This window comes from Centroberyx gerrardi, chromosome 7 (assembly GCF_048128805.1).
Source record: "Centroberyx gerrardi isolate f3 chromosome 7, fCenGer3.hap1.cur.20231027, whole genome shotgun sequence".
NCBI lineage: Eukaryota > Metazoa > Chordata > Actinopteri > Beryciformes > Berycidae > Centroberyx > Centroberyx gerrardi.
In genome coordinates this window covers 21,161,841-21,221,751 of record NC_136003.1, presented here as the reverse complement: position 1 = coordinate 21,221,751, position 59,911 = coordinate 21,161,841, and the positions used below count along the sequence as shown (strand labels likewise).

General features: G+C 43.2%; 5 protein-coding genes across 10 annotated transcripts; 1 reads left to right on the top strand and 4 right to left on the bottom strand.

Annotated features, from left to right (window-relative positions):
• Positions 1-2,668: 2,668 nt before the first annotated feature.
• On the bottom strand, positions 2,669-6,079 carry dsn1 (DSN1 component of MIS12 kinetochore complex). 2 transcript variants are annotated; one of them, XM_071916899.2, is made up of 11 exons: positions 6,019-6,079; positions 5,667-5,700; positions 5,284-5,563; positions 5,104-5,177; positions 4,308-4,380; positions 4,075-4,162; positions 3,904-3,954; positions 3,648-3,719; positions 3,408-3,555; positions 3,081-3,168; positions 2,669-2,987 (listed from the first exon to the last, which is right to left on the bottom strand). In XM_071916899.2, the coding sequence occupies exons 1-11, from the start codon at positions 6,051-6,053 to the stop codon at positions 2,905-2,907; spliced, it is 1,026 nt and encodes a 341-aa protein (XP_071773000.2). In that variant the 5' UTR covers positions 6,054-6,079; the 3' UTR covers positions 2,669-2,904. The 2 variants fall into 2 exon arrangements, with proteins under 2 accessions (XP_071773000.2, XP_078140967.1); XM_078284841.1 differs by having other exon boundaries at positions 5,667-5,680; positions 6,019-6,049.
• A 2,203-nt stretch (positions 6,080-8,282) lies between these two features.
• Positions 8,283-18,506, bottom strand: atp13a1 (ATPase 13A1). Its single transcript, XM_071916870.2, has 25 exons — positions 18,015-18,506; positions 17,357-17,446; positions 16,696-16,959; positions 16,355-16,510; positions 16,143-16,212; positions 15,936-16,042; positions 15,664-15,793; positions 15,476-15,531; positions 15,205-15,331; positions 14,972-15,109; positions 14,696-14,816; positions 14,377-14,534; positions 13,425-13,600; positions 13,232-13,342; positions 12,987-13,112; positions 12,786-12,894; positions 12,394-12,587; positions 11,470-11,566; positions 11,172-11,359; positions 10,621-10,735; positions 10,310-10,506; positions 9,699-9,841; positions 9,473-9,584; positions 9,241-9,384; positions 8,283-9,143 (listed from the first exon to the last, which is right to left on the bottom strand). Exons 1-25 carry the CDS (start codon positions 18,366-18,368, stop codon positions 9,033-9,035), a joined length of 3,594 nt encoding a protein of 1,197 aa, XP_071772971.1. The 5' UTR covers positions 18,369-18,506; the 3' UTR covers positions 8,283-9,032.
• Positions 18,507-18,899: 393 nt separating this feature from the next.
• chchd5 (coiled-coil-helix-coiled-coil-helix domain containing 5) lies at positions 18,900-20,624 on the top strand. The gene is made up of 4 exons (XM_071916906.2): positions 18,900-18,980; positions 19,288-19,428; positions 19,538-19,689; positions 20,251-20,624. Coding segments are annotated over exons 1-4 (324 nt in total). The 5' UTR covers positions 18,900-18,978; the 3' UTR covers positions 20,280-20,624.
• Positions 20,625-22,706: 2,082 nt separating this feature from the next.
• Positions 22,707-39,771, bottom strand: lmx1al (LIM homeobox transcription factor 1, alpha-like). 3 transcript variants are annotated; one of them, XM_078284727.1, is made up of 9 exons: positions 39,728-39,771; positions 37,376-37,465; positions 36,247-36,450; positions 25,926-26,158; positions 24,809-24,972; positions 24,058-24,135; positions 23,830-23,950; positions 23,553-23,708; positions 22,707-22,864 (listed from the first exon to the last, which is right to left on the bottom strand). In XM_078284727.1, exons 1-9 carry the CDS (start codon positions 39,769-39,771, stop codon positions 22,707-22,709), a joined length of 1,248 nt encoding a protein of 415 aa, XP_078140853.1. The 3 variants fall into 3 exon arrangements, with proteins under 3 accessions (XP_078140853.1, XP_071772998.1, XP_071772999.1); XM_071916897.1 differs by having other exon boundaries at positions 36,247-36,436; positions 37,380-37,465; XM_071916898.1 differs by having other exon boundaries at positions 36,247-36,430; positions 37,380-37,465.
• Positions 39,772-40,416: 645 nt separating this feature from the next.
• gmip (GEM interacting protein) lies at positions 40,417-58,943 on the bottom strand. Of its 3 annotated transcripts, none has more exons than XM_078284818.1 (21): positions 58,661-58,943; positions 56,627-56,717; positions 55,804-55,891; positions 55,564-55,606; positions 52,887-53,012; positions 50,969-51,033; positions 50,260-50,367; positions 50,062-50,142; positions 49,610-49,771; positions 48,966-49,103; positions 46,849-47,039; positions 46,244-46,341; positions 46,067-46,129; positions 45,844-45,939; positions 45,500-45,660; positions 45,072-45,248; positions 44,789-44,926; positions 44,461-44,663; positions 43,852-44,179; positions 42,930-43,035; positions 40,417-41,908 (listed from the first exon to the last, which is right to left on the bottom strand). In XM_078284818.1, the coding sequence occupies exons 1-21, from the start codon at positions 58,704-58,706 to the stop codon at positions 41,271-41,273; spliced, it is 3,147 nt and encodes a 1,048-aa protein (XP_078140944.1). In that variant the 5' UTR covers positions 58,707-58,943; the 3' UTR covers positions 40,417-41,270. The 3 variants fall into 3 exon arrangements, with proteins under 3 accessions (XP_078140944.1, XP_078140945.1, XP_071772974.2); XM_078284819.1 differs by having other exon boundaries at positions 42,930-43,032; XM_071916873.2 differs by lacking the exons at positions 55,564-55,606; positions 55,804-55,891; positions 56,627-56,717; positions 58,661-58,943 and adding an exon at positions 53,265-53,531.
• Positions 58,944-59,911: the final 968 nt, after the last annotated feature.

The window sequence follows — 59,911 nt, the reverse complement described above, 5'->3', positions numbered from 1 at the left end:
ATATAAGTCCAAAAGTGTATTCACTGATATGCATATGTGTACACAGATCATGGCAATTTTAGGGGCAATATTAGAACTCAAAGCAAAACAGTCCAACCCAAGACCATCACTCTGTCCTAAACCCCCAATGAATGAAACATCCCATCAGTTTTCAGTATGAAAATGTTGACAGCACAGATTGAAAACAAGTGTCCTCGTTTTTTTGCAAACTGGGCAATTCTGCTGTAGTTTATCACTCAGATCAGAGAGACAGCTTTCCAAGACGAATGGCCAGCTGAATGGATGTGGAGGAGAGCCGCAGCCAGCGCTGCTGTACTGAGAAGAGATGATGGGTGTGCATGAGGGAGTGGGACCAAACTGGCAGTGGTTTATGCTGACTCTCCACACATCCATCTACTACAATCTGTGGCTAATCAATCTAAAGTTAGAGACAACAAGAATAGAGAATACAGTAAACCTAAACAGTAATTGCTCTTTGCATGTGCATATAGTACAACAATTTAGGCTGAAATAACCACAGTGCAGTGGAATTTAGCCCTATAAAAAAAAAGGTTAGTTCTACCACAACTAAATCTTCAATCTTGTAAAATCCACCGTTTGGCATGCAGGTTCCACAAAATAAAAAAAAAATCTATCTTCACTTCCTTTCTTTGTCAGTAGACTATAAACAGGAAGGAAGGCCTGGGACCCCCTGGTCACCTTCACCATAGCAGTCAAAAGTAACACAAATCAAAACCTTTCTCACCACACCTAAGGCACCTTAATCCAAATATGCATTACTTCCTAATCAAATAGTCTAAAAAATAACTTCTAACAAGGTGTTTCCTGGGGTCACCTAGATCAGTGGTTCTCAACGTGGGGTCCGGGGACCACCGGGGGTCCTTGAGCTGGTTCCAGGGGGTCCCCAGCAAATTGATGAATTGTTAAACTTCACCATTATTTCATTTCTAAGAAGTTAACACAATTAGAGAATGTAGAAGAGTGACTATTTTCATCATAGTTTCATTATTATCTCTCTACCTACAATACAGATAGTCATGGAATTCTGGGCAAAATCATATCTAACAATTAAAATATTCTCAGATTTAGGTCCAAGAGACAAAATCTCATCAAATGGGGGTCTGTGGTCCCAATGTGGACTAAATTAAGCGTCCTTGATATGAAAAAGGCTGAGAATCACTGACCTAGATGACAGGACACTTAAAACAGCAATTCAACAATTCAGCTTGGGGTTGAACAATTTTCCAGTGAGAAGGTGCTATAGTGTCAGCAACTGATCCCACTGTCATTGCCTATCATTGTCAACAGACCTTTTTTAAAAATGAGACAATTTCAGTTATTTCTTAAACTTCGTTGCGTGTTTCCGTTGCCGATTCATTTAAAGAGCATTCCTGTGTAACTTATTTTAGTTTGGATGCTAAAGACGCCCTCCTCTCACCCCACAAGCATCAAGCCTCATTTTCATCTAAATAAGAATCGATCTCTCCTGCTGCGCACCATCCTTCCTGACTCACAACTCTCACGGTCATAACCCCGCTTCCCTTCTCCTCGCTCGTCTCTTGAATACAATCAGGAGTAAATCTCACTACACACCATGTTGAGGATCATAACCGCAGAGCACAAAAAAGTCATTCACATATTTCATGTTTACAATAAGAAGGATTTCCCCCTGCTGCAATTATCAAAGGAACAGAATGAGTAGAAACATTAATAAGTGAATAGCTCCAAGAGAATTAAACTGATGGAGTGCGAGCGAACAAAGCTTTGACTGACTGGCACAATGTCAAAGCTTCGTTCTGCATCAGTGACCCAGCCAAATGCAAGAGATGGGAGTGAGTCACTGTGGGGGGAGGGGCCTCCTCCTGAATGGTCAGGGGACACTCAGGAGGTGGAATAGATGCAGCACCAGGAGAGTAAATCTGACAGGAAATGAGCGTTAAAAAGGACGGGACATACTGTGAAAATCATGGGCAAACTACAGAGCAAGTGTCATCTGTATTCAAACTGCTTCATGTTTTACCCACAGCAAAACGTTTTTCACAGTTAATGCTTTCCTGTTATGCATGTACAAGTCAGTTCCAAATGAAAAGGCAGGTAACCTCTGAGCAAGTTTCATGAGTAACCCTTCTGTTTTTGGAAAAGAGACCATGTATACAAACAGGGTTCCCTACTCCTTAGGGGATTCTTATCGAGGACATTTACAAAGCATTGATGAAACTGCACAAGCATATACAGGATTTCAAGTGTCCTCCATCACTGCAATTTGCATGCAGTGAAACCATTTCAGAAAGCATAAAAAAAGTGCTTTGGTAGTTCCTATTATATTCATATCTGGTTATTTTAGGACCACAGATCAGTTTGGTCCTAGCAGGTAGGGAATTGCTTCCACAATATTAATTAAATGTTAATGGGAACTTTTGAGAGGCAACAGCAACCTGGTTTTGTAGGACCAACATTTTCTGAGACATTTGTCAAATCCTTTATTTTCCATGACTGGAAATCTCATCTTAAATTGTCCAGGTTTTACAGGATGAATCTTTACTTAATTAAAGCAGAATTTAAAAATCAACTGAGCATGTCAGAGTTTTGGAAAAAGAGCTGCATTGCCACCTGCTGGTCAAAGACATGCATTACCTGGATCTCTACTAAACAATCCGGCTGCTCAAGCTGACTGAAAGGGGGATTTATTAAAAAGATTAAATTAGGGTTTACTATATACAGTGACACAAGACACCAAAGAGAACAGTCAAATCAAGAAATTATATGTACACATAGATCATAGAGCAGTAAAACAAACAGAAATACATGTATAATTCTGAACAGGACTACAAATGAGCTCCGTGTCATGAAGAGCCCGGTCCATTAAAAGAGTTGATGGGTCTTGCTCGCCTCCGGCCAGAGAGACTACGAAGTCGCAGAGGATGAAGAAAGCGCCACTAGATTCCCGATGATGTCAGGTGAAAGATCCTTGAATCCTTCCTCTGACGCTGGGGGAGGGGAATGATTGTGTATTAAACTTGCCAGATCATTGATGAAAAATCATGAAATAAATCCACAGCGAACATGAAATATTTCCATACCCAATCTGCCACTGGTCTCTTTCACCAATAACTCTGAATGCTTCTGGATGGTCAGAAGCTCTCCAACCATCTTGCACTGTGTGTCCATCTACAGAAAAAGAATTGGAGATTAAATACAATCATACAACAGATTGTGATTAGAAATAAAGTGCAGGAGATGTGGAATTTTCTTGCAGCCTGTCTTGAGATTTTCATATTTGAGTCATTGCATTTAACCAAAATATTCAAAACACCTCTAGCATTTCAATGGATCTCAATAAAAGCTACAATATTTCCACTGATTTCCCCCATGAAGATTATTAAAGTTTCATTTAATTTCCAACGTACCACCATCTCCATAGTGTGCAGTATGGGCTGCTGTTTACAGAGGAGACCGCGGTAGTCTGGTTTACTCTGTATGAGCTGGTGCTGTGAAGACCGGGCCAGAGAGGAGGGGTCTAACGTTACACCGCTCTCCTGACCCTGCTCCACTTTCCTGTGCAAGACAAACACAGAATACGTTATTGACACACACACACTGTAACAAGCAGCAGTATCGTATCCCTCGATGACAATGCACATGCTCACTTTGCCAGTTCCTTCGCTTTACTCCGGTGTTTGTTCAACAAATCCTCCCAAGAGTCACTCTCTGCCTGGAGCCTGAAACACAAAATGGTGAAGACTAAAAAGCACCGTACATGTGGTAGGTTACTCCAAGTTTGATTGAATCATTTCAAGTGTCTGGAGTCTGGTTTGTATAAAGACTATGTGCGCGGCAACTCACTTTAAACTAGAATAAAAACATGTACACCCAGTGAATAATGGTGAAAAAGAGGAAACATGCCTGTGGATGGCTTTCTGGGTCTGTTCCATGTATTTCTGCACTGCAGGGTCACTGGAACGAAAACCAAACAGAAGGACAAATGTAACAGAAAAGGGCAATTTGGAGGCAACAATAAAAAAATCAATCAAGACACCCATTGCAGTGTATAAAGAAAAACAGCAACTGCATTACCTAGCTGTAGCAGCGGGGAGTTGTTGACTCTGTGGTTCACTGCGTATGCTTTTGGCCAGACAGCACCATTCTTTCTGCATGTGCTCAACTAGGACAAGGAAAAGGACAGAAATCAATTAAGCCAAATATTTATCTTCCACATCTTCCGTCTTCCAGTTTTAGTCTGAAAGACAAGCTTTATGAACCATGTAATAGATGCAAGCCTATCAAATGTAGTTTGGACAAGCACTAACCTTGTTTTTGAAATGACTCCAGCGAGGCGTTCGGCGTTGACTGCAGCGAATTTTGAGTTCTCTCTATTGCCAACTAGAAACAAAGCAGGGGAGATTGGACAGATAAATCCATTAGAAATTTGACCTATGACCAATTTGAATGAACTATATTTCAGCCAAGAGCTACTTGAGATCTCTGGGCTGGGTCGGGCTCTTTAAGAACTTAAATCCTGCCAACACAGTTTCCAATACTGTTTATACAGTAAATTGATGTGGTGATTTTAAATTCTAATTATTGATTTGAAAGTAAGCAAAACTGTAGGCCTTTTTTTTTTTTCTTAAGACAGCCCAGTATTAGATATAATCATTTTAAAAAGGCATGATCTACTTGGAGGTGCTGAAGCGTACTCCCTCATTGGGACTCATTACTCATTATTCCTTAACAAAAACATCAACACTTATCTCTATAGTTTTGAGTTTAACATTACACTGAATCCTAGACTTTGATTTTATAACAATGCATTTATAATAATGCAAAAATCACTAGTTGTTTGAGTTGCCCGGATCCAAGAAGGAAGGCTATTTACAACAGTAAAGAGAGCTTGCCTGTTTACTGTTTAAGCAGTGAATGTTTTCCTGGACCTATTCCCTTTCCAAGTGTTTACTGCTGAGTGAAAAAGATGAATGAAAATAGGGCCTGTTTTTACTAAGAACAGCCAACACCAGTGAGGTGGTGAAAAGTGTAAAGTATTTATTTGTTCATATATCATCAGTTCTGTTGAAATGATTAAGATCTATGTGGCCCAGACAAACTCACCCTCATTGAAGCCTCCATTAGTTTCTCCAGCCTCTCTTGCTGTGACAAGGACGTGCTTATGCTCCTGCACAGAACTAAGAGAAACACAGAAACACTGTCATTCACACTACAGACAACATATAAATGCCCTCACTATTCTGTACTACTGACAAATAGGAGGCAGAAGGACAGGCGACTGACTCTGATAAGGGTTGGGGAGAGCAGGGAGAGAGCGCCGGCCTATGGTGGCTCTCCTCCAGGATTTCCTCCGTGTATTGCAGCTGACAGAGGGTCCTTCAGTGGGGACGAGTCCCTCCGAGGTTTCTGCCTGCATCTCTTCTCGGCCTGTCTCCATACGTCCCTCTCCAGCATCGGGCATCTGTGTGGTGGAGGGTGGGGAGCCGGTGCGAGGTGACTTGCTCGGGGTTGCTCGGCTGGGGCTTGTGGAGGCTCTTTTGTGGCTCCGTTTCAATGACTTGACCTTGATATACAGTGAGATTGAACAAAGAATAATAAAGTAACCAACTTGTGGCATGGTCATAAGTGTCAGATCAGCTGTTAAGTTGATGGTAAGTGTATTTTACCTCATCCTGGGTATCTGCAACGTCACACGCGCGACTGTTAACGACAGAGTAAATGGATCAGAAAACTTTGTAAACTTACTACACACAGACTGCTATAACACGTTGCTCTGCTTAACATTTGACTATATTATTAGTGTTGCTATATAATAACATTAACCGTACAACTAGTTAACATTCGCTAACAACACTAGTCTGCAGACCACAAACATGATTTGCTTTGAGAGCGAAGCTCAAACGGAGATACCAATCGATTTGAAACTATTTTATTCTATTTATCGAATACAACACAAGCATATAACTTTTCGACTGTTTATTCTGTTGTCGTACTTCCAAAAAACAAAAATATACAAACCTGCCTTGTCCTGTTTTCAATTGTGTATCCGCCATTTTTCTTTCAAAGTTTCCTTTGCAGAGCGCGCCCAACAAGCCTGAGCTATGCATGCTGGGAAATGCAGTGTGATATTAGGTGAGTTTAGTGACCTCATTGTACTTCAGCCTATATTTGTTTATCTGGTATTAGGCTACCATAGATTTTTTTGTGGCGTCATTTTGACTCGTAGTATGTGCATAATAATTTAGTCAGTTTTGCTGTGATATTTGTATTATCTTTCTACATTTTCTAAAAAGGGCTATAAACGTGCTGATATTCAGTCTCTCCCAAGCAGCCTGAAAGACGTGTGCGCATTTAGGGAATCAGATGCAGGCTGTAAATAACAGCGCATTTCTTCTTAACTGATGTGTGCCTAATACAGACTCTTACTCTTTGGCTTTGCTCTTCTTTATTTTGCTGGTTTGCTGTGGAAGCTTCTCAGGTTTTGCAGCTGCAGGTAGGCTACAGCATAGTGAAAGATTAAGTGATATTCCTTTCTACTGGATTTAATGATTTTAGTTTAACATAGTTGATTTGACCATGGAAAAAAAGCAGAGAGAAAAGTGTAACATTATGTAATTTCTTGTTTTTCCCTCATCTGAATATGCAAACGCACACATCGAACAGCCTAAATTCTTACTGTCTGTCTGTGCTTCTTAGAGAGGTGGCCTTTGGCGCTGATCCCCCTGGATCAAGTTAGAGGGAGTATTGACCTATAGGTTCAAACAGCACTGAGCCTGATCCTCTTTGTTCAGGCTGGTTGGATTTTTGATGTTTAGCAGAAGAGTGTTTGGTGCCCGGCTTCCTGAGGTCAGGACCTTGTGCTCAGCAGCTCTGACCTCCTGCCTGGCTGGAAGCAGGATCTTCTGGGCCGGATAGAGCCTGGCTCACCGGCTTCACTCACCAGACTGATAAGAGCCTTGATGTCAATATGATCTGTCACCTCATGAGTGTCCCTTGTCTGGCATTCTCCCTTTTTTTTCAGCAAAATAGTTTTAGACTAATTGATGAGAACATACTGCCTTACTGGGATGTAAATCATACTCCATATTGGCCTTAGTGAAAATCATGGTTTGCCAAACTACAACTACAAAATGCACAGCCTGGTAACCAAAGAATTTTGTTAGGCTACAAACTGTTGTATCCACATCCCAAGTAGCATTATTAAGGTTTGACTAATGGCTTCCTGGGCATGTTTTCATGATGAAATTATTAAAATGCACCTGAAAATGAAAAAGACGATTTTTTGTTTGTTTGTTTGATTTGTTCACTTTTTTTTTTTTTCGTAAAACAGCTTTTTGAAAGAATGGGATCATGAACTGACCCATGCAGATGTAACCAAGCCCAGGCGTCATCATCCCCACTACGCCTAGTCAATTTTTACCTACCAGGGAGGCATTGGACAGTGAATTACACATGGTTTAGGAAAATGGCCAAAATGCCCCTAATTCATGAGTAAATTCTTGTCCTAAAAGGAAAAATGCAGGACTTTTGGAAGCCTGTGCTATTGATCACCAACCAAAACCTCCTTTAAGGGAAATGAGGAAACTTCCATCCCTATATTTTATTTCTGAGAAATTGGCATCAATCTCTTTTTATGAATAAGCTCAAGCAAAAACTAGCAGTCCAAACAGTTGTTTAGAGGAGGCTGGAGACAATTACTCAGAAACAAATGATGTGAAAATTGAATTAATGGTTTAAGAGGAGGCTTGATAAATTATCCATAGGATAAATATAATGCTTCTAAACACCCTTTGCTTTGCCCTTCATAAACTTTGGATTGCGTTTAATAAATCATTAGGAGTCTAGTGATACAATTTGGGACAGTGGCATCTTAAAATCAGTGGAAAGGAAACTTGGCTCATTTGTCACTTTAGATTTCAAGGCCCTTTGATTGCTTGGTACTTGTATACTTGTTTTGAAATGGAAGGGATCTGGAAGTATCTAGTTGGATTTTTTTGTGTATGTATTCCTTTAAGTCATACTGACCCCAGAAAGAACATATGATTCAGATGGGAATGGGTGAGCCAACATGGAAAAAGCACATTTTTTTCCAAGCTGCTGTGACGTCTGTTCATCAAACATACAGTAGTTCATATGAAAAACAAAGAGCCACCAGTTGTCTACTGCTGATCTAGGCTTCCTGAGACCAGCGTGTTTGGCAGTTAACATCAGTTTTTAAGTAAACACACAGCTCAAAAGCTACCAAACTTGTCTTTATCACTTGTCTTCATCTCAAACTAATGCATAATGGAATGGCACATTTCATCTCGGCCAAGTATATTTGTGTATACTTGTGATCCACATGAGATGGATGCAGGAATTCGATTGCTTTTCTTTGTAGTGTCACAGCATGCTCTCATGACCTGATCATTTAACTATTTCCTTACTTACCTATTTCCTGGAGCATGGCTGTTCACAGCCAGCTGTTTGGGGTTTGCTGGACACGCTCATACTTTCCATGCGCATGACAAAACACTTGACAACCTCCATAACTTGTATCTGTAAGTCTTTTTATAAGTCTGTAAGAGATTTTTTTTTTGTACTTTTTACAAAATCAAGGAGAGAAATCAAAAAAATTCAAACACTTTGCAGTTCTCTTGGAGAATGCCCCTATTGTGTGCCTGTACGTTTCACATTGGCTGGCACACAGTCTCGCACTCCACACAATACTGCTGTCTTCTTGGCCTTCTGTAGGAGGGGGGAGGGAGAGATGAAGCAAGAGAGAGAAATACAGAACAAACAGGGGGTTATGAGGCATAAAGAAACAGAATGGAAACGCAGAGCTGATGAAGAACTGGTAACAGAGCTGGTGAGGGAGGGGCAGAGCAGGACGAAGGGAGGGATACGCATAGGAGTGTGCAGTACTGCGCGCCGTGGCCGCCTCAGCTGTCTTGTGCGTGTCCCAACAGCTTTAAATCTCCTCTTCCTCCTCCAAAGTTTTCTCTCCCTTTACAGTTTGGTTGCTAAGGGCAGCGGTTGCTGTTGGCATGAGTTCAAGAAGGCAGCCTGAGAGTTCCTTTGCCCAGCAGGAACTGCAGGATGCGGTCCACCAGTAAGGCGGCGACAAAGTCCACCACGAGAACCTGGGCAATGACTAGTTTGAACTGCAAGGAGGAAAACGGGCAGCGGGTTAACTCACAGCGTTAGTAGAACAATACAGTACAATTCATAGTAAAATAATGAGAAAACATGCCGGCTCACCTCAGTTGGAATATCTACAAGAGCAAACTGTTCGTTGAATTCTGGCGAGGAACCAGTAAGCAGTCCCACAATGGCTAAACCTGACAGGGCGATACTCCATAGTAGTGGTCGATTCTCACTGAGAGACTCCATGAATGGGTGACCCTATCAGATGAGACAGGGAATGTGATGAGTCTGTTACACTATAAAGAATAAAAATACGTCAAATATTTGTGGCAATGAGAATGAATACCTTGTAGTTAATGGCAAAGGTGGCCATCTGCATGGCCATGGACATTATGTACACGGTGCTGTTGATTAGACTGGGCTCAAACTCTTTGTATAGGTCCACAAATTTCTCCTCTCTGCAAGAGAAAAGACAAATGAATGTGATGTCTAACTTTGTAAAGCGGTATTATTGCTCTTTTTCTCTTTCTGCATGTACAGTATGTGTGTGTGTGTGTGTGTGTGTAATTCACCTGGGAGGACTTCTGCTCTGTGCCCCTCTGTAAAGGTACACCAGACTGCAGAAGTGCACAGCAAACTGCAGTAATACGGTCAACACCGTATAAAGATTGAAGATGTTTGGTAAGGGCCGCTCTCGAGACAAGGATTTTAGTGGCTGTGTAGACAGGAGAGGAAAAGATCATTAATTTGGTTGCTACCTTGGACAATGGCCAAGGATTTAGACTGCTGCTCTTAACAGGATCACAACTTCCAACTTCTGCCCTCGGCATCTTTATCCCCAGGATAAAGAAACACTCCTTAATTCCCTTTGCGATAGCCATGATGAACTCATATTAGGTGGCTCCTTTGGGAAGGAACTTGTGTTTTTTTTTTTATCTTCCTTGTTTGTTACTTCGATAATTTGATAATTTGGTTTAGGTCTCCTGCACTTAAACAAATATTTTAGGATGAACAGTGGAGACAGAATTTACTTTTTTGAACATGACTATGAGCATTCTTGATGTTATCTGCTGTTTGTATTTTTCCATTTCCTGGTAGAACATTACCTTGACCAGGAGGACAAATCAGACACAACATAAGCCTGACTCTGTGCACTCTCAGGTAGTGAGACTCATTTTCTCACCTTTGACCTAGAGATGAAGAGGAAGCAGCCGGCCAGCAGCAGGCCCTGCAGGGTGGCCTGGAAATCGCTGAACTTGACCCCCTCGAGGTAGAGCACGGACTGGCTGTAGGCCAGCACCAGGGCGTTCAGAGCGAGGATCTTAAACATCTGGAGTGTTGTCACTAGAGTGCAGCGGCCCTGCTTTATTACGTGGCAGACTAGGGAGGGAGAGGAAGGAACCGGCTTCAGAAGAGGGGAGGGTATGTTACGTTTGGGTATTTGCCAGCTGTGACTGTCATGCAACTGTGAAATTACGAATGCCTGTTACTCACTGCACTGTATGGAGGAGAGTTTGGAGGTGAAGGGCGCAGCGATGGAGGCATCTCCCAGTTTCACTACTTGTATCTGATCCTCTTCAAGCTCCCGTAAGACTTGGCTGATCCTCTCCTGCAACAGAACAAACCCTGAAGTTTAGATCAGCGCACAACAACTCTATACTCCACCCAAGGGTGCCAACACAAAAGGTAATCTATTATGCATGCTGCCCCCTTCATTTAAAGGAATAGTCCACTCCAAAAAAGAACACTGTAGGATACATGTACAAGCACAGCATGGTCAGTGAGGAAAATATCAGAGATAATGAGGTAAATGTTAGACTTTTTGACCAACAGTGCAATCGTTTGGCTATAAAACACTTGGATTATGAGCTGTTTGGAGAAATTTGATGGACATTTTGTGCTTTTTGGAGCTATAAAAAGATCAATAGAGAAGGCTGAGCGGATGATGACTGAATTTTCATTTGGGGTGAACCATTCCCTGCTCAACAGGGAAGCACCAACACTTTCAGTCACTGACAAAGTCACAAAGTCACAAAGACACTTACCTTTTGTGCTGCCAGCTGCTCTTCTCTCTGGGCCATCACCCTCTGCCTTGCTGCCCTGGAGCTCAGTTTGCCTCCTGAACTTGGGACAGGCGGTAAAGGTCTGGATTCCGCTGTGGATGTCTCCTTCTCTCTTCCCCTTCTCTTTTTCTCAGGCATGCGCTCAGGGGCGTTGGCTAACAGAGCGACACCTGAGGGGGAGGAAAAAGCAAAACTATCATCACTAAACACTGTTGGTACCAGGTATAGAGACACAGGCTTGTGGTATTGATGCTTTTGCACAGTGGTTGTTAAATCTCACCTATGTGGGCGTGCTTGAGAGCTCCGACATCATTTGTACCGTCACCACACATCAACGTCACATAACCCAGCCCCTTTAGGCTAGTGATCACAAACTCCTGAAACACAATAGACAACTGTCATTAATCATTATAGCTGAACATTTCCAAAAAACCTTAAAAAGGAAAATTCCACCCTCGGATCCTCCTACACTGTTATATATCGTATATCATCAATGTATGATGTTTGATGCGTTCCAGGAGTTATTTTTTGATGAAGTGTTTTTGGTGTACCCACTTTCCCTCAAGCTGCCTCGTCTACTTCTACTTCAGTTAGTGATTTCCTACATTTCCCAGAATGCCTTTCGACAACCTTCAGACAATGTGCCTGAGCTTGTTCCAATCAGCTGTGGGTTTTACATGTAGGTGGAGAGAGCAATACTGATAGCAGAGTTTTTCCAGTCGAGCAAAAGCAATGCATCAGGTCTTGGGGCAGCATTGCATTATGGACTATTGAGGCTACTGTCAGTCAAAAAAACAGGCATCTCTGCCTCTTCTACGATGGATTTCTCCCTGTATGATTACTGAACATCAGAACAAAATGGTGAGTCTGGAAAGAAGCCCTTGCTCTTTGATTCTGAGGGTCTGACACCAAAACCTGATGTTTACCGCTTATGTTTTAGATAGTTGAAAACTTTTCTGCTTTTGAACTCCATTGTAGCTGCGCTGGAAATATCTTGACATGTCACATCATCTATGTTTGGCCAGTTATCCACAGAAATAGGAAAAATAAAAATAACAAACAACAAAAAAGGCCAAGAAATGCAAGGTACATAGCCAATAGCTGTTTTTTAACAGCAGTGAAGTGTTTTAGGGTGAATATTTCCTTTAAGAGCATGAACTACAGATAACATTAACATGTAACAGGGTGACGACTGAGGACCCACCTTCTGTTTTGGGCTGACCCGGGCAAACACCTGTACGTGAGGCAGGAGGTTGTGGAGTAGTCGGGTGTCACAGCTCAGTCTGGTCAGCCCCTCCCCTGTTACACACAGGTCAAACTGACGGACGAATGAGGAAACTGAGGGTGGGGGCAGCGGTATGTGCACACTGCCATCTATGGACTCCCACTGCCACTCACCTGGAAAACATAACACACCAGATCAGTGACAGATAATTCTGCACTATGTCCTTCTTGGCCAAAACAGCTAAATGCATCACTACAGGAATCCTGGTGCCCTTTAGCTATGACTCTCAGTACGGACATTGTTCTCTACTGTCAGCTAATATATAACTGGCTTACTTGTGTAACACATGCAATTCTGAGAGCTTCTTTTACCCTGAATGGGACCCGGCTGCAATATAAGTGTGTGCTCCTTCTGGATGAAGTGCAGCTCTTTTGCTACATGGCACGCCGTTAGGGGGTTGTCGCCTGTGATCATCACCACCTGATAGCAGAGAGAGTGGGATTATACATCTAAAAAGTCAGATTGTGTGCGTTTGTGTGTGCGCGTGTGTCTGTACTAAACAGCTTATTTACGTGATGCGATGCTTCCTGGATCTCTTTGATGACGGCCTTGCTGTCGCTCTTGAGGGGGCAGGAAACAACCATGAACCCGGCAAAATGTAAGTCGCACTCCAGTGCGTCCCGACTCATCTCCCGGACCTGTGCAAGCCACAAAGATCCAGCTCAGCCTCTTATCAAATCTCTTCTCCTCAGACTAAACTACTCAGACAGATTGCGTATTTAATATTTCTCATAGGAGAGTAAAATAAAATATGAACCTGCTGATGGCTGAGGTGTCCTATCTCTTTGTATCCCAAGGCCAGCACTCTGGCCCCTTCGCGGGACATTTCCCTGTGGACCTCGTCATAGCTTGCCGGACACTCTGAAAACTACAAAACAGTCAGGTTAGAACAGCAGTATTTAGGTTAAAAGTATTGTTGGGTATGTATTAAGGATGGTGTGTATACCTACCATTCCCCTAAGTGTCTCCGGAGCTCCTTTGACAGTGGAGATGTAGCAGAGCTCAGTGGAGCCCAGTTTCTCGTAGGAGGCCAGGACCGACATCCGCTTCAGAGCGCTGGCGAAGTGGAAGCGCTGGTGGATCTTAAGCCCCTGGGTTTTGATGCCACGCGGAAATACCTTCTCATCTGGTCACAGAGACAACAGTCAGTGAGGCACACACACACACACACTTACACATTAAGGGGTACATGAACTAGCTGACTCATCAACCACTATTTGACTAGGAAACACTGTAGAGAGGTAGTGAAAAGGTACCCAAATGCATACAGATCTCTACTTGAAAAAGTGAGACGACTAAAGCCTCACTGACTGTGTTACATCTACATTCATATGTACACTGTTTGGAAATAAAATATTTTTCCCATACATGTGAACAACAGTATTATTTTAAGAGCAACTGCTTAAAGTAAGTTCAGTCAGGACAACTCATGTATTGATATTAATACATTTATTAATGGTTATGACAGCAATAAGTTTGATTTATTAATTATTCATTTGGCTTGCTGCTGCACATGCATAGACATAGACAAGGAGAACATAACCCCCAATATAGAACATAAAAGCAGATCTAAGCAGGTGGAGCTGGGGGGGGGGGGGGGGGGGGGGAGAGAGACTGAGTGAGCATGAGTCATTTAAAAGGCTTGACATTAGGGAATGCATATGATGATTGATGCACTTGTAAAGGCACTGAGTTCGACCAATTAGCTGAAGCCAGGTAGAGTTTCCTGACTGAACTTGCGTTGCTCATTAGTATGTAAAAGTATGCCAAGCCACATGCATATGAACAGGGACACGCAACTGTACTCAGACACACAAACATGAGCATATCCACTTTCTCTCACACACACTTGCCACTGCCCCGCACTGAACTGTATGTTCAGTGGAGGTAATTTCCCCGTACCTTTAGTGAGGGTCCAGTCCGCAGCAGTCAGCATGGCCTTCTCCAGCGGATCTCCGACCAGCTGTCCGTCATCCAGAGTGACCAGTGAGTGGCAGGTGGCCACCACCCGATGGGTCTCCACTGGGATCTCAGACACCGGCATCACCTCCTTCCCTTCTCTGTCACAAACGCAGACATCAGTCGACATGATCCACACAGTGCAAATGTATGCAAATGTTAGGTTGGCTTGCTATGTCGGCAGCACGGTGCGCTTTGTGTTTGCACTTCACAAATACGACGCATTCAGCATAAAACACAGAGAATGATAGGCAGAGTGTACCTGAGGCCTGCGACCCCTCGCACCACCAGACTGTCACTGGTCAGGGTTCCCGTTTTGTCAAAACAGCACACCTCCACTTTCCCTGCAAATGGTATCCTGAAAGGCTCTGTGCAGAATACATCTAGGGAGGAGGAGAAAAAAAAAGAAAAGGAGAGTTGAGTGTCATAAAAGCCAATGAAACATTGCTGTTATGAACCTATTATTACCAACGCTTAATACAAGTATTTAAACATATATACTGCATGTGTGCAAACACACAAGTACACGCAGACTTACAAAGTTTGGCCAGGGCGATAAGCGAGGTGTTGACTGCCAGAGAGAGCTCTATGGGGAGTTCTGGAGGAACCACCGAGGTGAGGATTAGGGTGCACTCCAGAAACAGCTTATAGCGGTTCCTACTCAAATCCTTGGTCCCTATAGGGGAGTAACGCAAAGAAAAAAAGATGTTTATCACTGTGATTTTGTTAAATAAGAATTACACCTTAGTGAGTCTATTCTGCGCCCCTCACCTTCTACCCACACATAGCCGGCTGCAGCGATGGCAAACACTAGGAGGAAGAGGATGAAGATGAAGGTCTCCAGATTGTTTGCCGTCACTCTCTTCACACCAAAGAGGATGGTCCGCAACAGTTTACCCTGCAGGAAAGCACAGTTTGCACACATACTAAGTACACATACAGTTTGCTCAACATGTCCTATACAGAAAAATGTCTATTTTTGGAAGACAGTAGGATCAGAGAGAGCGACAAGAAAACTCAAATCCACTCAGCATCTCCTCACCTGAGAGGTGTAGAATCCTGTTCTCAGTACGTACGCCACACAGCCGTTATCTACAGCTGCAGATAAAGGAGAAGACTAATGAGCCTGCATGTTCTTTTGAAGAGATGGAGATAGATGCCACTACTGACTTCACCAGTCAAATGATGTTAATTATTAATAGATAAATGAGAAGAGGGATTATCACTCACGTTTGAGTCCAGCACTGGCCTTCAGAGGAGGGCTATGCTGGACCACCTTGGTCCCACCAGAAATGACGTGAAGACGGGAGTCCGTCTGGAGGTCCAGGATTCGCTCTGGGTCCAGGTCCTCCACTGGCTCCTAGACACCCCATAGTGTCAAGAATTATTACAAAAACCTCACAATAACGCTGTGTCATTCAATACATATGAGACTCATACTCTGAAGTCTAAGCCCTCAGTTCTATATAATGTTATCATATATATATTAGTTTTCCTCTGACCTTCATCTGGGGCACAGACTCTCCAGTCAGCATGGCCTCATCCACAATGCAGCGCCCCCTGAGCAGCAGCACGTCGCACGGTACCAAGTTGTCCTGGGGCGAACGTCCTGAGGGGGAGGAAATACACATATGGAACACACATCCACACACACTCAATCTGATGTAAGTAATAAAGTGTTTTCCTAAACGACGTGACAGGAACCTTACCTACGGAGACGATGTCACCAGGGACAAGCTCATCACTAGATATAGGTCTCCACTTCCGGTTACGATACACCTGCCAGACACACACACACGCATAAAATAAATTTGTGATGCAGCAAAAACATGGGAAATATACTGCAGATAAAGAGGTTTGCGCATGATGTACGACAAAATGTCTGTTTATAACCTCCAAATTCAATATATATGAATCCTACCTGGATCATGTAGGGCTTGTTCCCCATGCGGCGGATCTCAGACATATTCCTCATTTGCTGCTGGACCAGGGAGGCCTCGAATGCCACCAGCATGAAGAGTGTGAAAACGCTGTAGTACCAGTACTCATCCAGACACCACAGCCCCACGCAGAATACCTGACAGGAGGCAGGGAATCCATAACTTGACATGGACACAGACACGCACTGTCACTGGGTCAACAACTCCATATCTACTGCAAATAGCCCTTTGACAAAAATAAGAATTACAAAATAAGGCTGTTCTACAACCGAAGCAGTCAAATTAATTGTAGTTTTGCATGACCACACACACACACACACACCTGGAACACAAAGAAGGGAGCGGTGGCTCTCTCTTTGAAGAGCTCCAGGAAATCTGGCACCACCATCTCAGCGCGGTTGGTGCCGTAGCGCTTTTCTGCCGCTCTGAGGTCGGCCTCCTCCTGGTAGCCGCGCCACGACTGAAAAAAGCCCATCGGGTTAGCGATGGGAAACGCCACCGGAAGGAAACATTTCTTCTCTTTGTTGTCAAAGATGTAGCGGATCTTCTGAAACTCAAAGGACAGAATCCCCTCGCCATTATCGTCCTGTCATTGAACATAAGAGAGGGAGAGAGAATGAATATGAATTAATGACAAACACGTGCCTTGTAGTATTTCAGTATCCATTGAAGAATGGTAGGGCATTCATTCATTCAGAGACAGAGGTAGACCCAAAACCACTTCTGCTAATGAATAGAAAGGAAAACCTGTTGTGTGTGAAACGCTGCGTGGGAGAAGAGAGTATGCAAATAATGATATTCCCTTTAGACAAATCCAAGCACAAATGAAAACAGAAAAATTAGGGCTGCATTACAGGTTGCCTAGATTGAAGCCAGGCCAGATCAAGCAGTAAATAGTCAGTTTTAGTCAGACTGTGACATCTGGGACCCGCTCCCAGTTAAGACAACAACAAGAAGCTGATGGGGGAAAACAGTGAACTGACCTGGTCCCTCTGAAGTGCCACGAGCTCCGCAGAGCCGTTGTTCGGGGTGGGAATGACTTTCGCTAACGTAGCCTTGTGTGTGTCTGGTTCCTGTGTATACAAAGTGAACAGGTGAGAAATTCACGCACTCTGGCCAGGTCACTCTGTTGTTTCTGATAAATAAGACATGCTCTAACATGCAGTTGCTTAATCAATATGAAGCTGCAGCACATTCTGGAAGAACAAAAACTATTAACATGTGTAAAATCCTAATTTAACATTAGGTTTAGGTGCATAAAATAGCCTGGCATCATGTCAACAACTCCCTGTGTAATTTCCTGAAGACAAAACTAGGATCAAAATGTTGCAGTGCAGGCGGAAACTGTCATTTCCACACTTGTAGTAAAAGCTTGTTAATTCATGTGTTTGGGAGAAGCAGGGAGGCCTTCTACCGGGATTCAAGCCCTGTGCCAGCACACATCCACCCTGCTGAAGTGTCTTTGAGCAAGACACTGAATCCCTAATACTTCCAGGGAATTGTAGCTGACCCTGACCTTTAACCTCCCTGTGGAGGGGGCACGAGAAAACAAGGATTTCCCTATGGATATGAATAAAGTATCACCTTTTTAATGCTATTATTATTACTATTATTATTATTATTATTATTGTTATTATTTACCTTGGAGCAAGTCAGCCAACAGTGCGCGTGCACGGACCAATAACCAGAAAGCGCTGTAAGGACGTGCGCGATCCCGATGGCAGCTAGCGCCAGCAGGCCTGCCTCCGGATACTCTGAAGCACCGTACACTCCTAACCACACGTACAGCCAGCCCGGGTAGAGAACTGCCAGGAACGGGAGGACAGTGCCGTGTAGTAACCGGGGCCTCCGCCTGTAGAGCGTCACCGAGCTCACCAGATCATCGCCGGTCCCGTTGTCATGCTGGTTGTGGTTCATAGAGGGGGCCATTAGCAGCTCACCCGGCCCACGAATCCCGTCTGCAGCCATATCCCCCTCTTTCTTAGCGTCGTTCATTGTACGTCCCTCACTTCCCGGGCCCCCTCTCTCCTCCACCACCCCCCGTCGTGCTGTAGCCGGTAAAAATGCAATTGTACACACAGAGCGGCGTCCTGTCCACCTTTCAGATTCCGTTTTCTGAATCGCCCGTTCTCTCGCCGCTGCTTCCGCGTACGTAAACACGCAAAGTCACGCAATGTTCTTTTCGCTGTCGTAGCACAACACATGCGAGCAAACTGCCAAGTATGCGTCGTCTTCCAGATACTGAAAATGTATTTTTTTTGGGGAGCAAACTGCATACGACATGTGTATGAAGAGTTTTCTTTGACAAAATAATGAATTGGTCATTTATTTTTTTAAAGATGCGATGAGCCATCCCTTTAAGAAATTGAGACGTCACAATCGGGGAGGAGCCAAAGTGTGAGATTGACACGACTCTGAACCAATAGAATTAAAGAACGATTTCATAACTTTATGTTTTCCTCCTATCGGATAGTAACAGGGTGTACACGGTAGTAAACTGCACAGACATAGCTCCACATGCAGACACACTGGCGTTATAACCTTGATTCATCAGTTCAGTCTTCAGTTGCCAGTTCAGAAGTCCCCAGTTATCTTCCGGAGCAACATGTAAGAAATACATACGAGTATATACGAGTAGGCTACATTTACTTTTGTTCTCATAGTCTAGAAATATAGTGAAATACATACAGTGGAGGCTGTAATCATGAAACAAACATTTACTTTGTGTGTGATTCATGTATGCATCCTCAACAAAACTGCTTTATTACTCATTATCATACTGTACTAGTAGGGAATCAGGCCATATCATATATTTATCAAACTATGTTTATAAGGCTAATGGCTTTGGCTCATTGGACTTGTCTAGCATGACCTGACTTATTCATCCATCATCTATCTGTCTGTCACCTTTCAGGCAGGCTGCTATGGACATCACGGCAAAGTATTGCCATAAAGAAATGGAGGAGTACGGGTCATGTGTGGCCTCCAACCCATCGACATGGCAGCATCAGTGTCATGAACTAAAGATGAAGGTTGCTCAGTGCACATCTTCACAGTAAGGCGTTCAAATAATTGTTGCTACAATGTGATACTGACATCACCACATCTCACCAAAGCACTGTAAAGCATACTCCTGTTCTGTCTCTCCCTAAATGTGACTGCAGCCCGGTGATCCAGAAGATCAGATCGGACTGCTCCAAGGAGTTTGTGGAGTTTGAGCGCTGCCTCAGAGAAAACCAGACCGCACCTACCTCCTGCTCCCCACATGTCGCCCGCTTCCTTGGCTGTGCGGAGACAGTGGATCTCAGTGGAGTGGGTGAGTCTTTACTGGAGCAGGTCACAAAGAAACAGCTGTGAATGGAAGTGATTAGAAAATAAAAGATCGGAAGATTATAGACTATACACCTCCACTTGTCCCTTCAAAGAGCTACTAGGTGTACATTTCTCTACACTACATGGCTTGTGCATGCTGAAATATTTCAGACATGCATGGGTTAAGTCTTGTATTACCTGGGCATCTTGAGTATTGCTGATATGAAGACACTTGTATTGTATTTGGTTTAGTTGTATTTGTTTTTTGTAATGTTCATACTGTTTTAATTGGAAGGGGGGGGGGTATTTCTGCAATTGTATGTATGTATTTATGTATGCATGTATATGAAAGCATGTGTATACATATATGTTTTTTAACATGGACCCCAGGAATAGTAGTTGTTGCCTTGGTAACAACTAACGGGGATCCAAATAAACAATAAACACTGATGAAAAAGACCCCCAGTTTATTAAGCCTGTTAAGTGGAGCTAATACTCCACCTTCATTGTCTTTTTATTACTATGTTAATGTTCAACATATCAATAGATTTTGCTCTTTTCCCAGATGTGAATCCGGTCCCTCAGCCTTCGTAGGGTCCAGTCGTCTTCCAGCGCCTTCGGAGCAGAACTGCCTCCACAGCAGCGCAGATGGGCTGGTCTGCTGTGGATGGAGCCAAGTTAAGTACAATAACAGTTCGGACATCTGTGCTTCTTAAGGAAAGGAAACAGAACTCATTCATTGTGACCCATCCACTCGTCGATGGGACTCATTTCTCAAGATATAGGAGATAAACACTGCAGCACTGTGAGCCAGAAAGGGGTCAATGTGGTGCAACTGGGACGAATATAATATTGACTTGACGTGAAAATTTAAGTACTGTATCGTCCTTTTATTCTCTACATATGTGTGTTCAGGTGAAAATATAAATAAAAATACTTGCAAGCAAGACGGTAGTTTCTGCTGACTTTTGTTGATCCGTTTCATTAAAATTGATGTCAGACTTGTATTACTCATCCAGCCCGGTTATCCTCTGTTGTTTTTTGTTCCCTCCCACACTCCCCCTCTCCCCTGGTCTGAGTCACAGTAAAATATTAAACTGGAATGCGTCTCTCTCTCTCTCCCACACACCTCTCCCGACTACCCAGTGACCGAAGAACAGGGAGTCTGGGAAGAAAGGAGACGGAGGGGGCAGTCCACTTCTAATCAGTGGGACTACTGAGAGAGACAGAGGGAGGATGTTGAGTTATGAGCCCTTTGACTACTAAGCAGAACCGTCCCTTTCTGGTTCACTTATTAAAGCTTTAAAGGGGGTAATCGAGAGGAAAAAAGATTCTGCCCTGCAAATGTAATACCTTTGGTTTATACTTGATGTGAAGGGGATCCGTGTGTCATCGTGCTTCAGAATTCAGAACAAATGAGAGGCAGACGTACTTCAAAGATGAAACCGCAGATTGTATTGAAGATATGGCAACATTACATTCAAAGCACATCACCTGGCAGTCACTGAACGAAAAAAAAAAAAAGTCAGATAGTAGGAGCTCACCTAATACCGCACAAATAAGTTACATTCACAAAAATATCACTGTAAAAATGGCATTAGTCGGTGATCAGAGTCAAACATAATGTCATGAAAAAGAATGTCACAAGCTGTAGCCAATCACTGGTACCTAAATGAAACAAATATCCTAATCCTATTTTATTATTCTGCAGCAGAGTCTGAGTCCGCTCCCGATGCTGCGTAAAACCTTCCTGCTATCCAAACTCGAGTCTTGAAGCTATATTTTCAGACCTATTTTGTGACACATAAATATCATGCTACAGTTTAAATATTCGTTGATTATCACAGAAGAAGGTACAAAATATCTACCTAACAACATCGATTTTCAGGAGATGTTCCGAAGAGAGAAATTATTACAGAAAGTGACTACAACAACTGTATTAATTGTAACCACACAGTCATACTCACATTTATTTTACATTTGGAGCACATCGTCATGTACCCAGCGTCCTAAGTTTTGGGAGTTAATAGATCCATTGGTCTTCAATTACAGCACTGCTTTTTAGTGAGCACAGTATAAAAGAAAAGGGAAAGCTGAAGCATCGATCCCTTACACAACCCTGTTTCCGCATAAGGCTCTTCAAATGACCCTGTAGTGTTGCCTAAATGCTTAAAAAAATGTGATTGCTTTTTTTGGTCCACATTTTTCTCCTCGTGCGTTATCAAAATTAAGGTAAGTTTGGAATAATTTCACATGGAGAGTTATTTCAAAAACCCTGTTTGAAGTGTATACCGATGAAATCATTGGGCAAAATAAATTGTAATCCTATCCAGCACACTATCCTGAGTTGGGGCTCAGGTCACATAAACATACACACTAACCTGAGAGCAAAATTCTACTCCAATCCATATACTATATGTTTCAGTCCTTCACACACAATAGCTAATCACTAGTTCTATCAAAAAACTTGCGCAATATACTTTAATTTAGACCTTCAGCTGCTCCTAAGCCCTGCCAACACTGTCCCAAATAAGTGTAACTTGATTAATTCACTGTCAGCAAGCCATTATCCTCAGTAATTTATGATACCAAAGTTTACACAAATGTATCGCGTGCCAACATGTTTGATAAGTTTCTTTTGTTTGTTTTTTGTTTGAAAAGTGCTGTAAAACCCTATGTTTGATTAAACATGACATAAATACACAAGAGAAACTGAGGTCCTTTTACATTTCTTGTACGTTTACAGTGTCTATATTTCCAGCATGTGATTCTTATCTAGGAGAGATTATGGGGACACTATGCTAATCTAATAGTTATTTCCACAGCTGCAAAACGATATTATGACTACGCCTGTCTTGCGATGATTTTGGCCTTGTGGTAAAAGCTCAGAACTGTGTTTGGGTGAAGGCTGTCTCATGGAGAGTGGTCCGACAGGCATGTTGATGGACAGACTCCATTAGCTGCATCTCTGAGAGGTGAAAGGTGGAGGAGGAGTAGGGAAAGGGTGAGAGTTTATAGGGGTCAGGAGGTGAAGTAGGAGTTCTGCATGGAGTAGAGACGGTCGATGGGGTTTCCCACCCGCCCCGGCAGGAGACCGCCCTCCCCTGTTGCTAAGAGACAGTCGCCAAGGTGACCGAGGCTTCCATCGCTGTCCAGGTCGTGGAACACTGTCTCTGAGTCTGGGGGCGTAAACAGAGTGAGAGTGTGTAGGGTTGAACTGGAGAGAGCGCAGAAGACCATGGGAACAAGCACAATATCTTAACCCCTTCAATCTATTTATTAAAGGAATCACCCCAAAATTAAAATCCAGTCTTTATCTACTCACCCCCATGTCAGTCAAAACTCCATTTGATTCATAGGACCACCAAACACACAGTGAGTTAGCCCATCTCAGCCTTCTCTCAAACTATTGAAGTTAAGGAGGCCATCTTCTGACAGTTCCAAAAAAAAGCATAAAAATGCCCATCAACTTTCTCCAAACAGCTCATGCAGCATAATCAAAGTGTTTCGTAGCCAAACCATTGCACTGTGAGTCCAAAAGTCCAACATTCATCTCATTATATCCTATATCTTCCTCACTGTCAATACTCATTCAATGGTCATGCAGCTCTACATTGATCTGGTAGAAGACCTTGCTTGTTACTATAGGGTGCTCATTGGGTTAGCACTGACAGTGAGGAAAATATTGAACTTTTGGACCTACAGTGTAATGGTTTGGCTACAAAACACTTGGATTATGTTGCATGAGCTGTTTGGAGAAATTTGATGGACACTTTATGCTGTTTTTGGGAGTGAGTAGTTAATGACTGAATCTTCATTTTGGGATGAACTACTCCTTTAGTCTTGCGTCTTTGCCCCCTGTCTTACCATAGGAGTGGAGCTGCTCACTGGTCAGCTGAGGCGGTGTAAGCCCGTGTCGGAACGGCTCTCCTCCGTAGATGTTGGGGTCCAGAGCCAATAGCTGCTGACGTGGCAGTGAGGGATATCCCAGCATCCCATCCATTCCGTGAGTGCTAGAGCCGTCTGTGTGGACATGAAAATCCCCTCAATCAAACCCTCTTCACCTCCTCACCTGCCCCCCTCTCTGTCACCGCCATGAGCGATATGAATGACTCGGTCTCCGCATTGTCACTTTATCTCTTACCCTCGCTGTCGTCGTTGCTCTGTCGGCCCCCTCTGCTCGGCCCTCTCCTGGTCCCTCCCAGCTGCTCTTGCTCCTGCTGCTGCTGCTGCTGCTGCTGCTGTCGGCGAGCTATCTTCTTCATCTGAAGCACAGGAACACACACGCTGTCAGTATGAAAATTGTGTGTGTGTGTGTGTGTGTGTATGTGTGAGAGAGAACATGCCCTGAAGGTAATATGTAAAGTCTAACCTTGGCTCTCTGGTTTTGAAACCACACCTGCACGACTCGCACTGTCAGTCCAGTCTCAGCAGCCAGCGTCTCTCTTACCTACAGGTGAGACAGAGCCATGATGTTAATATGATAAGGGAGAATACCAATGTCATTTACAGTTAAAACCCATTTACTTCCATCTACGTCTAGTTTATGTTTCCCCCAATCATTTTGCAATGTATGCAGTATGTAATTAGATTTGTTTTTAACATTTACTCGTTTTACATTGTTTTTAAAATACAAACCTAGCTTCAAATGAACTGCTGTCCCGTCTCACTAAGAAGCCCCAAATAAAAAGACATAGATGTGACAATAAAGTTTGTAAGGCATTATGTTTTGAGGGATTATTTCCTGGCGTCTTGCTGTGGGTGTCAGGTGATTGACAGTAAGCAGAGCGTAACGTAATGCAACGTGGGCACAATGAAATAAGGATACAACAGAAACTTTGATAAAACCAAATTAAGGCTTTCATGTTTACTGTGATGGATTATCTAGGTCGGGCAATTTTCAAGTCTGTGGAAATTGTTTTTCATACTGCACAAAAATGAATGGCAGCAAATAGCTTCTTCTGAAGGTAGGAAAACGAGCCCTGATATCTCCAACTATGCTGACTGTGTGCAGACACCACTAGGAATAATGTAAAGGAAAGAGGCAACATAGATGAAAAAACCGCCGGTATTATCCTTTAGCGCTGTATCCTGTTATATAAGAGAGAGGCTGGTCCGCTCACCTTGCGGCAGGGCTTAGAGGACACTTCAAAGGAGGCCTTGAAAGCGCGCCGCTGCTGTGTGGTCAGGATGGTGCGGGGTCGTTTTGAACGCTTGTGCTCCTTGCCTTCATCGCCGCCCTTCCCCCCGCCGGAGCCTCCTCCACCATCCTCATCCTCACTCTTCACTGAGAGAGGTCGGCAGAAAACACAGCCGTCAGAACAGCGCGCAGGAGAAGGTGCATTTTCATTGTTTTTCACACACATAAAAAAAACAGATTATGGACATAGAGATGCAGGCTTGTGAGCAGAAGGTCTCCGTTTCAAATCCCTCAGTCTGGAAACGGAAAAGTGGAAGTGTTTAACACTGAGGTGCCCCTGAGCAAAAGCCTTTATCCCCCAGTTGCCCAAGGGAAGCAGGTCAGCGGCCTACAGTGAAGGACTGTTGTTGTACTGAACTCCTTCCTATAGTGTGAATGTGTGGAACTGTGTATGAGGCAGGCTGTGCTGAAAATGAATGCTGGATGAGTGAACGCTCAACATAACTCTTCCCTGGATGAATAAAGGTTCTGATGGCGATTGGAAGACATGCATTTAACCAACTACTGACAAATAATGTATAATGTAATGTATAATAACAAAATCCCCCAACAGAATAACAATTAATGAATGAACTGATGAATTAACGCTATCAACAGAATCAAGAATGCAAATGAATTGTACAAATAATGTTAAATAAATACAGTTACACTTTCAGATTAATACCAACATCTCATTTTGGGATCGTCATCCAAAAGCTTCCCATGTCAGACTATATTAGGTGGGGTTTACATACATATTCATAAGCATGTCTAGGTGAGTGCAAGTGTGTGTGCATGTGTATGCGTGTGTATGTGTCTATCCCTCCTACTCCATACAGACAGGGCTATAAGCCTGTGAGGTTTCCCTTTACACTGATGGTCGGAGAGATCAACACCCAATCCCTACCAGCAGTGCTGTTCTGAAATGAACCCTAAACTAAAAGAGAATTTCCTTACAAAGTATCACAGTATTATTATCCTTATTCTAGAAAAAACAAGCAACTTTGAGCAGACTTTTAGGAGGTTCAGGTGAAACGATCCTGTCACAAAACTGACTCTACCTGATTCAGTCGGGGTGGGACTGATGGCGGCCAGCATTTCTCTCTCCTTCTCGTAGTCGACGCGGCACAACAGCTGGCCCTCCTTCAGCACGAACTCATCACCTCTCTGCAGCCGGCGCTCACACTCGCAGCAGCTGAAGCAGCCCAGGTGGTACACCTGGCCCAGCACCCGCATTATCAGCTCAGAGCGGCCAATCACCTGCAGGCAGGCGCTGCACTTCCTCACAAACAGCCTGGAGGCACGCAGACAGACAGAGAGACAGACAGAGAGAGAGAGACAGACAGAGAGAGAGAGAGACAGACACATGGGCATGTGAGTGAAGGATACGTAGGTTAAGACACAAACATAAACTGTAAAACAGAGGAGTGCGCAGAAAGAAAGGTAAGGTAATTAAAGATGGAAGCACAGACACAGAGCTTTGACTCGTTTACCCTCAGCTCCAATTATTCTGGAGATTAGCATAGTCTCTTAATTAAAGGTCGTATAAACATTACCCAATGCACAGAGCAACAAGGTGAACATCTGCTAACAGGAATTACAGTTGTCTGTATTGTTATATTGTATTTTCTTTTCTCCCTCTTGACAGTAGGTGGCAGTAGTTCACCAATGATAAGGGAGCTGCCTGTTGCGATTCTCTCTCTTGTGATTCCTTAAATGTTGAGATCTATCCGAGAGAGTGAGCTCCGATCGACCCATATCCCACCCACAGACTAAAAGCAATGATTTAACATGATGAATAAAGTTAAAGTTCCAGTTTAATACAGTCTCTCTCTGAGGTCCATTGGTTTTTCCCCATGACCACTTCTCTCCTTTTGTCCCTCCGTCTCTCCTCCTGTGAGATGTTATAACCCTTCAATTTCTCTCCCGCCTCACCATCTCTTCACATCCCCATTTCCATTCAGCGGGCCTAAGTCTCTGCCATTAAATTCCTCTCAAATCCCTGCTCTCTCACTTCGGCTCCCTCCCCCCCCTCCCTCCCCGGCATTTTCTGCCAGCATTCCCAGTTCTCCCTCACGCCCTCCCAGCCTGCCTCCCCAGTTCACTGAAACTAATAAAGACAGGATTAATTAGATTGTTGTTTAAACAGTGCGATGGCCAGACAGACGCTGTAAACTCATAACCAGGGATTGGGGATAGCATGGGGTTAATCTCTCTCCTCTCACTTATGCACACTAAAACACACATACACACACAAACACACACACACGCACACACACACACACGCACGCATGCACACACACACACACACACACACACACACACACACACACAGAATCCATATACCTAGTCTGATATTGGCTGGTTACTCACGGTAACCGTGTCATATCCCTTCATCATACTTGTGGTGTACAGTACATCTGCAACACACCTGCCATCCCATCAGGAAATATTGACAGTGCGGATACTTTGGATCATCAGAGCATTACACATCAAGAGGAGGATTTACCAGGTAGACAGAGCATAGGTGTAAAAAGGAAAAAGGCACTTGGAGGCAGAAATAGCAGCAGAAAATAACAAAAACCTGAACAAAAAGAGAGGGAGGATGAGAGAGGAGCGGAGGGGGGGAGGAAGGGACGAAGACAGAAGTGTTGACGCTCCCTGACTGAGTGATAGGAAGGTGTTGCTGCCCAAATCTGGAGTGCAAAGAGGGAGCCAGGTCTGCACATTAGAGCCCCTAATCTGTGATTCTGTCCCAAACGCAGCTGCTACGGCTAATCTTTCTCAATCCATCTGCCAAACGCTCCCCAAATTCCCCAAATGACAGTGTCACTAACTTAACATCATAACACAAACACAGGCGTCCCTACAAGCAGCCTTACACAGATCTATTGCGACAGACCCTTGCATTCAACTACATGTTGCTCACCCTCTTTTATTGAAACGTTACATTGCATCTTAGAGATGCCAGTAGCATAAGATGTCAACAAACACGCCCCACGTGTCAATCATTATTCCTGGCATTGAACCGATGCCTGAAAGAGAGCAATCGCAGCTCTGCTCTGCACAGCCTCAGTCTCCATCCGAGTGCTGCAGCAGCATACCTTAAATACTTCCTTTCACTGTGAAAAATGACAACAGAATCATCAGAGAATTGCTTGACATAAGACTAATGATGTTGGCGGTTGAGTCCCCCTTTCCCTAATCGGGGTGTACACAGCACGGTAGGAATTTACTCAACATGGCAAATGAAGGCAACTTGGGGCAACTGCCGCAGAGGGGGGTCTGTAAGTAGATCAGTCTAATCCCTCTAATAGAAGCATCATTCACACTGGCCCTTACCAGGGGATATAGCTTTCAATAAATCACTATGGACAGAACGGGTAAACCCTTTACAGCCCAGCTCACACACACGTATGAGGTAAACCTGGCCTCCACGCCAAATTTATAGCATCTACACAAACATACCCACACATTGTTTAGCCTATATTTCAATATTCATGTTTTACACAAAAAATGTTTGACCTTTCCATATCTTTCTAGTCATTGCAGAATATTGCAGATCTTGCACAATGTGCCTGAATATGTTTAGTTTGATCATGATTACCTATAGAAATTCCCATGCAAATTGTGACTTGTAAAATAGACTGTTGTTGTATCTGAATTTTAGGCCACATGGCTACATTTTAATTATATAATTTCCAGTTCTGATGCTAAATGTCAATTTTTTTCATAATTGTTCTTATTCCACTAGAATTATTTTATGGCGTGACTTTGACTCTTTAAACTCCATCTATACATCTAAGAGGCATAGGATTATAACATTATGCAAAGTTCTGCCCACACTTTCAGTCATTGCTTTTAAATGAAAATGTATTGTTGTTTCTGATATCCCATGTTACTAACAGCAAAATATGTATATTAAAATACACATTTCTAAAATAAGGAGTGCAGCACGTTCCCATTTTGATTATGTAATGGCATTACAATAAAAACATGACTTCTAAAGTTTGAATACATCACCTAATATAGGCATGTTTTTGCTCACACCAGGAATCAGTGGAAAAATGAAAATATGCATGACATTGACCTGAGATACAGAGAAACTTGTTTTTCTTGCATTTGAATTTCCAATATATATATTTTAAAAAAGTGGAAATTCAGATAAAGACAGTTTAAACAGCTGAAAGGTAAAAACCAATGGTTTGCAAAGCTATCTGAAAGGATATCTTCAAGTGGACTTTATTTTGGATTTCAGGGCTTTCATTTTATGAAGTGATATTACCATCTGTAATAGATACGATACATACATGATTACAAAAGAGATAAGCGTGAGTGCATGGACCGAAGAGTCAACACAGTCCACCCTAAACCTCGGGAACCTCAGCTGAGGCAAACTTTATCTTCAGTGCACATGGATTACAGAGGGGTGAAGGGGCACAGGTAATTACAAGCACACAGATTATGAGATCCAAAGTAGAGAGGGGGCACAGGTGATGTATTATAAGCATTTGGCGTGTATATTCAGCCCATTCCTTCATGTGTATTGTTAGAGCCTAGGCATACAAACACGATAACAGAGTCTTCATTATCTGCGCAAGCTGTGTGTCGTGTGGCATTGCTTTGCCTGTGTGCTCTGACAAGCACAACAGTGTCTGGACTGCAACACAATCACTCCATAAATATGTATGTGTCTGAGAGTGATTACAGTTGTTGTGCTTGCTTCCATAATTGATGAATAATTATACAGGTAAGGGTTTGCCTCAACTGACTCCAGGTTTTCATTGTATCCTATACTCGTTAGGTTTGGGTCAGTTGTCTGTTTGCCAGCTCAGGTCCCAAACTGGTAAATTTAGCCTCACTCTAGACCCCAGGCTCGTTAAAACATACAAGGCATGAGGAGATGCACCAGAAAAAGGTCTGCCACCCATTTTGATTCCTTATCCATAGTTTGAGATGCATTTCTGTTCCTGAACATGTGATGTGTCAAGGTATTCATGTATTGCAGCTTGTGATTCCCACATATATTATATGTCCAGAATGACCATTGTGTGTGGCAAACAAATGGGTGCTTATGCATGTCCTGAAAATGTATAAGTGCATGCAATGCATCATGTGAAATTGATATGAAAAGTACAAATGATATGCAACAATCTTACTTTTAAGTTGTGTTGTGTTTAGTATCCATTTCTTAGATGTGTGAGTGTGTGTGTGTGTGTGTGTAGGTGTGTGTGTGCGTGCGTGCGTGTGTGTGTGTGTGTGTGTGTGTGTGCGTGCACACTTGCAGCGGATATTGCTCTGTGAAGCAAAATGGCTCAGAGCCAGGGTTCAGTAATCACATCATCTCCTTTTATTAAATCTCCCTGCACTGCTTCTGTGTTATTAAAATCTCCCAGCATTCCCCACGATACTCGCTACCCCTGCCACCACTCACTCACACTCACACACACCAATACACACACACACACACACACACACACACACACACACACACACACACACACACATATATATATATATATATATATAGATATATACAGTCACAAACACACACACACACACACACGGGTATACATACAGTCACATGCACACATAAACACAAATATGCACAGTATGTGTAAACACAGATAAGGTTCCCGGGTACAAACATCAATAAAACACTGACAGATGCTGTCATTTGTGCACCATACCCATCCATGCATCAATATACTAACACCACACACTGTCCTCTCGCTTCATTCACCATCTCCAAAAACTGTAAAAGCCAGATATAATTTTGAAAATAGATTTCCTTGATTTATAAAAAAAATGAGTTATTAGTTATCTAATGGTCACAAGATCCTGCGATGTATGGACTGGACCCTCTGAAGCATCTCTGCATAGACCCTCAGCCATTCTCACAGTTATACAGTTACATGGCATGACTCTCGCTGTAAATTGTTCACACTGGTAATAAGACCGGCTCTACATGAGCTCAGCACCGGGAGAACTTGAACTCTTTTGCGACAGCCCATAATATTACAAGACCAAATGTAATATACCTGCATACAGTAACAACTAAAAACCTGCGTGACATACATGCATGCTGTGTGCATGATGAGCGCGTGTCTCTGTGCATGTATGACTGTGTCTGGCTGTGCGTGATCTACACCTGACGCTAAGAAGAATGAACGCTATGTGTGAATGTGTGTGAGGATATGGATGAGAATGTGTGTGTGTGTCTGTGTGCGTGAGCGTGTGGGCGCGCGTATGTGTGTGTGTGTGTGTGTGTGTGTTAGTTTAGATAAAACAGTTAATCCCCAGGCCACCAGAACGCAATATCCTGTCTGCCGGTTTCTCATTTCCTGTCTCTCTCTGGCGGAGCGGGAAGCGGTGGGGAGGGGGCGGCGGGGGACAGCGGGACCCGTTGCCCCAGAAACAGGAGATACAGCCGCCCCTATTCGAGAAAGTCTACGCCGTTCTCCCTATCTCTCCCTCTCTGGTCCGACCCCCTATTCTCTCTCTCTCTCTCTCTCTCTCTCTCTCTCTTCTTTTATTATCTCAGATTTAATAAAGCCAAGGCGAGCAGCTTGTTCTGCCATGAAACATTTATTAGCTGTCTGTAATAAAATTGTTGTGGGGGAGGAAAGATGATGGGGACTCATCTCACATTATGCAAAAACAGTGGCAATATTACCGGGGGTTACACGCCCTCCACCCCCCCCCCACCCCCCACCCCTCCACCGCTCCACCCCTCCCCTCCCTGCGGCTGTTCCCTTCCCTAAAAACTCACGGACATCTCGTCTTTATCCCATTTTGAGCCGATCCCTTCCCTTCTCCTCCGCTAAGCTTTTCCCCCCGGCGTTCTTTCATTTACACCTTAAACTCTTCTGTGGTTCTCTCCGGATGTCGTCCCTGTCTGTTGTTTCATCGTTACATAGAGTCAAACCATCAAAAACAGGTTCTACCCCCCCCACCCCCCCCACCTCCCACTTTCCAGTCCTCTGTAGCACACCTCACCTCCGCCCATCATCTGTTGAGCTAAGACTCTTGGGTGAGGGAGGAGTACTGTAGAGCGTCTGGGAGTTTCAGAACCACATGCATGTAGTCTCTCACTGTGATTTTACATATATGGAGTCCTGAGTGTATCTTAGGCGATGGCTGCCTGTGCAGACTCCCCACAGACCTCTAGGAACAGAGTTGAAGTCTAAGCAGCCAAGATTAACACATGATCCTGGATGAAACCACACACTTTCCTTAAATGTGCAGATTCCATATCTAGGCGGCATTCTTAATCAGCAAAATCAAACACTTGTCCGCTATTCTGGCTTGCTGTATCAAATGTAATTCATTAATATGCCAGTAATTCATCAGGTGAGGTTGAGGTGCTGTAGGGTGATTATTGTCCCCTTGACTTGTCATTGCATAATTCCCTCTAATAGTGTTTCTCTGCAGCCCGGTGTCAGGCCTGTCATCACATGACAGCCGGAGAACACAGGCTAATTAGCACTGTACCCAATCAACCCGCCACCGCACCCCCTCACCCACCAACCAACCCCCACCCCCCACCCCCCGTCCCGAGACACAAAGAGGCGCTGGGGGGGGGGGAGACGATTAAGAGAAAACGAGGGATAAACGGAGAGATAAACTGATTGGTGTCATCGCTGCTATCAATCTCAACAAGAAGGAAATGAGGTTTGGAATAGAGAAATATTATTACAAAGCAGACAGTGATGAACGAGGTGATGGGGAGAGAGATAGGGAGAGGAACGGTGGGATGGGGTGGGGTGGGGAGGTGGGGGGTAGCCTATAGGAGGGATAAGGGAGAGGAGGAAGAGGGGTAAGAAGATGCGATCTCGATCCACAGTCCCAGTGTTTTGGAGCAGCGGGACTCAGACACACACGCACACGCACACACACACATAAACACGCCGTAACCTGAGAGAATGGAGAACAGTCTCTCGGCCCATTAGCATTAGACTCACACACAGCGACTCGGTCTATTCTGAGGCGGCGGGGGCTCTCTCTCTCTCTCTCTCTCTCTGTCTCTCTCTCTCTCTGTCTCTCTCTCTCTTTCTGCAGAGCGAGGGTTTGTAAAGTCAGACGGAGCCTCGCTGCCCTCCACCCCACAGAGTGATGTATTAAACCCAGGGTTTAGTAAATATCCACCCCAGTGACCCGCCTCTCACAGTGCAGAGGCTTGTCTTTATGGGGGCTTACAAGGCAGCCTGCAGGCTCCGCAGACCCAGGCAACCCTCACTTCTGTCTGGGCTCAGCACTGTTGACCGGGACACACAGGCCTTACTGCTCAGCTTGGACAAGGACCATCATGTCGACGCTCTGTGTAAGAGAGCATGAGTTAAATGTGTGTGTTGGAGATTGAGGGTGGCAGACATTATCCATTTATGTCCATCTGCTTTTTTGTCTTATTTTGAGCCAAAATGACATTTAATAACCATATAACTTTTGTTAAAGATAAAACATGCGATTGAACACAGGACTCTTTTGCCATCCACCCAAAAAGTACTTTGAGGGGCTGAACAGTTCATTTCTCATATCACACCTTTGATCTGCAGTATATATAGAGTGCATACATGTATTGTCAGAGATCTATGCCAAATACTCTGTTCTGCATGTCAAAAAGAAAGTCCAGAAATCTTGAAATCTGGTGAAGGTATACAATTTAATTGCCAGTAAAATCCAAAAATCCAAAATCCAAAGGCCAAAGTAATTTCCACCTTGACACATTTGGACCAAATTACAAAATTTTGCTCAGACTTCCTGTTTATGATGTAGTTACAGGTGTTGAACAATGTATTATATTATAATATACACTCAATACAGAATATCTGGTTCATAAATGGCATTCAAGTTAATTTCATGAGGTTTCAAAACAAAAATAATTATCACTACAAATCCACAAGATGCACTTTCAGTGAGTTTATTGAGTCTAAATCTTATTTCCACAGCAGATTGAGATAAGGGAAATTGAAAACCTTCTGTATTTTAACATCGTAGATGATGAGGCAGCAGGTGATGACTTATTTATTCCTTGAAGCCTCAGGGACTTGAATGTGATTCATGACCGAACCAGGTATTCCACACAGGGCTTGAGTCTACACTGTACATTTTAAAATTTGATTTTTTTTCCTTCTCATTTGAATTTTGTACATCTGCATAGTTTCTAGCCTTCTTTCTTTCTTTCTTTCTTTCTTCTTTCACCTTGGCAGAATAGAGTGCTTTGCATATGTACAGTGTCACTCTCATATCCCAAATAAATGAATTTTGGATTCATTTCTATTTTTGGAATGATTGTATTTTAGAAGGTATATGAAGATCAGATAGTGTTTGAATTCAAACTACAACAAAAACAATCAAGCAAAGAGGCAAACAGATAAGCAGGGTTACCATACCATGCCATTAGCATAGTGTGGCCTTTGGCTTCTGCTGAGGGAGAGCGAGGGAGGGGAGCTCTGCCTGTCTGTGTGAGTGTGGGCTGGGTGATGTAATCAAAGCAAAGGACGAAGTTAAAAATGTTTGGACAAGCCTGAGATACTGCATGATGAGGGAGGCATGGAAAATGGCCCAGTATGTGCTAGAAGACTGTAAGATGCAGCCTCACCATGCGTGGAAACAATTCACCCAAACATTCTGCACGATACGGTGAATAATTACATTCATTTAATATTTTGACATGCAAAACAGACAGTGTGTAAAGACATCAGTCAGTTGCTCTCTGCCAATTCAATCAATCGTCCCTTAGAAAATAAAATGGAGCCAGATTCCAAGAGGTTAAGAGGAAAAATAAGCATCCACCTAAAATTGTACGTATTCCCCCTCGAATTCTTATGCACGCTCCAAATTCTCGGGCATGCTTATCTGTTACAATGCACACACCTGCTGCAGATGGAGGGGGAGGAGTGTGTGGAGTGTAAGGCGCTGATGGACAGACTGCAGGGAACACAAGGAGACATTGTTGCTGATCCGCTGAAGGTCACAGGCGGTACTGCGTGCCAAGTCTGGCACGGAGTCACACAACAAGGCAACTATCCATATGCAATGTATAGGGCACTAAATCAACACTATACTGAATGAGCCACGGACTTTTAATTTGGATCTTCAATTACATGCATTACATGAGCAGAGCAAATACGCCGGTTGGAGACTTTTTCATTTTTTCCACTGAAGATGAACCCGGTGCTGCGTTCATGATAAGCCAATGCGCTTTACTTTTCCCCCACTCATTTTTCAAGATAAACGTCACACAATGGGACTCTCATCAGCCAATTCTTCCCTCTCTCCCCCTCTCTGTTGTTCTACTCTCTCTCTCTCTCTCTCTCTCTCTCCCTCTCTCCCTCTCCTTCTCTCCTCCAGATGTCAGGTACAGTGGGAGAGTCTGTGCTGCTGGATGCCGTCTGACACTTTTCAAAACAATGATAACAAGCTGCAGGCTCGTCCTTCAGCCGTCTACTCCTGGAGCTCTCACCGACCGCAGCACACACCCGCCGACCGACCGCAGCACACACTCGACGACCAAAACAAAAAGCACGCACACACACACACACACACACACACACACACACACACTGTTTCTCCCACTGTTTCTCTCCCTATAAAAGAGGGAGTGACTGATTCAGAGATTCCAGACAGTATGATGGGACCTCACAACACCTCGAGTAGGATTCATTCCCTCCCAATAGTATTTATAATGCATTACAATAAAGCATTGCATACAGCACACAGCAAAATCATCCGTGTTAATTTTAACTCTGAGAGTGTAAAACTCAACACAATGCCAGTGTTTATATAAGTCCACACCCATCAGAGTTAATTTAACACTTTAGATAGTGATGAACAGCCAGCTCAGATCCATATCAGCTCCATATGAGTGGACAAACAGCTCTCCAGTCAACACCTGTCAACTCCAAATCATTTAATAATTGACTCAATTGTCACTTATTAACACTGGAAGATTTGCAGGGGCTCCCAGACTTTTCCATATCAAGGACTCCCCAAAATAGACACACATAATTAGACCAGGAACCTCCATTTAATGAGATTAGTCTGAGAATATGTTTATTGTTAGATATGATTTGGTACAAAAGTATGAACCTGTCTACACTAGGTGGGATGATAAAGGACCTGTGATCAAAATAGTCATCCTTATGCACTCTCTCATTGGGCCAACAACTATAGAGAGTAAAATAACCAATAAGATAAATAAGCTGACTTTTACACGGCAACCACACACCCACACACACACACACACACACCCCTACCCACCACCCCCAACCACCCACCCATCACGGACCCCTGGATGTCCCCCCACCCCACTTTTAGGAACGACTGAAACCGAGTTACTTATGGAAAGTGGTCGTCTGTGTGTCCCGTGCTGGCTCTTACTTCTCATAGTCGTGCTTGCAGTAGAGCAGGCGGTCCCTGCAGTAACAGGTCCCGGTCAGCGCGCTCAAACACACGGCGCACTTGACGCAGGTCTCGTGCCAGGAGCGCTCGTTCACCCGCAGCAGGAAGCGGTCGGCGATGGGCGACTCGCAGCCCGCGCACAGCTCTCCCCCTGCCCCGTACTCTGGACCTGGGGCACGGTTTACAAATTAAAACAACAACAACAACAACAACAACAACAACAAAACAACAGGTCAGAATAGGATGATGACCATATCGAAAAATCACTATAATATTCCTACGGGGACTTACAGTGTGTCCGTGGTTTTCAATAGGGCGTTTATAGTGGCCTACTTTTTGTATGGTCCTATGATATCACTATAATATTTCAATAATATTCCTATATAGACTGTCTGTGTTAGTTTATGGAAATTTGTTTTATCTCCTGTGATATAACAACATTCCTATAGGGTCTTACAGGCTATCTCTGCGGAACTTAATAGTCAGTTTATAGTGACCTTATAGTACTTTATGGTAGACTATTTTTTCCTCCTATGATATCACTATATAATATTCCTATAGTACAACTATTGGGATTTTTAAAATGTCCGTGATACTCAATTGTGATTTTATAGTGTGCGTGAACTTTTTCAATCTCCTATATGCAATCACTATAGCATTCCTATAGGAACCTATAGTGTATCCGTGGTATTCAATAGTGAGTTTATAGTGACCTTATAGTACTTTGTGGTATTTCAAAAAAACAAACTCCTAAGGCGTCTCTATAATATTCCTATAATATTCCTACAGGGAGTTATAGTGTGTCTACGGCACTCAGTAGTGAGTTTATCAAGGTCCCAGTATACTTTATGGTATTTTTTTCTCCTTTAGTGTCACTATAATATTCCTATAATATTCCTACAGAGGTAGTTTGCTGTGATGTTTTAAAACTGTCCCTCTAGAATGTAGCAGCCCATCAGTTAGGCCTATTTTTCGTCTTTAGGCCTCAGCAACACTTGTACACCAAGAACCGTAAAGACTAAAAGGTTCTGTTTCTGTTGCTGTAGTGTAATAGTGAAAATTTGGAAAGAGAAAGCTGTGCCCTATTTCAGAAGCTGTCAGCTGCCACTCACCGAAAGGCGTTGAGGATGGAGGCTGCTGCAGACAGGACTGGCTCTCCTCTGTTTTCATCCCTTCTCTCCTTCCCTCGGTGTGATCGCTGAAAAAGGACAAAAACTGACTTTTCTCTCCGAGACATAACTGAACGACTGAAGTAATTGCATGTGAAGAGAAGGGAATCAGTGAGACGAAATATGCACCCATGCACACACCGAAACACTACGGAAGACAGTTATTTCGATATGTTTCCTTAGCATAAAACTGGAAACTGGACAGCGTCATTTCCAATAAGCGGCTCTTCACCTCCATCTTACTGAAACAGTGATGAGGAAGGCTTTTTACTTGGACCACAATTTAGATCTGAAGTCAGACTGAGGTCACACACACACGCACACACACACACACACACACACACACACACACACACACACACACACACACACACACACACACACACACACACACACACACACATCTTGTAATCTAGAACTGCTCTGATTAAAGTCAAATCGCTCAAACGCGAAAACAACAAAAACGCCTCATCAATAGATGTGCATTTATAGAAAATTTTAATTCAAGTTCGAAGAAATTAATCGAAATTTGAAGTGATATTATCAGTGTCACAGATTATATAATGACAGTTTTAATTCGTTTAATGTTAAGGTTTAGGGGCCTAAATCTAATCAACTGACACTTCAATCAGTGTTACGTCAGCCTATAAAAATCTCCCAACAGAATTAGCAAAAATGAAAAAAAAAAAAAAAAAAAATCTCGTAGGTTACATTTCTACATAAAACAACTATTCAACCCTATCCTAATAATGCTGCTCTGTTTTTTTTTTTTTTTAAACTAGCCTAAGATAATTCCGGTTTTAGATTACATTTTTGTGTCGAAATTATTTTCAATATATAAATGTTTAAAACTAGGATATTTGTTGAAGATCAATAACTGAACCACATGTGGGCTATTTTATTCTAGCTTGTAACTGTTCCAATAAACTTGCAAACTAGGCTTTATGAAGGATGAAGAAGTAGGCTTAAAAAAAAGTTAACAGCTTTTTATAAAATGCAACACTCTTTAAAAAAAATCGAGTCATTCATTGATAAAAAAAAAAACCTAAATTAGGCAACCCTAACGAAAAATCCCTATAATATTCCTATAGGAACTTCTAGTGTGTCTGTGGTGCTCTGTAGTGAGTTTATAGTGACCATAGAGCCTATTATGTTTTGGGAGTTTTTAAATCTCCAATGGTATCATTCTAATATTCATATAATATTCCCATATTATATTATATTCAGTTTATAGTTTTGCTGTGATATTTGTAGCATCCTTATACAATTTATTATAGGATTACTATAGTTCTTTTTCGTAAGGAAGACATAGGTTAAGCTTAATAGCCTAAAATCCACTAAATATAAACTAAATGATTAAATATCAGGAAATATAGGCTGAATTGTTACAGAAAATCAAGTTCTGAATTATGATAAATTACGTAGAAATACAGGCAACAGGATACGATTAACTACTTAATTGCGGATTGCTTACATTAGTGGCATATTTGTGTAATGCATCTATAATTATAGGCTATTAATTATATTGTGACAACAGCCTGCCTGTCTCTGTAACGGTGATAATAAGTAATGGAAAATAGTTTAAAAAGATTTCATGAACTTTCCTAAGCTGCAGGGACCTGGAGCTAAAGGAAAATAATTTTGTTATATTATGTGATCAATAGGCTGAGAAATATAAATTCCTATATAAGGTTGGCGAGGAGCTGCCAAAGCGCACAGTAAACGAGAAAGATTGGCATTAAAAGAAACAGTAAGACGCTTCTCTCGATTATAAGGTAATGAGCGACCCTCCTGTGCCCATGAATTAATATCATAACAAGCAGAGTAAATATCGAATCAGTTAAAAGCTGTTAATGAGGGTCAGGATGACCATGATGCCACCAAAAGTCAAAAATCCTCATATGCATTATATTTTGTTTTGTCCCAACATTTGGATCCAATTGCAATAATCAGAAAACAATGGCAAACTATATGTGGGTATGCAATCATATCCACATAGAGTCTATCTCCAAAGCGATCAATTTGATGCTGAACCACAAACCAAGCCTGTAATAAAATAGGTTATTTAGCACATAATCTTATTAGTTTGGATTAAAACACCAGATCAGGGCTCGTGATTTATCAGATATCAGAATCATTGTGACGTGAATTATTTTCACCTGAGCTTCTCTTTAAAAAACATGCCAAGTAATGTTAGAAATAAAAAAAAAAACATTGTTTCAGAAACAAGAGCCATGGAAATCACAAGTCTTCATTCATTGACAACCTGTTCTTGAGTTGCGGTCGCCTACCTTGAGGTGAAACACACTCCTCCTGAAATCTCGGTTGGCAGCATTAAAAACGGGGGGGAAACTTTAAGCCAGTAAATAAATAGACGCGTTTTCAGATCGTTCTTCTATTATTTCACACTCCGGCGCGCATATTGCCTACAGTAAAAGTCCAGATACCATGATGACCCAAACTATTGTCTATTGTCTCTCCTTTTTTCCTCCTCGCCAGCCGTGTGTGCGCTCCGACTTGGTTGTGCGTAAAAGGCGCAGAGGGAGGAGATGGACAGACAGGGAGGGAGGGAGAAGGTGTGGAAGATGATGAGGGAAGATGAGAGATGATGCAGCCCTATTGATAACTCATAGGAGAATGATCCTTTGCGTTTGTGTTCAAGGTTAGAAAGATGGAGACTTGAAAGGACACAGCTGAGACTTCAAAGGACACTCCGCGAGGTGAGAAATTGATCCCAATCTTCTTGGGAAACTACCTGTTTCAGCCTTATAACAATGACATTATGATGCGCTAAAATGCTATAATTCTGCTGAAATATGATCAAGTGAACAAAGGCAAACCAAGATGATAGATCAGTTACATCCAGCCGTTATTCCATGTCCATATGGACGTTGGAAACTGCTGCCTCAGTGTATTATACTCCAAATAGAAACAGGTTAAAGACTGAAAAGGCTTATGAAGATGAAGGAAAAGTGTCACAATGTTTATTAGAAATAAATGGTTTATTGCCCTTATACTATTGTCTTTCTCGTCTTTTTGTTCACATCGGGAGAAGACTGCCCCCTTGTGACACAACAGCAAAGGTGCAAGAGTCACAGTAAAAACCTCAGTAAGAAAACTCAAACATTCAGTATTCAAATAACCTTGATACCAATGAAAACATATCCTTGTTTATAACAACATAAAAACATAAAAAAAGCATATCAAGTACATAACATTTTGTTTAAACACAAGACTTGAGGTCATTGGGTTTTCAACAGTCATTGGGATTTTTAACATTAAAGTTGGCATAGAACAAAACCGGTAACAACTAGTAGACACTTTATACTTCTGTGCTGGCTTGCTTCCCTTAATCTGCAGTCTCAGAACTGCTCGTTGCATTCGAATACACTACGAATATTCAAAACTGATAAATAAGTTGCCATCTCTGTCTGGTCTGGTTAGACCACTGGATGGCCAACAGATCAAAATCCTAAAGAGGATTAGTGCTAATAAGGCTAGGCATCCCAGAGAGCGTCAGGCCTGAACTTTACAACGGTGTTTCCTTAAAGAGTGATTCTATTGCTGTTTTTAGTTCTGGAGCTTTCTGGTAGCTGAACCTTCGATTGAGAAACTTCGAAGATTTTTGAGTGGAATATCCTTGAGATGTCTGTGTGTGGAATAGATGAGCATTTCATACATGAAACCTGATCAGTAAAGTCTGCAGATGTATGAATCTTGATATTAGTGGCAGTTCTTTCACTCAGTATTGATGACCTTAAGCCCAGCTGTGTCTGTGAATGGATTCAGGTGGACAGTCTGGAGATGTCTGTCTTCCTCTGGTGCCAACTGGCCTCAGACAAAGAGCTGCTCGTCTTTCCCTGAGTGACTGCGCCTCAGCTTCAGGCCGGACAGGATCTTGTGGGCTGGTGCGGTCAGGTTCGGCTCAACGGGAAGTCTCTTGGGCGAGTGGCACAGAGAGCGGCCCTGCCCAGCGCTCTGTCCATTATTGGACTGATTCATGTTCAGACTGGCTTGACACCCGGGCCCCGCCTCCTGACTGGACCCCTTCGTTGGACTGGAGAGCGCCCCAGTTGCAGCTGTCGTAAATGTCGGGTCCAGTCCCAGCATGTACTGTACGACCTCACGGGGGCTCGCCGAGGGGGCGTCAGCCTTGCCCTCTGTGGTGACGCTGGCCTGGCGGGGCTGGCGGCTGTTCTCACGCGGGATGTTCAGGCTTTGGGAGAGTCTCTGTGTCCCCGGCTCTGGAGAGGAGCTGCGGCTGCTGTCTGCGCTCCCCGGAGGGCTCCTCGCCGGGGTCCCAGGCTGTCCGGCCCTGGGAGCCGGGTTGGAGAGTCGGGCTGCTGGGGTTTGATGCCGGTGATACTTCACAGGTTGTCTGGTGAAGCGGTACAGCGGCTGGGTCCCCAGAACAGAGTCTGGCTCCCCCACCGGCTCCCCCTGAGCCCCACCTGCCCCCCTCATAGCCAGGACTGAGGGAGAAGGGAGAAAAGACTAAATGAGACAAACCGGTGTAATGTCCTCAGCAAACACACAGTCACCTCTGCTTTTCAACCTACACTTAGCAATAATCAGCAATGCCTTGTCTGAAAAACTGAGGCTGCACTTTTGCTCATATGGAGTTAGAAGGTCTACAATGTAGACTGCGACTGCATCCTGCACTGCTTTGAAAGTAATCAACAGCATTTTAAGATTAATCCTAAATCCTAAAGAAATAAATGCATGAATGGTTTTCTCCAGATCAGCAAAACACAAAATCTCTGTATTCTGGAAATATTTCTCAACTGATGAAAGCAGGACTGAAGGACCTTTTGACTTGTTCATCTAAATTTAAGTGAGACTCAAAAGCAACTCCAAGATTCCCTAGTGAAAGCTTTTATGTTATCAGTAAAGTAGATGAATTCAATAATCACATTTGTGACATTCGGTAGGCCAATTAAGACTTCTTATTTGTTTTCCTCTAGCTGAATAAAGTTTTGAATCATCCAATGCCTAATGCCATTAAAACAATCCCCAACAAGAAATTTGACTCACTCGATTTTACAAATGAATACAATTCGATGTCATCAGCAAAATGATGAAAAGAAATCTTATTTCCACAAATAACATGACTAAGTGGGAGGATGTAAAGTGAGAGCAAAATAGGAGCTAGAGTAGACCCTTGAGGCACTCTGCAGCTAACTGGTGCTGCGGAGGAGACTGGGTTACTCAAGCCCACAGAGAACTGCCGATCTGTGGGAAATTAAATAAACAACTTAAGAGCTGTGTCTGTAATACCTACACAATCTCTAATATGATCAATTAAAAAATGGCCTCAAGCAGAAAAGAAGAGGTGCAAGCAGCAATCAGCAGCAATAATCTATAATATAACTTTATTAAAAAAAACAACAACTAAAACCCCAACATCTATAAACCACACAGCAAATCAATAGGGTTAAATCCTATGATTCTCCGCTCACACCAATAATTCCTCTGTTACTACGTCCCGCCTACCTGCTCTCTCATTGGCTTCAGGGCTGAGCTGGTCCACTGCCTCATTGGATGAAGACTTGTCAGATATATAACCCTCGCTTGACTCTCTCTTGATTGTTCGACTCTGCTGGAACGACACAAGTTGAGTGTTGGGGACAGGCGACATACGGTACACTTGGGGTGTAACACAAGGGGGGAGTTGGGACTGGAATTCTGCAGACATTTATAGACCGTGTCTAGACTGGAAACACTGCAGCAGTACAGCATGTGCTAGAGATTCTGCGGAAGGGCGTGGGCGACTACTTGGGATGAGTCTGACTATTTCTAATCAGCTTACGAACATAACTCTGCTCTAGGACAATTCAAGCTATGAGAAAAAGAAGCTCTGACTTTGAGCCGCCTCTTTAAAACTCTTGAACATGTTTAGGACAGTTACTGCATATGTCTACAGTGGGTTAAACTCGTTGTAAACTACTTGGTTTTTTTCAGAGAAAGAGGAGTGTAATGCCTGGTGAAAGTCTGAAAGAAAACCATGCTTCTAGTGTGAGGTGAGAGTCGATGCAGGTAGAGCAGAAGAAATGCAGCAGCTGTCCAGCATGTTAATCCTAACAGAATGAACGTGGGGTTAAGCTGCCAGGTGCCCCTATGGCCATGCCAAGGCTCTTAAGACCAACAGGTACCTTAATGAGGAAAAGTAGCTCAGGCTCAACTCACTCTGCCCTGTGTGTATGCCTAACTACTGCGACTGATCCTTAGCAAGCTCAAGCAGCAGTCAACTGAAGGTTGGTATTCATTTTTCCAATGGTACTTCAATGAAGACCTTCTGAAATTAGACAAATATTTCATTTATGGTTTGCTAAGCCTGTGAAAACGCTGCGCACTAGAATACAGCAACTAAGACGGATCGTGTTTAAGCTGAGCATTTCTTCATTGCAGTTCTTACCTCTAGGGAGTGTGGGCGCTCTCTGGATGAGGCTCCGTGTTCCTGGGTGGAGGAAGTGTCCTCATTGATGGGACAGGAAGCCCGGTGAGGGGTGTCTGGAAGAGGTGCGGTAGGGGCTGGAGGAGGGGGCGTGCTGGGTCTCTGTTGGGGGCCAAAAACCTGCTCGTGGTGTGTGATGAGGAACTCAACCAGGAGAGCCTGGTAGCTGGTCTCCAGCAGGGCAACCATGGACATGTCCACACACACTAGAGGGCGCAACAGCGTTGGCCCAAACACAATACCCAGGTTGCCAGGGGACATCTTGTTCTCCTCGTAGTTCTCTGAAACTCTGTGGAGACAGAGTGTGAAGAAAGTTACAAACTTAACTTTCACAAAGAGAGAAAGCTCTGGCAGAGTTTGATCTTAGGTGGGGGCACACAAACTTCCAGAAGCAGGATATTTAACCACTGGACTACCTCTGGGCACAAACCTATTCTATGTGAGAGAAGCCAAAGGGAACGTTCCACTATGGTGGACAATATATTTAATTTAATCTAATCTAATCTAAAAGGAGGATTGGGTAAAAATCAAATGTGACACAATAATTGTGTAATGCTGCTATACGCTCACGTGTGCAGGTGTTGCATCATGTGCTGCAAAGTGCTGTAGCTATATGGGGGGAGTTTCTCTAGCAGCTCCCGCAGATTGTGGATGACGTCCTTCATCATCACCGTAGTCTCTTCTGTGGGCTCCCTTTCACTCTGGCGTTGGATGACCTTTCCCATCGCGATGAAATCATTGTACAGGTCAAAGGTTAGCAGGGGCTCTGGGAGCTGGAGGAGGAAAATAGTGAGGTTAGCGACGATTGCCTAAGAGAACTGAGAGAATTCTTTGGCACTGATTCCTCTCCATCAGCCTAATTCATTCAGCGCAGTCTATTTGGCAATGACTCGCGTACCTCCTTGAAGAAGTACTTAAGGACGGAGGTGACGTCATGCGGTGAGATGTCAGAGAGGTCCACCTGCTCCTTTTGAGTCTCGAAGGCCTGACACAGCTTCTGGATGCGAGGCTTGGACCCACTCACACGATACACCCCCTGGGAGGAAGACAGAGACAGCGATATTAATGCAGTTATCAAACAGTAGTCCTGACCATAGCTAATTGTTAGTGTGTAAGCCTTGCGTCAGCCTGCTCTCATAGCCATTTCTGTATATTTGGGTCAATGCGTTGGTAAACAGTACCTGGACCGAGAGTGCGCGGCTCTCAATCTCCGCGGTGCAGCGCTGCACCACAAAGGGAACCTCGTCTGGTCTGTCCTGGGGCCCAAGGCAGAGGCCCACTCCGAACACTAGCCCCTTCCTGTTCTCACACTCCAGCTGACACACCTCTAGACACTTTCTGTGGAGAGCCAGCCCACACTGAGGGCCGGGCAGGAACAGGAACAGGAACAGGAACAGGAACAGGAACAGGAACAGGAACAGGAACAGGAACAGGAACAGGAACAGGAACAGGACAGAGAACGTTAACACTCTTACTCAGCGCCAATCATGTTCTTTCCGTGTTAAGACAGGTCAGATTGTGTTGCTAAACGAAAAAAAACATGGATGTCTGTCAAATGCGCTGCCCTTCTCACAATGCTCTGTTCTATCTCTCCCCTCTGGCCTCGTACCTCCTCACACTCGATCCCGTTGACCACAATGTAGTTTTCGCACTGCTTGCATTTGACCATCTTGCTCTTCATCTTCCTGAGTCGGTGTGTCAATGCAGCTCGCGAAGGCGTGCGCACTTTGACCGCTTGACAGTATCCGTCTACAGTGGAATCCATACAGTCTGCAGGTGGAGGGAGAGGGAGAGAGAGAGAGAGGGAGAGGGAGAGAGAGAGAGAGAGAGAGGGAAAGAGAGAGGGAGAGGGTCAATTCATGAACGTTGCTGCCTATGGGAGGTTAGGTTAGGAAGTGTGAGTAGTAAGCTATTTGTAAGGACATACATGCATATCAAAAGGGAGCAACTGACCTGATTCCAACACTGTTGCCATGTCCCTGTCTTCCAGGTCTTCTGATGATATTGTCCCAATGGATGGGGCTTTGGGCAGCCTCCTATTGCTGTGAGCTTCAATGATGAACAGAGCAGAGCAGAGACATAGAAGAAGAGGGCAAATCAAAAATGCTTAGCTCTATAGAGTTTTGAAATGAGTATGAGAGGAAGGACGAGGAAACAAACGCAGACATGTGCTTACCGGGGCTTGACAGAGATTCCATACTGCCTCCAATACTTTCGCAGTCGCTGTAACCTGTTCTCCCTATAGAGCACCAAAACACATTTCAAAACTCAAAATTTGACTGGAATGAGGAATTTGCCAAAGACTGGGGCCACCATAATGTAATCCTAGTGTAATCATGAGGAGAGTCCTTACTTCCATCGCTTCGTCTACCTAGGCCGTCATCTGGCAGAGCGAAAGAGTCCGGAAGAGAGCTGAGAGGGTTGCTGGTTTTTCGTTTGGTCCTTTCAGGTCTTACATAAAAGGCACAGAGACAAAAACAGAGACTTTAGTCTTATGATTCAAGTGTTATTACTAGAAGTGCATAAAAATAGTTTAGACAGTGGATATCAAAAGATTTTTTGCCTTTATCCCCTTGCAAATTGAGTGAGCTTGGAACTCTTCTGCAAAGAAGAATGGGAGAAAATTCCTAAATCCAGATGTACTAAGTTGGTAAAGACTTATTCAAACAGTCTTACTGCTGTTATCAAAGCAGAAGGTGCTTCTACTAAGGGTGTCTACACAGATGTGACAAAGGTGTCTAAGTTTAAAATTTTTAATACACTGTCATAAATGATTAACCTTTTGTTTTTACCTTGATTTTGGTAGATATTATATCCAAATGAAAATGGGTTTTAATTTCAGGCAAGAAACACTAGAAACTTTCAAAAGGTGTGTCCATTTTCGATATCCACGGTAGACACTGCAGCCAATACATCAGACAAATACATTCGAGACAGTCATCGCTCGGCCGACCGTACCCTTTGCCCTGAGGGATATACTCCTGGAAGGTGAAGATTTGGAGGGGCTGCTCATGGCGGCGCTTGCTGAGGACGTACAGCAGGTAGGGCTCCCCGGGCTCCAGGGGCCGGCAGGTCAGCTCCAGGTTGTGGTAGCCCAGCGGGATGGCCTCCGTCTGCTGCCGCTGGTAGTAGAACATGTTGACTGTGGCCTAATAGGGTGGTGGAGAGGGAGGGGTTTGACGGTGGTCATTTCAGGATGGATAGACGGATGGATGCAATGTACAATATCAGAGTACTGCTTTGGTTATTGATTGCTACTGTATCATGATACAGTACAGATCCCCTTTCAAATTTCTATTATTGCTAGCAGCGTTAATCTAATCACAAAAGCAATGATGAAAATGGTTGTTGATTTTTTTTTTTGAATGTAGTCAAAGATGACAATGATCTGCAATGTGACATTAAAAATGATTTTGTTTCATGCTATTATTGATGAAAACATGATCAAAACAGAAAACACAGCTGCAGATGATCATAATTACCCTTGGAAAAAAAGTCACTGTTTTGTTAAGAGAAAACCTACAAAGAACATTGTTTTCAGTATCCAATCACAGACATGCATTTACTCTTGCAGGCTAGCAAACAAAAGTGCATGCTTTTCAATGGAGACATGGTTTACTATCATCCAATCACAGACATGCATTAATCAGTGTACAAAGTGCGACACTTATTTGTCCCTTTTGAAAATGTTCCCTAAATATCACACAGCTCCCAGGTGTGAATGTGTGCAGTGCTCAAAGGGTGTTTGAGCCCTCAGCGCTGTCTCACAAACAGAGGCGACACCATAGGTTAACATGCTAACTCCTCCCCTGAAACACAGAAAAGTGAGCGCGCCCAAACGTGTCTTTAGCTAACACTGCTGAAGAAATGCACAGTCTATGTATAATTGAAAAGTATTTGGCATTGACTTGGTAACTAAAGTAAATGCATTATATTGCCATGCCAAAACCCAAGTCTGAACATGTGCGGTTGGAGACAGCTGCACTGAGCAACCTGTCTAGAAGACAAGCATAATGTTGACATATTGTTTTTGTTAGAGTTTTCTGGCTTGATGTTATTTAAGCAACTCATCCGAAGGTCAAAGAGGTGTGTTAGGGTACAGCTGGAGTAACTCGTCTGAAAAATAGACATACTGTATGTTGTGAGATATATATAGTATTAATTGTTTTTGCTTGGCTGCTATCTGTAGATTTACCTGGCAGAACTTTTAAGAAACTCATCTAGGAGAAAACAAGTATGAGGAGACAGCTTGATTAATTTGTCCGGGAGACAGACAGACCTGTACATTATGAAGCACATTACTTGTTTTTACATGGCTGCTAGCTATAGAGTTGTCTGGCAGGAGCTTTAAGTAACTCATCTGAAAGACAAATGTTTGTATCAATCAAGTTATCTTGATTAAACCTGTCTGGAAGAAAACCATAACGATAGAAGACATTATTTGTTGGGCTGCTAGCTTTACATTTCTCTGGCCAGAGCTTTCCTCATCTGAGATGCACACAGGTTTGTTTGGTTACAGCTTGGTTAACTTGGAAGACAGATGTAGGTTAGGAGATATGAGTTTTGTTTCTTTTGCTGGGCTGCTGGATTTATATTTGTCTGGGGGAAGCTTAGTAGACAATAGCTGAGTGTTAGCTAAGAGCATGTTCAGGTGCACTCATTGTTTCATATTTCAGGGAGGAGTTTGCAGGTTACCTATGGTGCCGCCTTTCATCTGTAAGACAGAGTTAAAAGCTTAAAACCCATTGAGCAGCAGATAAACTGAGACATGTATAAATGTTGCAAAAGCTTTTTTTTTTTCTAATCTGCAGTTGAAGAGCTGCTGCAGTAGACAGATTTACGTTGACTATAATGTTAAATAAATTCACTAAATCATATGCCGTTTTAATAAGTGAGTAATTGACTAAATTTAATCAATATGACATGATTAAATACGGACTAAATTTAAAGAATGTTTTCGACAAAGACTATGACTAAATTTAAAAATGGTGAGAAAATGACCACTGATTTCAAGTATCTAGCACAGAACAGAGTTGAATCCTGCATGTACACAGCTTCCCTGACTTCATACCAACCTCCTTGAGCACGTTATCTCCCTGACAGATGAGCTTGCGCATGTGAGAAATAATTCTCTCTTTGGCCTTCACCAAGTCCTCCTGGTGGAGCCGGGCGTCGCACACACACTGTCTGTACAGCGTCTCTGACTCCGTCACCTGGGAGACACCGAGACACGGAGACAGAACTTCACTTGCTGCTAAATTATGACAAATCGGTATCATTTTACTTTTTGACGTGCATTGTGAAACATCATAAGCACATTATGAGCACACTAAAAATATATACTTGCTATTCTTACATTATAACCACATTAGGAAAAATGACATTACATAATGGCCCGCATTTTAATATCTTTTGAATGCGGTGAAAGCTTATTATCAGCTACACAGTTGTATTCAGCACTTAAGAGCTATCAAACAGAGTTTATTATGCATTGCTCATCATAATGCACTCGTAATGTACTTATTAAGTGCTTACAATAAATCATGATCAGCAACACTTCAAGTATGTTCATGTACTTCAAGTGTCACCATGAAAACAGCACTTTATGGTACTTCCTCTTGTACACAATTGTGAAAAATGCAAAAAAGGTGAAACCAACTGCACTAGAACTGCATGTCTGGGGGCCAAATGAAGGCTCAGTGTTGAGGGGAACCTTCACCTTGCACTGGGCTTCATCCCTGGACTTCCGCCTCTTGTCCAGTGTTTTGTATCCAGCTGTGTCGTCCGCAGCCTTGGCGGTGACAGCCTTAGCCTTCTCTAGCTCCTCGCAGCGCTGGACGTACTGCTGCCGAGCTTTCTTCAGAGCCGCCACCGCTTCATTCTGAAAATAAACAAGGGAGATGCATATGGGAAAAATCACAGGGGTGTTTCTCTTTACTCTGCACATAATGCAGTTTAAACACTTTCCAGGTATCAACAATCAAGTATATTCCAACAATTGTGCATTACAGATAGAACACTCTTTCACACTGCCAAATATTTTGTTTTATACGCTTGTTCAGGCATCCAGTCAGTTGGAATGTGTTAAATTTGGACAAATGAATTTTGACAGTGCAATAAACATTAACTGAGCTGAACTTCAGTGCTTGCCAAGATTCCTAAACCACTCACCATCCTCCTTTGCTCTCTTGCCCACTGCTCCTTAAACTCTCTGCGCCACTTGTCAATCTCATTTCTCTTGGCAGCCAAGCCCTTCAGGGTAAAGATCCCAGATTAGACACATTCCCATATACACGAATATACAATACAGAAATGATTTAGTTTAGCTGTGATTTCTGTGTGTGTGTGTGTGTGTGTGTGTGTCTTTACTTGGTAACAGCGCTGTTGTAGCAGTTCTGAAGTCTGTCTGGAGGCCAGGCTGTTCTTTATGTCTTGCTCCAGGGCCATGGTGTAGATGTACTGTAGAGGCATCATATCCTGCCCAGGCAAGAACGCCATTGAACAATTTTAGACAGCTTTTCTACAGTAAATATCAGGGTGGGAGTCAATTCATGAATGAACTCATCAATTCCAATTCGACTGAAGAATTGGAATTGGATTTGAAATTTGAAAACACCTACAGGAAACAGAATTGGAATTTAATTAAGTTGAATTTAATTCAATGAAATTACATGTTTTTGTTGTTTTTTCTTACATATCTGAGATTACACATAGTGTTATATATTATCAGTAGTGAATATCATAAAATGTTAAAGGTACCTTTCAGGTGTCTTTCAACTGTCTTTTTGATTTATGTTTAGCAAGTCAAGACAAAATCTCTTAAAGTGCAATTTCATGGAATTCAATGGAATTCAATTCTGTTTCTTGTCATTCCAATTAAATTCCAATTCTGTTTCCTTAGGGCTGGGTGCAATTCTAATTCCAATTCCAACTCCAGGAATTGAATTGGAATTTACCATTCTCAATTCAATTCATGAATGTCCCCAACCCTGGTAAATATGGCTGCGTATTCCATAAGAGTGTTAAAACTTTCTAAACACTGCCACACACCCTACCCACCCAGTATACAAAGCCTTACCTGCTGAGCCACACAGGACTTTGCTCCTTCAGCTGCCTTCATTATGTTTTTTGCAAATTCTTGTTCTGTAAACAAACATCATGAGTCAGTTTTCTTTGGCATGACGTTACTTGCAAGATTACTGTACATAAGGTCTAAGTAGGACAAGCTAGGAGCATCATGGAAAATTAAATAGACTGGGAAATAACAGGACCCACAATATTAGACATGACTAATGCTTTTAGTTGGTACATATCAATATGGTGCTTGGGGCTTTGGCGTGTTCTATTTTAGACCCATTGGGTGATATAACCAAACCTATGACCCCATTTAGAGAACCATGACTTTTGCTGGAAAGCTCATCAAAACTCCCGGAGCACAGGCAGGACTTGACTGATCAACATCACTATTCCATTATCCAAATCCATACTCGGTCTCGCTACGCTAAATGCTGAATGCTGCTCCATATCATTTAGGCTGCATCCATATTGATAATCTGATTGCTCTTTAGCATCAGTGGTCACAACCTGACACTAGAGGCTACTCTGTATTTACTGCTGATTTGACTGGACAGGGGTGTTCAGTGGAGTTTTAAAAAATGGACAACAATAAATACTGTTACGACTTTAGCTGATCTACAGTGTTGCTGTATTCTCTGTTACTCTCTGAGTAATACAGAGCAGTGTGGGACTGAGCTCCACCCAGCATTAGTCATCTATTGCTGTTACCAAACACTGCTGCTCTAGCTGTGGGCCTCTCCTGTTGCTCTCTCTGTGATTGCTGCCAATAGACTCGCATGCCTGGTCCCGGCAGCAGGCAGAGAGCGGGCCGTAGGCACCTGTGCAGGCTGATGCCAGGATAATCTCTGTCTCTGCACCCCATCATCTCCATCACCCTGCTGTGGCCTGCTAATCTGCCCTCTAATCCTTTCCCTCTGTAGTGTTTACTGGGGTGACTGCACCGCCCGCAGACACCCTCACTGAGCGGCACTATACAGACAGGCCTTGCTATGGCAGGTTAAGGCATGGTGGTCAATCTTCCAGCGTGCCTGTAGTATTGGTTCTACATAGATGGAAGTTATGGAGCGGGATTCTGCTCTCCTGAGGTCTGCTGACCCTCTTATAGATGAATAACATGCAGTAACTCTCTGTGTTGGTCTGGTTTAGTCTGTTGTCTTTTCTAGGACTGTGGGTGTGCCTGGTGGCTTTTAAGAACCATGCCTCTAGCTGTAATTACAGTCCCAAATAAACAAATCCTGTTGAATCATATAGACACCTGCTGTAACTATCTAGGAAACACAATGTGGTGATTCCTCAGGTCCAGATAGTGCTTTCAAAGGACAGGCTTAATACCGGCTGAGTACACATGCCTTGTGTATATTGCATGTGTTGTCTTTGAACTGAAACATTAGTGTTTACATGCAAGGACACAATCATGTTTCTGATTAAAGAGTTTCTTTACAAAATGAGATTGAAAAAATTGACACCGACTCTTAGAAAATGATAGATAGCCCAAAATTTACACAAATTATGGTACTTTTTAAAGAATAGTAGGTAACTAAACTCCATGGTTGACAGAATGATTTTCATGCCCTGCATCCTCTATATTTAACACATACTGAATGATGAATGTGACATAGAGTTTTTCCCAAAATGTATATAAATATAGATTTTGCATCGCTGTGTTATCATTGCCCTTACTCAGCAGCATATCATTGCTTGTCCGGAGAAAACCTTGTATCTCCAAAATGGCAACTTTTCAGGAACTAAGAAAAACAGCCCTGACAATGCATTTTTGATGTTATCCAATACAAGTTGAAAAGGTTTCATAAGCCCAAGAGTTGTGAGAATTTTCTCAACCAACAGAGGAGTCCTGTAATCCTTTAATTAAGCGAAAACATGAAAATCACCAAAACTGGAGCCATGAGGTTTTCACTCACCCAGACTGATTCTCTTCTCCATCCAGGCCAGGAGGTCTTTGGCGTAGCGGCACCACATCTTGGCGTACTGCAGGGCCGTCTCCACTCCGCCCTCGCAGCGACAGAGGGCCAGGTCAGCATCCTGGGCTGAGAGGGAGTACATCAGCATCACTGCGGGCTCTGGGTACCTGGAGCCGTACCTCCGGACAACACAGCGTCCCAGTGGCTAAAGCCCACAGCTTCTCCCCCCTACTCTGCAGTGACAGCCCCCCGTTTCCTAGGAAGCTGGATTTAAAACTAAAACCAACTCTCGGTATAATGTACGCTTACATACTTTACCGGTCAAAAAAATTATAATCAAAAATCAGATGTCACTTTTGAAAAACGGTATACACAAACCCAATATAGGAAACAATGACTGCATATGACAAGTCATAGTCGGTCTTCAGAATAAAAGTCCTGTGGTTTTCCAACGGGTCTCAGCGCACTGTATGTATCTATTCCATGTATCCAGCACGATGGATGTATAGCCAGCTGTCTTGAAGCGCCATGTGGAAATCGCATTTGTTGGCAAGAAATTCCTTATCCAATCCAGACTCTTCCAGTCAACACAGATGGGGATGTGACCTGAGAGAGAAGAGCTTCTAAGGACCCAGGAAAGAGGGATCTAGCTCAATAACTTCCCCTCCTCTCCCCTCTTCCTTTCTCTGGCCGGCTCCCCTCCCTCCCTCCCTCTCACACCTGCTGAACGCTCCTCGGTTAGAGAGACAAGTCCCCGGTCTGAGAGGAGAGTCACCAAAACCAGTCGGTGCCAGTGTGCTGTATCAGCCACAAGCCACCGCTCTACTGTGGTCAGGCAGGCAGGGTGTTGGTATGACAACCACCCTGAACTCTGCTCTGCTTCTTCCTCTCTGACTCACGCCGACACAGAGCGGATGATGTGTAACAGTCCTGCAATGATCATGTGGTCTCTCCCTCCCTCTCGCTACCACTCTCACACTTTCCTCTTTGCCTCTCTGTTTTTCCTCTTCCAGCACACCTTTTGCAAATGAACGTCAGCGTCTGTCACTTAGCCAAAATCTATTAAAACGCATCTTCCCTTTTTTCCTGAAGCTGCGTGTGATAGAGCAGACAAATACTTTCACTTCTTCAAAAAGTACCACAGTCCAGTTCCAAGTATCAAGCGATCTTTTGTCTGAAAAACCAAACATGCGTTCTCAGAAGGAAAGACTGCAACTTCTCTTTCAAGTTCCTCACTTTAAGAACAGACAGATTCTCTTCTCCTCTGTTCTCTGACACAGAAGCCAAATCCAGTTAGAGTGGTAAAAAGAATCCAACCAGGCTGATCTTTTCAAGTCCATCTGCAGGCAAAATCCACACGCAAGAAAACTGGCAATACCAGAAGAAATCCATTATGGATTTGCGGGCCAGATTGCGTGCCAGGTTGACCTCTTTCAGTCTAAGTCTCATTTTAAGGATGGCTCTCAGCACTTTCGGAACACAGCCTCCCAGTAGATTTGGCGCTGTCCCATGCCGAGAGCCTCCTGCGCTGGGATTGGGGATTATCCCGGACAGGCACAGATTGTGGAGTGACGGGCTTTAGAGTCGAGTCGAGTGAGGTTTACCTCCTGGTGTGTGACAGAGTGCCTGACTGGCCGGGTGGGGGGAGATAAGGGGCTGGTGGGTGGCCAATCCCAACCAATGGGAGTAGATCAAACAAGACCGGACGAAATCTCAGGGTGATTGAGTACAGAGAATATGTACGGACTGAGTGCCTGTACTGCTGCTGATCAACTGCTTCCGCTTTCACATAATATGAAATGTACCCATACACAGATCAGCGGATCAATATCTACACAAACTGATAGCTGGCATTACATGCAACAGGCCACAGCGTGAGTGACCCCTCTACCAGCAGAACCGCCCTCCCCCCCTTTGCGTCTTCATTAGGCTGATTAGAGATCAGGTTATAGGAGGAGGGAGCAGGAGCAGGAGGTGCAGGTATGGTTGGATATTTAAGGCCGGTGGAGGACCTTAAGAGGACACAGAGATTTAGAGCTCTGTGTTTACTCTGCTAGCTCAGACTCCAGGGCTGCTTCTACGGCCGCTGTGTTATTTAAACGCTATCTGTCTCTGTAATCCCTAATCTCTACTGCGTACTGTGAATACCTATAATTTGGGTCAAACTGAGGTCAATGTATTTGGCGCTGACTCCCTGTTTATATACATCCAGTTGAAATGGCTGGTTAAGAGGCCTACTGTTTTTCCATTTCTCTTTCTCTTGGACTCACTGCCTACATAACACGACTCTAACTGGCGCCACGCCTCACATTTCTCTCTTGCTCTCCTTTCTCCAGTCCCCTCTGTCTTCTTCTTGTGTCTGAGGTAAAAACTGAGAGCAGCTGCCTCCCGCTCTAATCCTCTACCCTTATCCTAATCTTGTTAGAACAGGGCAATTAGTCCATGCAACTAATTATGTGAAAACAACACAAAAGGTTGAAGAAGACACTTTACGGACTGTCACAGACTGACACCGGCTCCGGCCCGCTCATCTTTAATGACCTCTTGGGAGCTCAGTGCTTTTACATATCAACTAGACATACATATGCACACACTCCCTCACCCACACACAAGTGCACACAGGCATCTCTTTAACTTACTCCTACACACACACACACACACACACACACAACTATACCTGATAGATTTCCATCTATTTCTGTGGCCAAGGCATCTTCACACTGTTGAGAGAAATACAGAGCCTTACTAAATGCATCACTGTATCACCAAAAAACACAACAATGTTAGGTCAGTGGCTTTCTAAGAAATCAACTATGTATCTGGCATCAGCAACATCAGTAATTTCAGTAACAGAGCTGAGCCTTAAAACCAGATATAATTGATAATTCTGTCTATTAAGCAGATATTGATCCCTTACAGACACATCATGCTGCTCTGTGGTTTCTGTAGAGATGGAATCTGTTATGGACTGCGAGTCTGGGTCTGGCAGCAGCTCCTCCCCTGCACTAAATACAGAAAGAATGCATAGGGACAGATACATGCACAGTCAAATAGCAATACCTAAAAAGGCTCAGGGGCTTTTGGAGGAACATATATACAAACACTCCATTTTCCTGCAACTACGCTACCATGTACAAGTCTGCCAGAGTGATGTATGCAACACACAGACTACACTTGATGGACTGATTGTTCTGGCACACGGATACCTTAAGTTCAAAACATTCATAGGGAAATCCCGGAGTTTTTCATATTCAGCTAATTTGCAAAAATGTACTTCTAGGCCATTTCCCATTGCATAGTTTTGTTTTTATGATTTGAGGGAAAGTCGTGATGCTTGGACTGATGCGCTCCTACAAAAGGAGTGGTTTTCAGTGGTTTTCATAAAATAAGGGTAGATTAAGTTTACAGCTAAGAAAAACTTCATTCCTGCCGAGGGCATTGATTAAAACATGACTTTTCCAGGAACTTGCTGTCTGAAAGAAGCTACATCTAGAAATAAAGCATAGCTGGCTCAGTTCACATTGATGGATTATGGTTTTGGATTGAATAAGATGTTTGTCAATGGAGTTTCATACTGTATGGGATCCTATGATCAGCCAAATGTAATGCAATTTGAATGACACCTCACAAGCCGCTGTGTTTTGCAGTGAAAACAATTTAGGTCAATCTGAAGAGGCGGAGAAATGCATGAGATAATAGAAACTCTTGGCAGCACCCACATTTTCATTTGTCATACTTACCAAGAGACTAAGGATAGTTCAAGGTTATCAAAGTCTCGGAAGATCTCACTGTATCGCTTGGTTTCAGATTTATGCGGGACCTTCTTCACATCTGCAAAGAGAAATAGACAATTTGATAACTGTCATATAAAGTAATAAGTTAGTCTTACCATTTATGTCATGCAGAATACCAGTGTAGAAATTCTTGAGGCGTCAACTGAGATCCCCACCCAAAACACACACACACGCACGCACGCCTGCACGCACGCACACACACACACACACAAACGCATGCACACACACACACACACACACACACACACACACACACACACACACACACATATGCACACAAACACTTTATCTCGACACTCTCTTTCTATAAACAGAAGTGTGTAAACTTTATGGCCAAAACCGAGTCTGTAAAAGTCGTTGTGGTGAAATAAAAAGAGCTTTGAGTTTTAAATGTGTTAAAGGTCTGGAAAGTGTGAGTGCCCAAAACATTAGCTGGAAACATTTGACTTTGTGTTGACTTTACATTTTGCAGAGACTGGCTTGTAACACTTTTGTCATCCTCAAACTACTGAAATTGCCTGTTTTTTTTTTTTGTTTTTTTTATGTGACAAGACAAATAGGAATATGTTGTTGCATCTGTTATTCTATTGTCATGGCACTGTGGGTCTGACTCAGGCCGCTACTTCCTATTGGTCGCCTGCAATGTTGGTGATATGGGAATTGAAGCTTATTCTACTGTTGTACTTATTGTAAGCTGATCTGCAAAAAATATCAGCTAAATGTATAAAATGTAGAATATATATTTCCCAAACTTGGTGAATGCAACAAGTAAAATAGACTGTAAACAGAATATGCTTGTAGAGAAATAACTGTGTTAAATATACACAAAAGAGATGCCACTCTGTTCTGCTCATTCAGTGATATCTGATAGCAGTTTTTGAGAAAAATTAGCCTTTCACTGAACGCCAACATGAACTAGGAGACAATGAGGAACTGTGGTGCATTCTGATAACAAAACCTCAACCTTTTGTGCTCCTACTGTGTAGCTGGTGTTTCACTCTCTGGAGCATGCAAAAAGGTTAAACTACTGCCGACTTACAACAGATGTAACGCATGAGGAAAACCAATCACTCTTTCTCTCTCTCAGAGACCGTCTCCATTTAGGTCAACCACATCCTGCTTGCAATTTGTGTCATGTTCTGTAATGAGTACAGAAAGTCCTTGTTTTTTCACATCAGCAGTGCTTCTGAGAGGCAGGTGAGATGCTCCAGCAAAGCATGAACCCACAGTCTTCTAGTCAGATAATGAAACAAATGTCACTATGTTCAAATGAATGAATGATCCTGTTTTGTTTTACATTTGCAATCATTGTAATTATTGCAAATAATTCTGCATTCAAGTATTAAGTTTACATCACCTGAAAAGGAACATATTGTTAAAAGTTCTAGTTAGATGTGTATTTCCTTCACAATTTCCTCTCTAGTTTCCAAAATTACAACACACTGTAGTGAGCTGGGTTATTAGTATTGCTATTTTACAAATTCCTCCAAGCCTCACGCCAATCTTAATGATCTTTTTAGTTCATATTCTATTATTTGTTTTTCATGATGTTTAAAGACAGCCATGTCCTGTTAAATGTAAATACAGAAGTGACACAAAGAGGACGGCCACAGAATGTGTCAAAATGGAGGAAGAGTTCACCAATCCTGCACTGACTGGGAGGATGTAGCGCGCAACCACAAACACCCTGACACCCTGATACACACACACGCACATGCACACACACACACACATTAACAAACGCAAAACCAGGCACACATACATGCCCGCACACACAGTATCGTGTCAGAATGGTGCCCGAGAACAAACTGAACTCATGAAGAAAGGAAAAAAGGTCTCTAAAACAAAACACAATTCTCTAAAAATAAACTATTAAATCACATGTAAGAATGGCAGACAACGCGGCGTACATATGAAGTGAAATGCTGCACTTCTTCAAACATTTCATCCCACACTGTCTCACTTCTTCTTGGCGCTCACCTGTGGCTTGGGAGGAGTCCTTGTCTGGCACTTGATCTTCTTCCATTTCTACACTGTCAGCACAGCAGCAGGCCCTACCAGTCCTACCGGCACATCACCTGTCCTGAGGTCAGAGCACCAGACACATAAAGCAACAGCCAGCCGGGGGGGAGCGGAGGGAGGGGAGATAGGGGGGTGGACAGGAAATCTTGACCGAAATATGTACGCAACCTCAGAGACACGCTTATGGTAAATTATTAGCGTGCAACTCCTGGGCTCGCTAAGCTTTCTGCTTCTCAAAATGATCTTCCTCTCGAGGAGTGGAGGTTGGCCAATATGTTTCCACCACCATGGGAAGAGGAAGTGTATCTCGCTGTCACTGTAGGCCACACCTACACTATCACACCATACATAGTGAGATGGTGCCACTGTGTTTATGCTGCCTGGTCTTTGTAAAAATAAAATGTGTGACTTCAGTGTCTCGCTGTGGATCCTGTCAACGCGCATACTGCACAGTTTGGACAGCAAGGTGTTAGAAGATGGGGTGATGCTTTTGAGCAAAATTAAATGGACTGGTTTTAAAATACAGAGACTGGTGGGGGGAAAGATGGTGGAAAATCAATTTCAAATTCTTTGTTTAATGAGCAAATTTTGAATTTCTGCAGAATGAGATGAAATGGGTTTTGTCCCTACTCCCTGTCTGCAAATATTCTTTTTGTTAGAGATGACTTTGGAAATAATTACATAATGTTTATGTTTATGTATGGAAATAACAGTGGGGAGAGTAAACTGTGAAATTAAAATATCTCACTTTGCCTAGGACTCCTTAGGACCTTTTTAAAGCCCTGGACTGCACTTTGAGAACCACTTAGTGTGAAGTGTTACCCAAGACCAATAATCTGAAGTGACAGGGCTTTTGCCCAGAAACCAAACCTCTTGCAAGACTTCCTCCAACTGGTTTTATTGAAAAACTCTCACTTAAGTAGGTGACAGCTGAAGAAGCCTACCAGTAAAATGATGACACCTTGAGGGCGGCCCAGATAGAACAAGTGAACACTAGCTCAGTGCTACGTACTGTACATGTTGGTCAGCTGTGAGAGTCTCAGACAATAATGAAACAAGAGTCAGAGTGGATCCAGACAAAACCTCTAATCTGTTAGATAGAGAACAGCAAAATGTATTTATAATGTCATTTATTATAGTGCAATTGAAATGTAGGCTAATGATTACTGGAAATAAGTTTAATAAAGCGTGTGGAACAAAGTGTGCTTC

Coding starts and splice junctions, on each gene's coding strand:
- atp13a1 (XM_071916870.2), bottom strand. CDS start 18,368: ATGAACGACGCTAAGAAAGAGGGGGATATGGCTGCAGACGGGATTCGT. Junction 16,043..16,142: donor TGGTGACATCGTCTCCGTAG/GTAAGGTTCCTG, acceptor CCTCCCCCTCAG/GACGTTCGCCCCAGGACAAC. Junction 13,343..13,424: donor CGGAGACACTTAGGGGAATG/GTAGGTATACAC, acceptor ACTGTTTTGTAG/TTTTCAGAGTGTCCGGCAAG.
- chchd5 (XM_071916906.2), top strand. Junction 19,429..19,537: donor GCTCAGTGCACATCTTCACA/GTAAGGCGTTCA, acceptor ATGTGACTGCAG/CCCGGTGATCCAGAAGATCA. Junction 19,690..20,250: donor AGTGGATCTCAGTGGAGTGG/GTGAGTCTTTAC, acceptor CTCTTTTCCCAG/ATGTGAATCCGGTCCCTCAG.
- gmip (XM_078284818.1), bottom strand. CDS start 58,706: ATGGAAGAAGATCAAGTGCCAGACAAGGACTCCTCCCAAGCCACAG. Junction 44,927..45,071: donor GCCGCGCACTCTCGGTCCAG/GTACTGTTTACC, acceptor TCTTCCTCCCAG/GGGGTGTATCGTGTGAGTGG. Junction 44,664..44,788: donor TTAAGTACTTCTTCAAGGAG/GTACGCGAGTCA, acceptor TTCCTCCTCCAG/CTCCCAGAGCCCCTGCTAAC.
- dsn1 (XM_071916899.2), bottom strand. CDS start 6,053: ATGGCGGATACACAATTGAAAACAGGACAAGGCAG. Junction 5,701..6,018: donor TTGAAAACAGGACAAGGCAG/GTTTGTATATTT, acceptor TGTCGTTAACAG/TCGCGCGTGTGACGTTGCAG. Junction 5,564..5,666: donor TTGCAGATACCCAGGATGAG/GTAAAATACACT, acceptor CTGTATATCAAG/GTCAAGTCATTGAAACGGAG.
- lmx1al (XM_078284727.1), bottom strand. CDS start 39,771: ATGCTGCCAACCGAGATTTCAGGAGGAGTGTGTTTCACCTCAAG. Junction 37,466..39,727: donor GGAGTGTGTTTCACCTCAAG/GTAGGCGACCGC, acceptor GTCCTTTTTCAG/CGATCACACCGAGGGAAGGA. Junction 26,159..36,246: donor TGCAAGCACGACTATGAGAA/GTAAGAGCCAGC, acceptor GCGTGCCTCCAG/GCTGTTTGTGAGGAAGTGCA.